This window comes from Falco biarmicus, chromosome 3, assembly GCF_023638135.1.
Source record: "Falco biarmicus isolate bFalBia1 chromosome 3, bFalBia1.pri, whole genome shotgun sequence".
NCBI classification, from domain to species: domain Eukaryota; kingdom Metazoa; phylum Chordata; class Aves; order Falconiformes; family Falconidae; genus Falco; species Falco biarmicus.
Genome location: NC_079290.1, coordinates 95,004,216 through 95,076,304, shown reverse-complemented (window position 1 = coordinate 95,076,304; position 72,089 = coordinate 95,004,216). Strand labels below are relative to the sequence as shown.

The window sequence follows — 72,089 nt, the reverse complement described above, 5'->3', positions numbered from 1 at the left end:
AGCTTCTGATGTTGACAAATCAAGTTTTAGAAACCACCCACAGCCATCTTACCTATATGTATCTGTATTATCATCCCTCACATTATCGGCTGAATTCTTCTCAGTGCACACAGGCAAACGAGGCACAAAAATACCCATAGCAAAATGCTTTTTACCTTTATTTAGCTACTTAATAGTTAGGCAACTAGTTTAGACTAGACATCCAGGCTCCCTCAGTATCAATGGCTGCAGAGACAGGCACCTGCAGGGGGTGATTCATCTTCTTCAAAGATAGGGGTCTAAAATAGGACGTTATGAGCTACCTCCTGGAGGTGCCTATCTCTCACCATTGACTATAGAGGGAGACTAGATGACTAGCTGAGATTAGATGCCTAATTTTTAGGCAGATAAATTGTCTTGCCTGGGGTTATGCAAGAAATTCGTGGCACAACCAGGATTTGAACCCACGTGTTCTGCATATAGCTGGTAACGAATTATTTAGTCAAATCTAGCACTTTTATTACAAAGGTTTTGCATGTCCACGATAGGCTATTAGACAAGAGACACATGCACACATCAAAAAGTCTAATAAATTGGTGATTAGTTGCCAATCTCCCACATACCTAGAGTATATGAAAGATCTTGTTTAAATGTCTAAAATAGGCAATAAGATCGTTTTTAGCTGTGGTTTGCCACCTTCCCAATAAGAGTATTAACCACAAGTATTCTCAGGCATCTTCTGAGAATCCTGCAATATAGTTTGACTAAGTTACTGTTTATCAGGATGGCAAGAAAGGGACAGCTATGTCAACATTCAAAAATACAGTGATAACAAATTTTTAGGGAAGAATTACACCGAACATGTCAAAGTTCTTGATGATGAAAAAAGCCTTCCCAGTTAAATGGTGCCTTTCAGATTAAAGGAACTCAGAAATATTCAACTGCTTCAGAAGGAACCACTTCACACATATTTCATACTCCATCCGAACTTCTCATGGTTTTTGCCAAACTGAGGATGCAAAATACTACATTCAGAAACCAAGACCAAATGGGAAGATGGCCACATTTGTCTGACATGCTTAGACTGAATTCCTATGGTTTGAAGAATTCAGTAGAATCTGCAAGGATTAGTACAAATACAACCATCCAGACTCCAGACCTAACTGGATTGTAGGCAAACAGCCAGGTGCGGAAACATTTGTTCACATAAACTGAAATCCTCTGTAAAAACAACTGAATAGTTTCATTTGTCAAATGCTTATGTTACCAAGGAATCATATATTTTATACCAGCTGCATACATTCTATTTTCTACATTTCTACATTTTGTTTCTCAGCAACTTTTCCCATCTGATCAAAACACGTTGTCCTCTTGTAGAACTAATTATGTGGTGAAATGGTTCAGTTGCAAATGCCAATATACAATTATGACTCAACAATATTTTTACTTCTTATATATCATCTTCATGTGTAACTCAAAAATAGGTTCATTGTTCCCTTTTCAGTTTCAAAGAAACACAAAAAGTACTGAGCATAAGAAGATACACTTCAATCTAAAAGTTCATTTTGGGGAAAACTCACAACTCCCTCAGAACAAATCTTTGTAGTATGAAAGAAGATTCTCATATGTAACCAGAATTCTAAGATTTTTTGTAATGAAGCAATGCAGGTCTTTTTATGATACATTAATAAAGTAGAAATAATACAAAACTTGGAATAACTTATTTGGATCTATTTAGAGGAGACTTTGTCTTATTGATATTTTTCTACTCTATTTTGAGATACTCTCTACCCTGGCACTTGCTCTGTCTTCAGAAAAAAAACCAACATACAAACCCACAAAATTATTCCCTTGAAGTCTAGCCCCATCACACCAGGATCCGACAAAAATACTTTGAAAGTGGGTAATGCAAACAGTCTGCTCTCAGAGTCCATCCGCACCAACCTGAGGTAATGCTTTAAATGCTATAAATATCCATTCGATACTTTTTCCATAGTGTAAACATTTTCTAACCACTGTGATATACTTCAGGGGTTTCCAAAATACCAGGAATTCTTAATCCTGCCATCAGATTAAGGAACTAGAAGGGAAGGGGAAAGGGAAGGGGAAAGGGAAGGGGAAAGGGAAGGGGAAAGGGAAGGGGAAGGGGAAGGGGAAGGGGAAGGGGAAGGGGAAGGGGAAGGGGAAGGGGAAGGGGAAGGGGAAGGGGAAGGGGAAGGGGAAGGGGAAGGGGAAGGGGAAGGGGAAGGGGAAAGGGAAGGGGAAGGGCAAAGGGAAGGGGAAAGGGAAGGGGAAAGGGAAGGGGAAAGGGAAGGGGAAAGGGAAGGGGAAAGGGAAGGGAAGGGAAGGGAAGGGAAGGGAAGGGAAGGGAAGGGAAGGGAAGGGAAGGGAAGGGAAGGGAAGGGAAGGGAAGGAAAGGAAAGGAAAGGAAAGGAAAGGAAAGGAAAGGAAAGGAAAGGAAAGGAAAGGAAAGGAAAGGAAAGGAAAGGAAAGGAAAGGAAAGGAAAGGAAAGGAAAGGAAAGGAAAGGAAAGGAAAGGAAAAAGAAGGAGAGAAGAATAAGAGGAGGAGGAGAAAAGAAGAAGAGGAGAGGAGAAGAGAAGAGAAGAAGAGAAGAGAAATGAAGAAAAGATAAGAAGAGAAGAGAAAAGAAGAAAATATGAGAAAAGAAGAAAAGAGGAGCAGAAAAGAAGAAGAGAAAAAGAGAAGAAATGAAGAAGAGGAGAGAAGAAAAGAAGAAAAAAGAGAAAAGAAGAAAAAAAGAGAAAAGAAGAGAAGAAGAGGAGAAGAGCGGAAAAGAAGAGAAGAGCAGAAAAGAAGAGAAAAAAGAAAAGACCAGAAAAAAGCCGACTTGCGGAGTTCTTTGTGAAATGCTGCCATCTATGGAGCGCCAGGCGACATCGCTTTCTGCGGTGGTGTCACCGCAAACCACAGGGCCGATCACCTCGCAACGCGGCTGGTTCAGTAAACGAAGCAGGTTTTTTCGGCAATAAACAAGAATATAAATTATAGCTTTGGCTATAACATGAAGTTGGCGCTAGCTTCTACCACACCGATTTCTTGGCTGTCTAAGCGGCATTGGTAGTGATCTACTGCAACATGAGATCAAGGCTGCCTCCTGTGCTGCTGGGGGAATGTGTTCATCTTGGTGAGTTGTGGTGCCCTGCTTTCATCTGCATTGCTTTCCTAAATTCCAGGGCACACAATCAGAAATTCTTCGTGCCATCCTCTATGTGTGTATATCCCCAAGCATACTACTGCCTGCATTCTAAAAATAGCCCAAGAAATAACTAATTACAATTAGCTCATTTTAGCTCTATCATCCATCCCTAAAAAGTAATGCATTTTGAGCCTTAAAAGTATTATACACACACACATCCCCAGCATTGATATATGGTATCACAGGAGCTGCACCCGTGGGTGATATAAGAAGAGAAAAAGATGATAACTTTGAAGAGATGGGAGTATTAAAAGTATTGTTCACTTGTAACAAATAATAACCATTTCAAAAAGCACAGTCTGGAATCTGTTCAGATCTTCAAATCCTTGTTCAGCACCACAAACATCCAGAAATGTCTTTATCATGCTCACTAAAGGACTAGATGCAAATGAAAGCAGGGGACATTCTGCTTACTTAAATTGTGATTAAGTGATATATGTAATTATTAAGGTAGGAATAAGAATAAGCAACAATAATTCTAGGGGTAAACAAAATCTGGATCCCCAATGCTATCCTGTATTTAAAGGCTGGGATGTAAAGACAGGAGAAAAATAGTATGTAGGATTTCTGAAAGATGCCTCTTTTAAACACCGCTGCTCAGGTCTGTTCTCCAAAATTGTCCCTCCTTTACCAGAGCCTGCCCTCACCAGCAGCTCCCAATAATGAGGTGTCACCAGCAGAGGTACCTGCCACGGAAGGAAAGGTATGGTAGGAATAACCCTCCTTCATGCCTCCTCTGAAAGGTGGGGTCAGTTGGCTCTCATCCATAGGGATCAGCCATGTCGAAGAATGGAATGAAAAATAAAACCAGCCCTATACTCCCTGACGAACAGCAACAATGTGCCTAGGAAAATACTCGCTTTCACATTCTCTTGTTCTATCCCAAGAGCTCAGTGCTAGTAAATCTTTGTTATCCTAACAACGAGTAAAGCTACCTGCAGGAAAACTCTTGCCTCTCCCACTTTGACTCCCTCCACTCACTGACTTTTGCAAGTCAGTCTCACGTTTATATACCATATTGACCCGGGAGGGTGGCACTTGTCCTGCAAGCCATGACAGAATAATCACCCCTTGAGCACAAGCACCAACGGACCAAGTCACTGAATGCCTCTCCCCTCCGCAGGCGGGAAGGCGTTGCAATCCGTGGAGCTGCAGTAACGATGAATTGCACTATAAGCAAAATAAGACTCTAAATGAAGTTAAAATTTACCTCCTAGAGAAACGGCTGCAGAGGTCGAAGATGAGACACTTCTGGAGAATGCCCAGAGGCAAGGGTTCTTTTAAGAAATTCACCCTCCCCTGTCTGACTTACAACTCCCAAAAACGTACCCTGCCCCTTTTCTTTAGGGGGGGGGGGCAGTGGCCAAAGGTTTATTAGCAGCAGCTGCAGCAAGCACCTAAATGCTTCCTCCATTGCACAGCTGGCGAGGCAGCCAGATCTACCTACAGTGCTTAATAGAGAGTGGCAGCTCTACTTGTTTGGCTTTTGGTAATAGAAATTCTAAAAGATGGGCCTTCTGGGTTTCCCTATTTGCCAGCTCGCAACATAATCGCATGACAATAACCTCTTACTGCTTTTGGAATGATCTTGTTTGCATTTAATTCAAACTCATCTAAACAACATCGGCTCAGATAACGTTGCCCGTGTTGCAGTAAGTGTTTCATCAGGAGGCTTGGAAGAGGCCCAGTTTGTTGCACGTTGCTAAAGGAACAGCGTTCCCAGAGCATCCCAGCGTGGATCCCAGTGAGCGAGGCTACTGACAGGGAGCAAGGAGGGAGGGCAGAGCTGCCAGTCTCTGTGTGCACTCTGGGGAAGGGCCACGAGCCCCGAGGCCTTTGTGGCCATTGGGCTGAAGGCCATGCCAAGGGAGGGAGTCTCCAATCACTCTCCCATCTACCGCGTGCAGAAATGACAGCAAACAGGCGGACAGCACAGGTTGCAAGCACTGGAAGAGGATGGGGAGTGAGGCAGTGGTCTCCTTTGCTGACATGTAGCATCTGTTCAGATTTATGGTGGGTTCATACGCACAGCTGGTCGAATGCAGCCAAGACTCTGCCTGTGAATACTCAGCCACAATAACTTCCTTCGTTATTCTCTGCTGAGCTAAAATCGACCCCCGTGCTGAGGGGTGTGGACACATGCCCATCATATATTTGCCATGAAGGTGCAGAAGCCATGTCCTCACCCACCACCCTGAAATGGAGCATTACCTGTGATAATTTGTTTAAGTAATATTGGCGGGGGTGGGAAGGGGGAACAGGTCCCATTGGACTCACTGGCAAATAGGGTTATCTGTTCATGAACAAGAACATGCACTATTCACGTCATACTATTCATCACTTGCTGCATTAATTATTTGGCTTTTTCAAGATTTTCTGTCACCGGAGCAGACAGCCAGAACAAACTGTTACTGAGGAAACCAATCATCAGAAATGAGGCAAAGTGAAAAGATCACCAAAAGCTCACAGGTTGGGAGAGAGCATCTAAATATCTGCTGAATACCTGTATATAATGAACCATGGACCACCATTATCTCACCAAGGAGAAAAATTCCATATTTATCAGCTAATGCAGAACATTTGGCCATTCTGATGAATCCGCGATGCATGCCTTTAATGAAGTACATCCTTCTCACACTCTGTATTTCCCCAGCACTGCAGAAAGTACCATTTCCCTGCTTTGCTGGACAGATTCAGGTTTGCATTTATATGTAAACGGGGTTTCTTAGCTCACAAATCTCGCTCAGTCACTGAGGCTAACTCCACATTTTCAGACTGAACCAGTAAAGTTCTCATTGCTGAAGGTACTGTATGCTACAGTATATGTCTTACTCGAGAATTCAGATGTCACCCACCTGCCATTAGGTACAATGCACACCTTTTTATAGCCAGCGCAGCTGCCTGGAAGGCAGAATAAGAGATGAATAATCATTTCCTAGCCCATTTTATTCAGCTGTGAGTCTTCTACATTGCTGAACTGCTTCAGATATTAAGATAGAATAACTAAGACTGGATCATATATATGAGAGAGCATCAACCAGAAATACTAAGTAGTAATATACGTGAATAAAAAGTGATTACAATAAGTATGAGTCAAATAAATTAATATTTTGCCTTAGATAGGATTCTTTATGTTTGGTAACTATTGCTTGTGCTGACGATATAACACATGCTGACAGCAAGTATCAATTCTAGGTAAATCCAATTAAGCCCAGAAGCAAAACAGCTGGATTAGCAGTTCACTGCATAAATTATTTTTCTTCCATTTACTTTGTCTTTTTGCAAATGAGCCTTTTAACATAAAAAAATTTAGCACTCAAGTTCCCCTTTGCTTATTAATCCCAGAAGCCTAAAATGAAGAAGAAGAAAAAAATGTATTTTCTTCCTTTGTTGTTTGTGTGCATATGTTGTTCAGCTCCCTTGTGTGGTCTCCCCAGATTATAGGTAGCTTTTCTTCATCCTTGAATAAGTCACTTACACCGCACTTACTATGGCATCAGAGCAAGAAACTTGGGTGTTTTGGGTTTTTTTTAATTTCCTGGTGATGAATTAATGCATAATTATTTTACATTTATATTTATCTCTGTTTCCTGATACTAAACAAAATGAACATAAAATCGGTAAGGCTGGAGTTCAACATGCTCACCACTGCTGTAATTCAGTTAGAACAACATAGACTATACAGAGTTGTTTTATTTTATCGCCTTTTTTTTTTTTCCTTATTGTTTTTCTTCATTATGTGGCTGCCAGCATAAAGGGCAATGTAGATATTGGGAATCAATACATGCTACTCCTGTAGATACGCAAATAATCGCAAATTGTAATCACTGATTGATTTTCAGCATTCTGATAGTGACACATCGGGTGCAAGGGGCTCCGATCTCAGTTGTGCTGGGGGAAATCTAGAGCCGTGATTCACAGCTGGAATGATCGCAAAGGACTGCCTCAGAAATGCATCATTTCGGTCAATGAAACATGTAACGTATCGTTGGTGAAAATTACTTTTCCCTTCCGCTCATGATCAGGGCTGACAACAGCAAACATGCAGGCAGCAGAGCCATGCCTAAGACACCAAAGCTGAGTGCCACCAGCCCTGAAGATGGGAGAAGCTGGTGACAAATTCTGCAAGGTGCCTGCAGAGCAGGGCTCAGTTCATGATTTACCCCAGAGCCCGTATCAAACACACTGGTCATGGCTTTGCTCCCCCCCCCCCCCCCCCCCCCCCCTTCCTCCTCCCAGTCCCCTGAAAACATGTTGGATTGAGATTCCCTTCGTTCTAAATCCATGCTTTCCCAAAGACCTTTCACATCACCCGTGCACAGGAGCCTAATGCCCAGCTTCCCCAGTAACCAGGTCACACGCTGGTATCCCTGGGCACCATCCAGCCCAGAGGGTCACAATCCAGACAAAAGGTACCAGCTGTTACACCAGCAGCTGGCTCACAGTCCAGAAAACTGTATTTATATATATCTAAATGTATTTATATATAAAATGCTGAATATCAGAAGGCTAAATGACTCCTACTGGTGTGAGATGATTTTTTTAAACTTTTATTTCTAACATTTGTCTTTATACACATTAAGGACCTTTAAAGAAAAAATATCAGTCCTTTTTCCTTAACTGGAGCTGGAGACGATGAAATATGTTGGCTTTGTTATGAATGCAGAAGAATTTGAGGTGAAAAAATGAAGACTATTGTTGTACATACTGAAAGAAGGAGACAGACTACTGTTGCAGTATGTTTCTCTTATTTTCCAATAATAGGAAAACAGTTCTGTTTCCTATTTTTGCTTATGTATAATACTTTCCATATACAGACTGATACTGCTTCCACCGGCATAAGCAGTAGCTTTGTTGTGGACTTTCCTGGGGGCAGGCACAGGGCTAGAGTAGTAACAGAAGATGTTTTATAAAAATGTATTTTCTTATGCAAATGTAATTCTGGATAGGTAGCACTAACTTTTACCGGTTGATCTTAAAAAAAGAATCCTTTTTCCTGACCGAGTGAAGACACAGAGCACACCAAGTGGCTATGGTGACACACAAAATGTGTTTGGCATAAAATGGCATGTGAGTCCAAACTGTTTTGGAAATCAAAGACAAATGAAAAGCCGGGAATTCTGGCAGGAAAACTTCTGTGCCTCATGTGCTTCACCAGCGCTCTTGAATTCCCTACCTAGGTCTCTGCCTGTTTGTAAGTGATGAATGCAAACCCTTTTCTTTTAAACCATACATAGAAAAAATACTTACCAGTCATCAAATTGGCATAAGACTTGAAAAATGCCATGATTTGAAGAAATGGAGAAGGGGGAGAGGAGAAGGACAAAAGGATTATGAACTGAAGTAGTATTTTTTATTTCTCCTAGGTAAGTAGCATTGGCATTTGAATGCACAAAAAAAAGGTGATTCTTGGTTATGTCCACATTCATATCCAATCCATTAATTTACACACAACCATAACATTTAACCTTTTGTCACTGTCTGTGTTTGTAGAAAATCAGGAAATTTCATCGTGTATCAATAGCTACAAAAATAGCAGCTGCCAGTCACAATTAAATTAAACTTACTTTGCAGAGAGAAGATTCCTTCTGCTTTGTTTATCAGCAATATAATGTTCTTGAAGAGGCTGAGTCCTGCACAGCTGCCACTGCCTGGTGAGAGCCAAGGGCCTCGGCAGTGGCAGGGGAGGTGGCAGCTCCCTCAGTGGCCCATCGGTTCTGTGGGTAGTACGTGTGGACAGATACGTCTTTTGTCACAGGATTATATATCAAATTATTATTATAATTTACTCTAAACCCCCCCCCCCCAAGTTTTCATTTGTGAATGAGTTGTTTATTGAAATAACTTGTTTTTTTAAAAAAATAAAATTGAAAAGCCTTGATATTTATTGAAAGAATTGGATTGGAATGTTGGGCAAATGGCAATGTACAGGAAAAGGTGAGGGATATGGAGAGGTATTTGGAAGTGGTGTAGTACACTAAGAAGATATGCCCAAATTTTTCGTCTTGAACCCTGAACCAAATAAGTAATTTTGTATTATCTGTATGAACTTGTATATCTTCATGACACTCATTAAATAAATTGCTTAATCTGGCTAAGACACCTTCAGTAATCATCTAAAGTTTTATATATTTAAACAAATGTTCTTAAAGAACTTTCAATATTTATTTTTTGCATTTTTATCTTTGGATATTGAAAACATTCAGCTTTTACCATTGAAGTTCCTTATTCATAGATCAAGCCAGATTCTGTGACGGCATGCGGACTGAACCTAGCCCTGCTGGGATGTTCTGGCAACTCTGCTCAAGTGCCTGGCGGACCTCCATCCTGAACTGAGCATTGACACAGTGGGAACATCTGAATGTGTGATTTAAACTGTCATTATTCTATATCATTGATTGATTACTATACTGAGAGTCCTGAAATAGCCTCTCTTCGCATAACACCACCAATTTTGTTACAACCTATTCAACTTTGCTGTCTAGTCTCAAAGGCAATGAAATAAGTTTTGTCAGTTAATATCCCCCAACTTTTTGCTAACAACATTACTCCTCTGAATCTGTGCTCAAGACAAAGGAGACAAAAATATCCCATTTTCAATGAAGAAATACCCAACTATCTGTTCATGAGGTCTTAAAGCATAACTAAAACCAATGGGTTAGATATTTCTCTAGTATCTGTGTACTTATGTTACAGGTATTGGAAGAAAACTGCAAAGCTAGTAAGTGCTTCCCAGTATCTATTACAAAATATCAGCAAAAAAATGTAAAGTCTCTGTACGTAAGACACAAATGTATGACGCTGATAAAAATACTACTACCAAACTGCGCATCTTAGAAGAAGCATGATCTAGCAACTTAAGACCAGATATGGAAAGACAATGCCAGTTGTTCTTGCAATGGTTGCAAAGAGCTGCAATTTGAGAGGTGATTATTGGTGTTGAATATTCTCCAGTTCTTCTATACTCAGTTCCAATACAGTCAATCTGCATATGGCTATAATGGACCAAATAGTTGTGCTAAAGTATGAAGCCCGAGTACGGTGTCCTGTAAGCTCAGCACCAGCGTATAGTGAACAAGGATCCTGAGATGTAGGTACACATTCTTTTCCCCACCCTCCCTTGCAAACACTCAAAAATATTTACATTGCACATTATCCAGCACTGTGGCTGCATTTCATCTACAAGAACTATGAATTTTCTTCAGTGCAGGCTCCAACATAGCACATCTCTGCTTTTACAGTGTTTAAGAGACCCTCTCCTCGAAGAATGAGGGATTTATTTTATAGATGTGAATTGCCATCAAGAAATACATATCCCTATGGTTTCCTGTCTTAAGATCTTAAGAATATCATAATATCTTAAGAATACTCCTACTTCAGGCTGCATTACCCACTCATTTTTATATTTCAATAAATCTTAAATGGATAAAAGCTGGTAATTTTTGATTTATTTTAAAACATCTTCCTGACTACTTTCTGAAAGCATGAGTACTTCACGCTTTTACAGCTGCGGTTGGAAATTATTACTTCACTCAGAGATAATTAAGGGGCAGGTTATTTTGTCTCCAGGTTCACCATTGCAAGTGGAATGGAGCTTTTTTGGATCTGCAGGGCAAACATAGATGGGGCTGTGCAATCTGCTAACTGTGCTAACCAGGACGGGTAACACCCAGAATATGATTGGTAATGAATGATGCTACCAGCACTCATTCCCTTTTATCCTCCTTACTAGCATCTCAAACAAGTCTTGAATACCTGATCACCAAACCTTGCTTGATCATGTCTCTAGTTACTTCCACACTCTCCTACACCATGCCTGAATGGAGGAATCTTAACAAAAACAGTAATGACATTTTTGGGGTTTTATATTCAGAACTATTTTGTCCATCCCCAGCATCATTTCTTGTTCCACCAAAAAAGTCTAGATGCCTCCCTAGTTGAAATCTGCTTTATTCTCACTCTTCACTTCCAGTGATCACTCCTAGATCAGTTCAGATCTTCACAATAGCTACTTAGCAACAGCCACCATCATGACATTGTTGGTTCCCCTCTATGCCATGATACACCATTCAGTATGCAAAGCTGTTCTTCAAACCTCCTCCTCTGCCATATACAAAAATATAGATTCATGCTTTTATATTTCACAGCTTTTCAGCATTATAATTCTATTAAGTTACACTTAATGCATAAGAATGGGGGTATAGTATGTTCTGACTGCACAGTTTAGAAACTAAATCTTACTGCAAACTTCATGTTGTTAATTACTCATGAAAAATATTTTCACTGGCAACAGTAAGTAGTTGTAATGCTACCTGTTGTTAATAAGCAGTTTGAATGTCCATTTATCACACACATCAAGAAACAGCCAGCAGATATTCTAACTCGTAATTCTGAAAATATATTGCAATGGACTTTTTATTTATAATATGTAAACAAACTATATGGATTTGAATGCTAGGCATAATAAGAAGTACCACTTTTCTCTATTTAAAGAAAAGTGGCAGTGCATGATTAAACTGAATTTTCTCCAACACTTGGTCAAATTGCAATACTTGCAAAATACCACATAACCGCACTAAGTGTCAGCAAAGATTTAAAAGGTGTGAGATATTAATGAAAATGCAGCTTGCCAGGTTTTCATGTCATCAATGCTACAACTCAATAGTGGAATACCATGAAGTACTTTTAATAGTAATTCAAACAAAACTTTTTTGAAAGTTGGTAACCTACGTAACCCACATTCTAAAACATTTAGAAGGTCCCATCATCGTGCAAGTGATCAGTAAAATATTTTTATAATTATTAATAATGATAATAATGATAACAACAACAACAACAACAACAACAACAACAACAACAACAATAATAATAATAATAATAATAATAATAATAATAATAATAATAATAATAATAATTTGTGTGATGCTGCTGTGTCCCTAGTTCTTTAGGCTTGCTTTATGCATTAGTACAGTCCTGAGGTCCTACATCAATCAGGTTTAATGGACTTGCTTTTCAAAAGTCACGTTACACAGCAAGGCCAGAATTTTACCCATTGCATTGAATAGACATTTGGAGGCAAAGCAATCTCAAATTACTGAGGTCAACAGAATTTGGCTCCTTCTTAAAGTCTGGGAAAATGAAAAGGTTCTTAATCAATTGCCTACATCATGCCGTTCCACAGCTAGACTCTGAAAAACATGCTGCAAAATAAAGTCAGAGAATGTGATTAACAGAAAACAGAAAAGGTCTCATTGCTTTTAGGAAAAGAGGAAGGTAAAAGAAAGCTCTCTTTAGAAAGATTCAATGCAGTATGTAGAGCTTTCTGATTATTTTTTTCCTTTTTTTCTGATTATTTTCCTTCTGTGGAAAAAGAAAGAATCCAAGCAAGAGTGGCTAAGTTTTCACTGCTTTATGAATAACTTTTCTTTACATTTTATTTACCCAAAATTGTATCATTTTTATGTCCCAATGCCAAGAAATCTGGTTAGTAAAGTGCCAGATTCTTTTATTTGATTTTATTTGATTTCATTAGGGACCATCAGCCTAGCTGCTTAAGTGCCCGACTACTGTTTGCAGTTAAACATTCATTAGGGAATCCCCAGTGGGTTCATTCATTTCACTGAGGTCCAATTACAGTGCCACAAAAGCAGTTTTTGCAGCAATTAGCTGATTTTTCCTGTTTATGTTCTGTCTCTTTAGGAAGAGGACTATTTTGTGGAGGTCAGATTTTTAATTAGGCACAATTTAGGGCCAATAAGAAAACTGATAATTTACTAAATGGCTGTGGTGGACTTAACTACTCAGAGCCGAGGTAAATAACACAACAGGGACACCAGGAATAAGCTCTCCTGGTGTGCATAGCTCAGAGCCCTACAGAGTAAGGAATAGATTACATGTTAAATGGCTGTCAGGGCCCTCATTGCATTGCCTGTATCACCAATCGACCTCACCTCAAGAGCCACCATGTTATTAGCAATGGGTAGAGGGAAGCCAGCCTGCAACAGGACATGCAGGGAGCTGTTGGCCTCAGGTAGCTGGAAAAAGATCTCAGGGTGAAAGAAAACAACAAAAGATCAGGTTCTGCTTCCTGAAGATTTGGTTCACCTCTTTCAACTGCTGCTCCTGTCAAGACGACAATATCAAAGCATGTGTGAAGTCCTCACAGTCCCTATGAGTGTGCCTTTACCATCACGGATTGCCAGGTGATAGCTTCTATTTCCGTGGTGGTCTATGCTTTCTGCCCTTAAACATTGCATTTTCTAAGCGGTGCGTGCTGGTAGCCTTACACCTTGGGAAATTAAGAACTGTGATAGCTGATGAACAGCACACGTTAACATCCTCATCTTGTGATCTCTTCTGAAAGTCTAAACAGACCCACTACTTCAACATTTCCTCGTCTAAAGAACATGATATTTGAATTTCAGACATCGTACCACAACAGAATTTCTGAAGAGACTCACAGCTGCTGAAAGGTTGCTCTCCTACAGGAAATAGGTAAGGAAAGGCCAGAAGGTCACTGCATTTTTTCTTCAGCCTTTGACCCAGCACTCAATTGCAAAGTCATAGCCAGACATGTAAAAAAGCAACACCAGCAGGAAGCGTAAGCTACAAACATTGAGATTTCATGGCCGGTTACCATTTCTGGCAACATTTATAAAAACAAAACAAAGAGTAGAATAGAAATTCCTGTGCCTTCTAATGGGAAGAAAAATGTTCAACGAAGCTGTAAGTGTGCACAGAAAATACATGATGGCCTTGTGTCTAAGTGCATGTAGAAATGTAACACAACAATTCTGGAAAACCTAGCGTCTTGATTAAAACACACTCTATATCACAATTCTTCTCCTTCCCATGAAAACTCTTTACCCTAGCATGGGGTCCACAACCAGGGCTACAGTTCTTCATTAAAAAAACCAACCAACCAACCAAAATATTTTATGTTTTTCAGAAATCTTTAAAACATGAAAATCTGTTATTAGGCAGTTATTCCCTTTCTAATTATTTACATAGCCAAAAAAGCATCAGGTTTTTGTCAACGCATCTGTTTTCCTTGCACATAGAAACAGGATTGAAAGATGCTGGCTACAAAAAGAAATTAAGCACTCACATTTTGAGAACGTGAAACCAAAGTTTTAGATGAGTGGTGAGCCAAAGAACATCTCTTTAAGTCTGAAAGGAATCTGCAGGTGTGTAGATGGTGACTCTATGGTCTAAATTACCTAATACGGTGTAAATTCTGTTCAAACTTGCATTCTACTTTTGTGAGGGCTCTTAAACCAGTAAAATAGCAGAATAACAGGAATGCCATTTTGATTCCTTTTTATTATTCTTTTCATCTAGTAAAGCACACAGGGTTGAGGAAGGCCTTTCTTTTCTAGTAAGTTTTAAAATATTTTCCACATTTTAAAGAAATGTTTGGGGGTTTTCAAGCAAATGAACAATATTTTTTTTTTCAATGTTATTGCAAGAATACAACACAACAGGCAAATACATTGCAGCATTAACTCCTAATTACTTTGGAAACCAAATTTCATTTGGAGTCCAGCTTGACTTGCAAAGAACTCAGGACGGTAATTTATAACAACCAGCTACTGAAGTAACTTTGTATAAATAATGTGCTGAACTATGTCCCAACAGAGCTAATACAAACACATGGACTTCAGCATGAGCTCAGCCAAATGAAAAAGAAGAAAAAAAATATTCTTGTGAGTGACTAAATTTCCTACTTTTTCTGCTTAGCTGTTCCCTTCCTGTATTACCCATTGTATCTCAAAGTCCAGGTTTGCTGTCATTAACATAGTCAGAAATGCAATTTTCTTACTACAAGTCACATAAACAATGAGCTGATGGCAGCTAGGTGATAGGCATCATCCACAGCAGGTAGTTCTGGTGGGAAGACAGAAACAATGAAGTGACAAGGAAGCATCACTATTAGGGTGAGAACCACTTCCAAATACACCAGAGAAAGAGACGTTTTCACATTTCAGAGAGTCTCTCACGCTGTCAAACAGTCTGTTGTTTCACCAGTTCACATCCTTCTGCAGAGGAAGAACATCACAGCAGCAGGAACCAGGGACAGAAACGAGCTGTTAGACCAAGGGCTTATAGGTCAGCTCAGGTCGGAGGGGTCCGAATACGACCTCCTGCTCAGAGCAGGGTCAGCCTCAATCACTCCATTCTCTTGTGACAGCACATAAATGAACTAATTCAGCTAAAATAACATATACATATACTAATTAATACATATACTAATTATTGTTATTAAAGTCATACAAGTTAATCCTGGCTTCTTAAGGAAATGAAGCTAATGGGATCACACTGTCTGTGTTTATACTCAGGGGTTGGCCCATCTCATCCATAGTTAGCAGAAGGATAAAAGGTGTGAAGGCTTCAGGCAATCCCAACAGAGTAAAGGTGGTGTCGTGAACAGCCCAGATGCAGGAAAAGCTTTGACGAAATGTTATCCCTTAGTAGAGCCAGCACAAACCAAATATCAAACATGTAGGCACTGAAAAACAGGCCTCATGTGCTACTCGCACTGTTTTCTTGCTTCTTTTAAAATGCTCCATCTCTTCCTTACATGCAGGTGCAAAACAGAAGGGCGAGCACAGAGAAGGCAAGAACTCAGTATTTTCAATTTAACTACAAGCCCAAAGCACTGGAAGTCCCATGAGAAAGGTGATTTTCTGGTATTTGCAGCTTAGTTGGACAACTTGAGGTGGTCTCAGCGAGGCCACCTATTTAAGGACCTACTTGGGCCTCCAGACTTTCTTTCCTTCTGGTTTTCAACTTACAGGTAAGCCTGGTGCTTGGTGGACACTCCAGAGGCCACAGAAAGCTGCTCAACCACAAGCTCCACTTCACCACCCAGCCCTCCTCCCGGTGCAAACAAAACACTCCCAAAGACTCCGACCAGAGAGGGACCAAGTCCTGGAAAGCGGCATTCAAATAATTACATGGCTAAGTGGGTAACCATTTTTTGCAGCCATTTCTTGTTGTACTGCTTTTGAGGACTCCAACACAACAGCAGGGTCGCAGTCCACCCTGCTGTGTTCAGCTTTTTCCTTCACACAGAATTTTAAAACCCATTAGGTTTCAATATACCCCCTATAAAAATTTCTTCAGAGAAGTGTTTAGCTAAGTTTAAAATTATATTTAGCAGATGGTTAGACCAGAATGCTGGTTGAGGTGATCTGGTATTTAAAAACTAAACTAAAATTTAAATAAATTTTATTATTTTATTTAAATAAATTAAAAAATTAAATAAATAAAGCAACGGCTTTATTATTTTAATTGAACATCTCAAGCTTGGCTGCTAAGCATCTGCATACCGCAAGAGATGTCCAAGGTGTACATTTTTATTAGTAACGTGTCAGCAACCTTGTAGAGAAATACAAGAGGAGAACAAACACAGAATCATTGTCAGCACACTAAGAGCCTTTGAAGGTTCTCCTGGCTTCAAGCAACAGAGGCAAGAACAATCTTAATTAATAATGAATAATATAGTCACATAAAATAACCTGTTACATTGAGAATCATTGCAGGCCTGGTATTACTTGATCCTATGTGTGTATGAAGTGCCGTGATGATGCTTTTGGACAAAACATTCTTGTGTGTACAAATGTAATGCTATATGTGTATTGTTAGGCACCTAAGGAATTTATTGAGAAGTAACAGTTCCTAATTATAGGATGCCTGCAGAGCCAGAACATTTATCAGTTTTACTTAAAGTATTTTTGCCACCGTATTTTGCGTAAAGAAAGAAAACAGAAAAATAATTTCCTTCTTCTTGCCTTCCTACTGCCATTGCATGAATGGTAGCTATTACATTATTATTACTGATCTGTACATTAAAAAAAGAGATGGTCAAATATCCACGTACGCTCAAGTAGCCAATTTGCAAATATGATTCATTTGTCTGATTTAATTTTCTAAAATTGCCAACTGACCTTAGTCCTCATTCTGGGCTAGCAATCAGCATTTTTTTAAATGAAACTGTTTTCAATAAAGGAAGAATTAAGGGAAAGGAGCAGAGGGGAATTGAGAAAATTAACAGTTTAGCTGATCTGCTAAATTTTGAAACAAAGAAAAGAAGTACAGTCCAAGGTATAATAACCTTTAGATACAAGCAAGCCAGAGCAGTATTTTGCACCTGAACCATAAAACCACGTACTGAAAACTAACTTTAGTGCCAAGTTGCATGCCATGGAACCATTCTGCATTTAATGAAATCGCATGGGATATAAGTCAGTCCAGAAATCTGATCTTGGTTTTAATTTGAAACTGACAAAAACTTAGCTGTAAAGAAGCATTTCTGCTGTTTAATACTGTGGTGTACCGTGCATTTATTTAATTATCATAAGTATTATAATCATCACCTGGACTCTGTTTCATCCCAGTCTCTTTTTTTTTCTTTTTTGTTTTTCTAAGATTTTCATCTGTTGTTTTTAAACCTAAATGTGACGATGATTACATAGGCAACAACATGAGGCAATTCAACATCCTTTGTCTAGAAAGTCTCCTTAGAAAGAAAGACAGGCCATAAAATTATTAAACAGCATCTAGATAGCAGCAAAGTCTCAAGAGATTACACTGTGCTACATACAAAATCCCAAGCGCAACAGGGTTGACAGAGGGAATCAAATATTTAGATGGCTTCAGAATCAAACTTTTATCTGAACATTGCTTTTAATATTCATTTTTCACTTTAAGGAAATGAGAAAAGGATTTACTTACTCAACGGTCTGCTCGCTCCCAAAGTAAATTTTTGTCCACTGGGAAGATTGCCATTTCACAATTTATGCACTCTTATTCTAACATACAACAAGGCAGCAGTCACACAGACTGAATATGTGAAGGAGTACGCACTGTGACATGTGAAAGCAATCCACCTCATCTTTCCTGTAAAACTCTTCTCAAATAATTCCATCAGCAAAAGAAGAGGATGAAAAGACAAGCATATGTGTAACATGTCATATTGTCTAGGAATTGCTTGTTCACTGGTAGTCCAGCAGACACGCTCCCAAAGTCCTCCACACTTCCATGTCATCGGCCATGATAACACCTACTCTGTTGATTTGCTTTTAAAGCTAATGGAGACACTCCAGGCTGGAACACCATGCATTAGATACTTCTACAGTCCTTAGCTTGCACGCTCAGTGCACACCACTTGACCTTGGTACTGAGGTAACGAACACATGCAGCGTCTCCAGACGGGCACCATTAACAGTGAGCTCATGGCAGAAGCACTTACACTGTACCCAGTGCTTCTCCTTCCATTTCTTGCAGCCATCTCTCTGTGTCAACACACTGAGGCTGGGACATGTGAGGTTCCAGCTGAGGGAAAAAAGCGAAGGACAGCAACCAATATAGCAGAGTGATGTGACTTGGACCCAGAAAAGGCTCTCCTCTCTAATGTATCCAAACGTTTCTGAGTTACTGGAAAGTGTCAACCTTGAGCTCATACCTGTCACATACCACTTACACAACCTACTGATGAGACCAAATGTCGACGACTAATGGTTCTTTGGCCTTTTAAAACGCTGTCTTGGTGAGGCACTGCTGAGTGTAACTTGGCATGGCAGATTCCATAGGTAGGTAAAGCTAGCTATGCCAGTATGGGCAAAGTCTTCCTCAAAGCAATGTGATTGCTAACACCCATGCCTCTGCCAGGCCCTTGTCTCTTTTGAATACCTCCCCTTTCCTCTTTTAAGCCATTCTCCTTCTTCATTGCCAGTCCAGAGCCTCTCATTGCTGATGAAGGTGAAGGCAACAGTGGAGTCCCCAGCTGGGGAGGTAGACTCCTCTGAAGTCAGGTGGGAGCCCTAGCTGCCAGGTCCTGGCTTCCAGCCAAAAGACCTAGACGTTACAGACATCAATACAATATTACTAGCTAGAAAATGGACTACTCGGGACCGCTGCCCTGGAGGCTGTAATGCAACAGAGTGGACCCAGCTAGCGAGAACTACAGCACTCAACATTGATTCCATCGCTGTAGCTGACAGGGGCCACTTTGCTTCCTTGCTTTTGAGCAGGGAACTTGTTTTTCCTGCTCTGTCGAGAGAGGGTAGGAGCAGCCATACAAACATGCTGTGTTTATAACCAGATCATATCTTTATTTTGTTTCTTACGGTGAGAACAATGTCCTCATTATAGAACCATCTTTCCTCTCCCGTCTCCTTCCTCCATCTGGTGGCCCTGTCTAAATCCTCACACTGTTTCTGGGACAGTGGCCAATCTAAAAGCATTTTTAATTTACACACACACACACACATATATATACTTAATATTAAAAAAAAAAAAGGCCCTGACAAGAATCCTAGGCAGTAGCTGTCCTCACAGTACCCCCTCTTCATGAAATTTCAGCTTTTTTAGATGTAACAAAATGGCAAGGAAGGAGGGGTTTTGTCACTGGAAAATAAGAGAGGTGTACCCAGCTCCTCAGGGGCTGTAGTATTTCCACAAGGCAGTTGCTCCGCCACCCAGTAGAGTGAAGTTCCTGTAGCAAACCCAGACCCCACTGGAAGTGAATGCCAGACTCGGATCTCAGGTTTGCAACCTACTCTCCACCAGAACCCGGCACACGCTGGTTTCATTGTAGAGTAGCCCCAAAGTCTGCTAACTACTGTGACAGGGGAAAGCCCTTAGCTATCTGCTGCCCAGTTGGGGACCTCTGTTCCTAGAACATCTGTTCTGAGATGTCCAGAGTTGCACAGAGGGGTCGGTGACAGGCTGGTCTTTCACAGGTTTTTCTTTACCTGGCTGTAACAGAGGGTGATTCACCCTGTCCTTCCACCTGGCCTTTCTCTTCTCTCCTCTCACTCTACCTTGCAGAAGTAGAAACTGAGACTGTTGTGAAGAGTTCACCTCCTGCAAAACATGCCTTGTTACCAATTACTGTTAGCACGTTTGAGAGTTTCATTTCACAAGTCGTTACACAAACTAACCCTGTAGACTTTGAACAGCCCTAGTGACAAATCACTACTCCCCTCTGAGTGCACAACATAGCAAACGAGACCAGTGCCTGCCGGAATCGCATGTAAGAAACACACTGGCCACTGACTACTCATGCATACAGTAGTCCGCAGAAGTGGGCAATGCCTCCCAGAGTGTAAATCCATTGCAATTTCTACCAATGACGACTGAACAAGAGTACATAGGTTGGCAGCTCTGCAAAGCTTGGATTAATGATCTATTCTGCTGCCACAGTAAGAATGTTTGGCAAAAGGAACAGTTAAAGAGACAGCTTTGGGAAATATGAATTACTGGCAGTTCCCCACCCACTTCCACCCTCTTTACCAAAGATTAGTGTTTCTCACTGCCTGCATGCAAACTGCCATCTGAAATGTAGTCATTTTGACAGGGAAAATAATGCTGAAAAAAACATGAGGAGACAAGAATCTCATTATTTCAATATTGTGTATAGTATTGGAATACTTTTGTTCATGTTCCTCAGATTATTTTATTTCATCTGAGTCACCTTTGTGGCAAGTACTTCAGATGATCTCGACTATCAATAAATACCCATGTAGAGAGTGACAACTGCTAGAAAGATGAGAAATAGAGCACAAACAGGAATGAAAAAAATAAATTAATCCCACTACGTGAAACTATGTGCATCAAAAAAGCTTTCCAATGAGCAGACAGACATTGATCAGTAGCCTTGACACTGACTTGCATCAGTTGACAAGCAGCTTATCAAATGGCTTATGTATACACAGAATCACAGAGTGGTTGAGGTTGGAAGGGACCTCTGGAGGTCATCTGGTCCAACCTACCTGCCCAAGCAGGGCCACCTAGAGTTGGTTTCCCAGGACTTGGTTTTTGAGTACCTCCAAGCATGGAGACTCTACAGCTTCTCCAGGCAACCTCTGCCAGTGCTCAGTCACCCTCACAGCAAAAAAAGTGGATCATTAAATCAGTTGGAAAGTATTCTTGGATCTAGGCAGGCTGAGGGCATGACTGTATTGTGAACTATGTATGTACATGTGTGTGCATGTGTGCACATGCATGTTCGTGTGCCTGTGTGTGCACAGCCCGGTTTGTAGAGCTCCTGGCAGGAGCCCAGGGATGCAGTCTGGGGAAACAGTGAGTGCTTACAGGTACTTTCTTCTGAAATGTTTGTTTTTCTTTCTCACTGGTTTCAAACATGCTCAGCATATCAGTGAAACAAGAGGTAAACACAGAGCCCTCTCAGATTACATCTGTTCCCCAGGCCATCTCCAAAGCAAACATTGGTCTCCCAATGAAAAATACAACTATTACCCATTATTGGACATATCCAGTCGCTGCCTGACCACCAAGTTGCACAGTTAATGAATCTGCTCATTTCTAATAAAAATAAACCAGACAAAGGAAGTGGTCAGCTAAAGCTGAACTTGAAGAGAAGAAGAAAAGGGATTTAATAAAAAATACTCAAGGTTGACATTTCCTTTTTATTTGAAACATGCCTTTCTCGGGAATGACATGATCACATAGATACGATTAGTAAAGCCACACACTGGCGCCGGATTTTAAGATCTTTACCCATATGACTTAATTTGGGAAGCAGTAAAAACCAGAAGGGAAATTCCTCTGGCTCTGTTATTTCACAGTTCAAGCTCCAAATTAAAGTATTTCAAAACAGAGCATAAAAGTATACCAGTCAAAATGAACCAAGCTACTTATAGCCCTAGCAGAAACAATATTTTAAGATTATATCTGTATTCCCCAGTCCCCTTCCTGTCTATTCAAGTTATTTAAGAATCAAATAAGTTTATGTAAAGTGGTGATCAAGCAAAGCTCCAGCAGAAATAATCTGCAAACCTCATTTTTTTAGAGACATTTCACAGGGTACATCTTAGATTTTTTACAGAGAATAAGTCAGCTCACACACAGAAGATTCCCTCCAAATTGAAACATTTGTTCTTAATACCGGATCAACATTTCCACTGACTATAAATTCAAGTATTGTAAAATTCAAATAGTGTTGCTAAGAGACACTTAAATCTGCACAAACTTATTTCCAAGTGAAAGTGTGACTCAAGATCTTTGCTTCTGAATTTCTTGCTAGAATTCCCCAAAACTGTTAGTGGCATTGGCCTTTCTTTTCTTGTGAAGTTTGGTAATGCAAACTTAGTTTTTAGCAAAAAAACTTAAACAAGAAAAAAAAAATCCTGAAAGAGACGTCCCTGTCTTGCAAGAGTCATCAAGAAACTACAGCGGCATCATGCTTTCATTGCATTTTTTTTGCAAAGGAAAACCCTACACACTTTCAGTTTAAATATTATTTTTGATTGACTTAAGGAGAATGGGATGGGGCCAGTACAGAAGGAAAAGGGAGACTGTAATTTCCCTGTTCTTTTTGAAGTTTTCAATTTGTGTTCTTCAGCAACGACCTTAACGTCCCATGAATGAATTTACCAAATGCAGTCAAAACATGAACCGAGTTCTCACATTGCAGAGACTGGCATGTTTTGCGCTGATGGTCTGGCTTCCTATTGTGAAAAGCCAATAAGAACTTTGAAAAGAAACCAGAACAGTGTTTTTTCTCCAAGTTCTGGAAGGAATTCAGGATTATAAAATTTCATACTAATTCTTTAATAGAAAAAAAAAAGTTTCAGCTGAAGCAAAACCTCTTAGACATGAGGCAGTGGTTCTTGGCTATGTTGTCAGTTATCAGTGTGACAATCCCTTCTTCCTCAGCCAACCTAACTGCTGGCTTGACAAGCAGACAACATCAAACCCCCAACCAGAATGCTGGCAATCAAAAGCGGTTTCAAGTGCTTAAAGAGAACTGCTCTCACAGCTCAAATAATGCTCCATGTCAGCTAATTACAATACTGGTAATACAGACAAAGGATGTGCTTTGGAGCTGTCTGACCTTGATGAATGTGTTTTCTTCTGGCACTGATTGGTCTTGTCAGTCCTAAAAAATTAAATCAAGCCAGAATTACCAGAATGGCTTTGAGTGTCCATTAATTTCTCAATGTATGAATCAGCAAACACTCCCTTTACAACTACCCTGTTGGGGGAACACGAAATCCTGGGGCCTTTTATTCCTTGTCATTACATCTGAGCAAGGTGTGACTGGACTAAAAGTCTCTTCCAGAGGAAATCAAGATATTCAAGATTTCTTCTCCATTTCTCTCTTCTGATATGTATATCCAGAGATGCACAGATAATTTCTTGGTTTACTCCCAAAACAATCTAGGAATTTATGAATACTCCAGTCCTTGCTTCACTTCTGCCCCAGCTCTAGCTGCCAGAGGTAGAAATTAATCTAATTTAGAGAAGCTGTGGGGGAAGAGAAGTACCCCGTTTTCTGTGGGTGGAAGTCCAGTTACAGATTGTAAGGAAAAGGCAAGTCACAAAAGCATTGCACTCACAGAAAAGAGTCCACACAGCCAGAGTGAAACACAGACCTGGTCTTGACTCCAGCAGGCATGTGGTTCTACTCTTGAAAGCTCCTCACAGGCTACCAAGCAGCCTGCTGCATGCATTAGAGAAAAATTACTTTAGAGAAATGTGTATTTTAGCAAAAAGGCACAAGTAGAAGTAGGGCTAAGCTCTGTAAGTAACTAAGGAATAATGAATAAGACAGGAATAAGCCTTGTCAGGGGTAGGATAGGACATAACTAGCAGAACCTGGATTTTTATTCCTGACTGATGCTCACACGCTGCATAACCTTCATAAATTCATTTTGGGGCCAGGTTCATAAACACGTGCATGATGAACATTTGGGATTTTGGGTCATGAGCACAATCATCATTGTCTTGAGCAATGAAGGCAAATGTGACAAAGAAACACGTTTAGGGCTCCTGACTCAGCCAAGCCCCACCTTAGTGGAGCACGCCAGCCTGTTGCAGGAATGGAGGCTGCTTTCCCTGGGCATGGAGGGATGGAGCTGCCCGGGGACAGATGCACCCCAGGCAGTGTGCTGAGAGCTGCTCATGTCCCCTGTAGAAGCTGCAGGACAAGATGGTGAACTTCAGCATCAGAGAATGACTGACATATCTCACAACAAGCTCTGGTTTTAGAGAGCTGTTGGGTTTTTATACTGGACCAGTGTGCTTTAAATTGAAACAAAGATGGCTAGAGGTCTCTATCCTTGCTTCTACCCTCCCTGTTCTGTCCCTTCAAAATCCCTGATGCGTTATACTGTGCCTTGTTCCTTGGATCTCGGCACTTTTTCTAGAGGCTATCCAGGAAGATTTTCATATTCGTGAAAAGCAAGCCACAAACAACAAACTAAGGTAATGTTATTGCTTACCTGTTGCTATTTCATGCACCAAGTTTCTTCTTCCTCTATCTGAGTCCTCCTACTAGGAGTTCAAAAGCGGAAAGGAAATCAAAACCTGTTGGTGTTTACAACAATGAAACAAGCATTTTGTTGTTGGGCAGATATTACATGGCATAGAGGAATTCAGTGCGTGCACCTCAGTACCTGTGGACAAGCACAGGGTGATTAGATTCTCTGCCCCACGAAAGTATCTCATCACGGTACCGACAGTTTCTTATAGACAGAAAAAGCAGTGTCAATGTCTGGGAAATGCATTTTGTTTCTTCATCTCCCTTCAAATATCACCTGTGTTATCATATTTGTGTAAATCTGTGTTATCATAATATTGTGTGTGTTCTTCCTCTTCTCCCTCTCTTTGTAGACTTTCCATGAATTCCATTTCATCTCATAAGCACTAACTTTAAAAATATGAGCCAGACACAGACTGCTGTGGCCTCTTTGATTTCAGCGGAACCACAAGGAGTTTGAACCCAAGATTATGTTTATACAGTCAGCAGCAGCAAAGTATATTGTAGTTTCATATCATTCTAATCTCTCTGTTCGTCTTGTTATCTACTTCAGCAAATTAATGTATAAAACACATAAATGATTGGCAAAAATTAACTGTACATTTCTACTTTAACTGAACAATTTATATAGCATTATAGGGAGGGGGTGGGGGGGAAGATTAGTTTGTCAAGTTATAAACAAGCATTATTTTGCAATCTTTGGCCTGTAACTGAAAGATAATAGTTTTAATTTGCATTCAAATAAAGTAAATCTCTCAGTGTAAAAGACTTTTTATAGTTCCCATAAACCAGAAACAGATTAAAGTGTAGACAGTGTAAGGAGGACAGGAAGATAAATCACCCAGACAAACAAGATGATCAAAAAAAAAAAAAAAAAAAAAGGAAAAATAATCCTTTCTAAATGTTCACTGAGTTAGCTTCACAAATACTATGCACTACACAAAAGTGTCTGTGATCTCTCCAGGTTTCTGTCTTTAAAGTATTGGCTTTAGCTCAGAAGGCAAAGACCCTGATTTAGGGATACCAAGCCTGCAAGCCCTGGATCTACTCTGACTTTCTGTTGTTAATTCCAAAACCTTTTATTGGGCAACACTGCCAATCTACCAGGACATCAGCGCCTTAGTCCAATTTTTTCACAAATATGCCAGTGTTGTGCCTTTACTGTGTCATATGCAACAGGAAACATGATTTTCTGGCTTTGAAAGTGCAACGTCCCCACGGTTTCCTCTGAAGTCACTGTGGATTATCAGTGTCCTGAAGCTCTGAAAAAACCTGCTAGTTTTTCCCCTGGGGGAACACTGAAACAAAGTATGTGTAGCTCTCAAAATTATTTTTGCTTTTTCGTTTGTTATAGTTTAATGTAACAGATGTGAACAGCTCTGAGAACAGAGATCAAGAACAGGACACCCAAGTAAACAAAGCACACCAGATAAATAAGCACAGTCTGGTAATATGCCATTTATGAGCCAGACCGCTGAGTTTTGCCCATTCTTTGCTCACTGCCCAATGCCACTATTCCACCCGAGAGGTCAGGTCGAGCTGGTTTCCCTCACAGCCTGGGATTTAAGGCAGTCCCATGGGAGATGCGCTGATGCACCTCCATTGGGAGGAGTTGGTTACAGAGCCTTTGCATCTGGATGAGCATGTTAATCACAAGGCTGATTTACAAAAGGTTAATTTTACCTGCTGGCTATGGTTTATGAGAGTTATCCCAGCTCAGACCTTTGAAAGAAACTCTTTTAGACTCCTGCCCTCAGGAAAGGGTGCCAGCTGGTGGGTCCTGTAGAGGTAACACCAACAACTCAGCTCTGCAGAGCAATGGGAGCTAAACCAAATCCTTAATGAGAGTTTTGTCCTGGTTAGCTGCAGTTCTCCCTCCTTTTGCTTTTCTCTTTTGGAACTATATAGAGACAAGAGGTAGTTAATCCAGGAATTTGGACTCCACTTGGAGCAGGCGCTGCCCAAAGATTTAACACCGGACCTAGCACTGGGTCCAGCCCTAAATGGGTTTAGCATTGGGTTAGGTGCAAATAATCGACGTCTTTCAGGTTGCAAAATAAGGGAAGTGAAAGTCTTAAAGTGACAACTAATTTAAGAATTCTATTTAGGATTAAATTATGTTACGGTGCCACAAGTCTTAAAACTAGAGACCAGTTCCATGAAGCCCCATTCCATTTATCAGCATAGATGTATATACCTAATCAGGAAATCATTTACAATAATGCAGTTACTGATTAAGCTTCATGTCCATACATTCAAAGGTATAAGTTTTCCTGTCAGGACTGTAATGTCACCACACTTTGAGAAGTGTGGAACTGATCTGCCCTGATGGAGCGAGGAACTCGGGAGGAACAGCACTTGTCTGGCTGAGGTTTTCAACCAACACAAATATGCTTCAGTACAACTGTTTTGAGTGAAATCATGTAAGGATATGGCTCGATGTATTTTGGCTTCCTATCTTAGCTGAACAGTCTTGGTTTTTTTTAATACATAGAATGAAAGAGAAGCCTAATCAAAAAGTTTTGAGAGATCCAAGCCACTCTTTACCCCAAAGGCATATACTCACATCTCTCATCATAATCAAGGACTGTATTTGGCCTCAAACAGTGGTGTCATCACCTGTGACAACAAAGACTGAGGAAAGGTTGTGCCTTCTGCACGGCATATTTCAACACAATGAACAAAAAAGGAACAGTTGGGGGTTTTGCAACAGAAGATCATGTCCTAGACTGCATTAGAAACCTTTCTGGAGCAAAAATTAGAAAGCTTGATGTACAGTTCTTAAAAAACCTTTCCATAAGAAATTGTGCGTCTTTTAATTAAAAAGGAGAGGCTTGGTGGTTTCTTGTATTGGAGTATTTTGTTCAGTTGTAAGCCAGTAAGAGGCAGGAACTTCATGGAAGCATAGAAGTCAAAAATAGTGCTCTGTCCTGTCACTACCTGACTGATTATTTGCTTTAGAAAAAAGTATTTAAGAACAGCTTTTGCAATATTTAGCATTCTACCATGTGGACATACAATGTTATGAAAATGCTGTGATTTTTTTCCCTAGGTTATGTCTCTCTTTATATATATATTTATGTTTATGCATATATATATTTAAGGTTGCTTTTGGAACCTGTTATTTTTAAGAAACAAGAATAATATCCATTTCTGGAATTCTCCATATTCTATTTCTGGAAGAGTCTGTATTTGAGGACTGTATACGCAACTAACAAGATAAACCTTTTTGTCTCCATGCTTTACAAGGAACAGCTTCACTGACTTTAAGCAGAAAATGGCAATTTTGAAAATGGGAAGGAAGTAACAACCGAAGTGATAGAACTTTCACAGTAGCTGGTCTTCCTTTGTACCATTACTACAAAGGGCAATGTTATTATTCACATCCTTAAAGTTAACCGCTTTGATGATCAAGCCTACAAAGCACATCTTGGTTCCCTGTAAGAAACTGTTCCTAAATTTCATACAGTAAATAAGTCTTTTTCTTTGTACAACTACAATGTGAGAAATTACGCAAAAAATAAGGGCAAGATTGGTACTTCGAAGCAAAGAACAGATGGTGGGAGGCGGAGGAGAAAAAACAAAGTGGACTTAGAGAAGGAAAGAAGGGAGTATCTTTGGGTGACCCAGAGGACCCTTCCTTTAGTTCAGGTGGCATAAAATGCTCTAAACATCCCACACAGTCATGTTCACATGCACACACAAGCAAATGAACAAAACAAAATGGAAACAAAATAGCAAGTGTTCAGCCTCTTATTTAGCTATGACTAAAGTTATTCTGACATTCTGTACAAGATCAGCGTTGGATTTCTCTCTCAGTAGATAAAGTGTTTCTCTACAGCATCAGGGCACAACAATAGGTGGCAGGACACAGCTCACTGCAATTGCAAGCATAAATGCATCTTGTTTGGAGAAAAAAAATGCCTTTCTTTATATAAAGTGGAAAATCTAATCCTGTAAATGTGGCTTTAAGGCTGGTGCCTGTTACACTTTATTAAAAATGTAAGCATGAAATACAATCCAAAAACCCAACGTACTTTTAAAAATGTTAGAGCAATGCAAAATTGACTATTACTTATGTTTCTAGATACAGGGCAATAAAGCTTTTAGGCCCCATCTGTCACTGCACCTGAGTGGCCCTCGCAGTGTGTGTGCACAACGGCAGAGGGCTAAATCCAGCACCAATCTAAGTGGGTGCAACCACAGTGAAACTGTTTATCCGATGCCAGTGGCGAACTCAGCCCGCAGTGTTCAAAAGGAAAGATTTTATAAAATACTATAGAATCTGCTCATACGAGTCCCTTGAAAATTATTTAATGACTGGAAATCTTTGAGGGAACAGAACAGATAAAGTTCCTCAGTGGCCTTTTATAATAGGCGCTCTGCTAATGAACATCTGGAGTTCTTGCTGCTCTCTTACTTTTATACCATCTAATTTGTATTGCATTAGACCTTTATGTGTTCATGATAAACTAGCAGCAAAGGCTGCCTTAAATATAAAGAGAGGATGAAGACAATTTTTCCATTAACAATACATTTCCCTTTGGAGTCGGAGGTACATTATTGGTTTGTTCCAAGAGCAGAATGTAAACTGCCTCCTATTTGTGAAACATTATTGTTATAGCTTCTACCTGGAGATGTTTCTTGAAACAAAAACCTCAAGACTATTCCTGTACACAAATCAAACTAAGATACTGTACAAGCACAGGACCACCATAAGCTATATCGGAAAAAAAATAATTCACGTAAATTACTTGTTTTGAGGTGTGCAGTTCCCACCGATATGTCAGTCAGCTGTTCCTAGAAGCAGCGCTGTCTCAGTTCAGTTCGTCTGCAGGGACTGGGGTATGAGGGAGCAGCCACCTGGTTCTGTACACCACTCCCTGTGGGAAAAGGTCCAACCACAAGCTGCGCTCCAAGCTGCTTGCAGTGGCCCAACCACATCCGTTTTTGACTGTTACAGTCTCATGGCAGCCAAACAGTGAGACGACTGCTTGTTCTGCCAGAGCTCCAAATTTAAATATTTCTTGTCAATGTATTTATTAATGCCACCTTGTAAACACGGCCTGATTGCTAGGCCAATCCTTCAAAATACGACAACGACACCTACAAAAACTGTTTGGAAAATGTGCTCCACTTCCCTGCTTCCAGCTCCCAAAGTCCATCAAGGAGAAGGCAGCAGATTCCTTCTCCTCCATTTCTTCACCAGCAACTCCCCCACAGTCATCTGGCGACACTCACCTCTCTCAGAACCACTGTTTCTGCTCTTCCTTTCCAACAACTACACTATCTACACTATAAATAAAATACCATTCAAATTCTCATTAATAAGAAAATAAAGGGCTTGTAAACTTGTGACACTGTGCTGAAGATTTTGTTTGCAAGGACGTTACTGAAACCTTTTATGTGCTACATTCAACCAAGCCTGTTAAAACTCTCTGCTCATTATTTTCTCTGGTTTTAGTGGATCAATGTTCCTTCCAAAACTGTACTCCTAAATGACTTCCAGTCTCACTCAATTGTTTAAGCATTTCACTTTTCTCTTCAGCCTTCCCTCCATGAGTTTCTCCACAGATTTTAAAACCTGTCCCTTTGAAGCTCATCATCACCATGATACCTGTTTGTGGCACTCAGATCCTTCACGCTCCTCCAACATCCCAGGTCCAGGTCTCAGAGTGGTCTAAGTGCCACCAACTGTCACAGACCTGTGCTCCTTTACCCCTGCCAAGAGCCCCAAGGCTTCAATGTTTCACTAGAGATTTCTCATTTTCAATTTTGAGTTTCAGTAAGGGCCTCGGAAAAGTCTCATTCCTAACTTCTCAAAAATTATTTTTATTTTTTCTTATTTTTTTAAATTATTTGGCAGGCTAGAATTATTGAAAGTCCTCTACTCTGAAGCATGGAGGCAGAACAACTTGCTCAGCATGGGGTAATGCTGTGCTGGGCTTCAGCCTAGAGCCTGAGCTCTGATGGTAAGGAGGAGAGCACATTAGTAGTGTATCTCTCTGCTCCTGCTTTTCTTTTTGGCAAGAACTGCTACTCTGAGCCAGCAGGTGTTTAATGCTATTAAATTTATGGGTAGTGAAAGCTGTTGAATTTTAAAACATCTGGGTAACATAAATTATTAGAACTTTTTTCCAGTATAAGGCTGAAAAATGGTTTTGAAATCTGCAGCAAAGCATTAGCAGCATTGACAAAAATGCGTTTGTTTTTGAACATTTGACCATATGACTCCAGGATCCCACAAGTATCTTCATGCTTGTAGCTACAGTGTCCATAGCATGTCAGCTAGGAAACACCAGGAAGGCAGGGAGCAGCCAGATCTCACCAGTGTTCTGTTTTTGGTGGATTCCAGATGGATCACCTCATATGCCAGAAAGCGTCAAAAGCTATTGCTGTTTCTCATGTTGTGTGCAGTCTCCTGGATCTCATTCTGCAAGGTCTGATCCATGTTCTTCTTCCTTGCATAGGTCTGGCTGCTCTTAACCATAGTGTCTCATGGAAAGGGTAATGGGGGTAAAGCGCAGGAATGGGAGAGGAAAATCTCAAGTTGGAAAAGTTAATTGGCTCCCATGGTGTGGAAGAGCCAGTGAAGGGAGCGAGCAGGTAATGTGAAGCATGAAAACTGCTTAGAAGTGTTCCATTTGCTTCAGAGCCCACAGTTTTTACCTGAGCAGAAGTAGTGCGAGCTTCCGAGACATTGAGGACCTGTGTGGCCCAACAGGAGTATGACAAAAGGCAGTCACTGGAAGCTGGCCTGCAGATACTTTACATCTTGGAGAGTCCAATCCTGATTTAGATGCTTGAAGGCTTCTGGAGCCTCACCTTACACATTGGGTTTAAAAACTCTCTGAACCACTCTGTTGCAAGTTTAGTGTGAGAAACAAGCAGTGATTCATCACAAACTTGCAGGCTGCCTGGCACAAGCCATAGAACTATCCCGATTTTTCCAGCCCCTGGAGTGTGGCATCACTCAGTGTAGGCGGTCTTCAGGCTGCGAACATACAGCCGTGACCTGACAATTTCTGTTGGAGCAGAATCAAGTATCTCTGGCTGAGCTGCTCCCATGGCCCATGCAGAGCAGGAGACAACAAATTTGCAGCTATGTGAACAAGGCAGACATGCCAGGAAGCAGCACGAGAGATGAAACACGAAGTCCGTGCCCAAGCTAGAAACATAACTCCTGTGACCTGCCTCTTGATGCTGTGCTTTCTTCTCTATTCTTCTTTTGCCACCTAATTCCTTTGTGACCCTTAGTTTCACTATCATTTTTTTCTCTGCTCCATCAAGATTTGCTAGAGCTTCAAACTAATCAGCTCTACAAGGAATTTCAAGCCAATAAATTTGATACACAGAAGAAATACGGCAGTGATTTGTTAGCAGCTATCATCATCAATGCACAAGAAATAGGAGCCAAGGAAATAAACTGCTTTCCATAAATGCTTTTTTTCTTTCAACAGGAGTTATTTTAAGCTTTGTGACACACAGTTTGTATAAATTAAAAAGATAAATTTCCATCATGAGTCTTCAGTGTTGTCCGGTCTATGTTAGTGGTAACACAGGAGATAAAAGCAGGAAGAGGGAAGGTATAACTATCCTATAGCTATAGATACAGGAAGGTATACATATCCTATATGTAGTAGTATGCATTAGGTAAACATTTCCATTAAAAGTACATACCACATGCACAACTGAGTGTTTTCTCTGGTATGACTGAGGATGGAACCGTGACCTATTTTCAAACACTCCTGATTCAGGGGAAGGTCAGATGCAAATAAAAATGTGATGTCTGGCCTCTAGTTTTATGGTAAGATGTATTTGTTTAGGAAAAAAAAAAATAATCAATGTTTGGGATAATATTACCAGCTCTGGAGAAGGAGCGGGCTGAAATACAGGCTAGGCACATTACCTCCTGACCACCCTCACTCACATTACAGCTCTGATTTCTTTTCCCCATGAAAGAGCAAAAACATAACAGAGAAGCTTGGAACTTTCCAGGTCACCTTGGTTTGAATGCCAGTTAATGGACCCGAGCATTTCCCCTCTGCAGCTTTGCAAATCTCAGCTGAACACTTTCCCCACATGACCACGCTTTCCTCAATGAAGCAGCCGATTCTGCCTAGCCTGCTGCAGCTGTGCAACATCTGGGTGGGAAGATCCTTTGCCCCCAGGACTCCCCAGAGCACAGTGTGGTTACTCGAGTGGTGCACAGGGAGTATGATTTGGCTCTCTACATTTCCTGTTGTGAAATTGTAACTTACCCTGATTATTGTTTGTTTTTATATGACTGCCAAGTTATTGGAAGTTCTTTTCCTCCTACCCTCACCTTCCCTGGATATCGTGTATGCACACACACACATATATATACACATATACATTATTAGACTTACTATTTTAAACCATTAAAACATATGCCTTATAAAAAAATCTCCACTTTTCTCAAGTCCTGTGGAAATTCTAAAGGTTTAGCTTCATACACGATCAAAATCCCCAATTACATAAATTTTTACTTTTCCAATTTAAAATTACTTTTAACCGAAAGCAAAACAAACACAGGCAGTTACCGTTGGCACATATCCGTAACTTTTTTCAGCAGTTTTTTTTTTACTAGCCATTCCCTTAAGCTACATTTCAAAACCACAGCTTGTTTTTCCTCCTGTACAAGAGATTCTGTATGTCATTTTCATGACTACACAAGGATATCTATCATTTTTTCTAACCACCTACTTCCCTTCATTCATCCCCAAATGTATCTCTATTGTTAAATACAGTGTAACACAGAATAAAACCCTATACAACAGAGTGGTTACCTCATCTAAAATCAGTTTTCTTTGTTAACCAGTGATTTTCCACTCTTTTCTATGCCTGAATTTTATCTTACGAGCTTAAGGTAAAAGAAAATACTTAAAGGCAGCATTCTACTTATTAAATGCCAAACGTTCCCAAAATATCCAGAGAACAAACTAGAAAAATATTAGGCTTCACACCACAAACTTACATTCTTTTACAAGTCTTTGCCCTCCAAATTTCACAAATTATTTTGTAGCACTAAAATCTGGTGAACATTCACCATATAAAATGATTCTTAGAGAGGAATGAGCTACTAGCAACACATTATTTAATACTGTATCAGAGGGTCTTACTCTTCTAGTCTCTAGGCTCTGGCTTCGCAGGGCCACCACTGTTCAGGGTTCAGGACACTTCAAAAAGGTGGGAGAAATACCCACTCCAGCCTCCGAAGACACCAGCAGAGTATCAACAACCCAGAAGCAGGGCTGAAAAGACTAATTTGTTCTCAAGGACTGTTTTGCTACAGCAAGAATTAGCGGTTTGGCACGAGGGTAAATCTTAAATCAGGTCTTTAATCAGAGGATGGTACAGCTCGGAAACTGAGGCATGGTTGCACAGGACACTAGAATAGATGCAATTCAACCTTATCACAAGTAAAGAGTCGGGAATTTAGGAATCTAATAACCTATATTGGAATTTAGCCAAGATGCTGAAGCAGATGCACAAAGCTGTTGCAAGAATGCTTTGTGTATTCTTTATCATTTTAATATCTTATGTTATACCATATGCTCCCACATTTCAATCATTGTAATATAAGCCACAAAAGAGGTAAAAGAAAATGTTGACAAAACATTTATAGAGATTAAATTCCCTAAGGATCTTTGGGGTCTGGGATTTTACAGGCATTCCATTTTCAAAATGCTTCTAGACTTAAATAATCCTGGGGAAATATCCCTTTCTCCGGGGGATGGTTTGAAACATAAGCCATAGACTGCGCCCAGTGATGGAGGAAAGTCCACAGACCAAAGGAAAATAGGAGGAAAAAAAAAAACAACACAACAAAAAAAAAACCCCAACAACCAAATCACATGAGAATGCCCATGGCAAGAAAGACAAATATTCAGGGCAGGGGACACCAGGCCAGGAAAGAGCATGGCCAGGAGAAGCAGCCAGGAGAGCGCCCACACAGCTGTTCCCTATTCTGCCCCCTCTCACAGTGCTTTGTCCTTTAGCTGACTCTGGCTCTGTCTGCCTGAGCAGGCTTCCTGCTCTTTGTAGATTTAAACAATTCTTTGTTATTTGTTTATATGCTTTCGGCTGTTTGCTTTGCAAAATGCCTTTTAGTATTCCCGCATTTCTGTCTCTTATTTACCTGCCATTAATTATAATCCTCTTCATAAGCCGAGTTCTTCCCTTCCTGTACATAGACGTGTTCAGCTTTTCCAGAATTTTGCCTTTACCTATACCTATTAATTTGCAATCCTGCTCTTTGAGTTGCTCTTTTTTTTCCTAGGGGTAGTCATTTATTACTCATTTTATGGGATGTTTAAGTAGCCCCCATGCTGAGCTGCAACACTTTAATTTCCTCACTTTTCACCTTAACATCTTTTTTTACTAGCTTCCTCATTTTTAAGCCTTCAATTTAGTGCTCAATTTAGCATCACTATACTGGTTCTTAGTACAATTCATCCTCTGAGGACACTACTCAGAATTATACTATTACTTAAGTACATCTACATTAATGTCACTTTTGTGTGACTGCATCACAAAGCAGACACATGGCCTCGCTGTGTGCTGGCCGGCTCGGGTCAAACCCCTGCTGACCAGGCTACGGCAGCACGGACTGGATGCAAAATCTGCTCCGACTTTAAAGGGGTCACTGGGAGCTTTGCCCCAAAACCAGCGTGTCCAGATACACAGTTTTACACACAACAGATTGGGAGGCTCCCAACACAGAAAACTTGGGGGGTGGCGGTGGTGCTGAACTTTAGGAGTTTTGCTTAGGGTTTTGTTTTGTTTTTTTCCAATTTCATGGTTGCACGTGTGTTCTGCTCTGTTCGCATTTGCACAGGTATAAATCTACAAGAACTCTCCAGAAAGAAAAATCTGATCCCATTTGTTAAACTACAAAGTAAGCTAAAAGGAAAGAGCAGGATGAGGAAGGCTTTGCGATTAAAGAGAAGACAGTCACATCAAGAAACTGTACTAAAGGAGCATCATGCCAAAATTCAGGGATACCAGTAGCTCTGACTGGGGGTTTACCACACACTGCATGTGAGCAAAATGTCTCTTGACAGAAAATCCTGATAAAATTTGGTGTCTTCCACAGAAAATGTTTATTTCCTTAAAACCTGACCTCTGGATGGTTAATTTTGAATGCTTTTGAATCAATCACATGTACCTCTGTGCTCTCTTTAGGGGCATGGCCTTCCTTTGTGGGATTTTATGCAGTGCCTCTTATAAGATGATATTAATCTTTGTTCATATGACTGGGTCTTAGCCTAATTTCAAGTTTAAACAGTCCCCTGTTTCAGTTTTGTTTAAAACAATCCTATTTCAGTTTTATACCTGCATCCCTTACTTTTTTCAGATGTGGAAGATAACTCACCTGAGCACTGAAAAATAAACAAAGAAAATGGGGTGTCACAGTACTCCTCTTGACACAGTCTGCTCCTCAGACCACGCTGTCACTCAGCAAAGCTGGTTACTTTATTTTCTGAAGCCAAGATGGGCTGAAAGTTCAGATATGCATTTATCACAACAATGGAAAACAGAAATGGGCTTATTTTCCTTTTCCTTTGTGTGAAGTCATTACCAAACATATTGACTTGGAACCCCAGGGATTTGGAAGCAGCCAGATTTAGAACAGGAATAAAAACACTAGGATTTTTCAGCAATAAAATAGTGAACTTGAAGCTACAAAGGGCAGGGGGTGTGGGGGCGTGGGGAGTTGGAGAGAGAGAGCCAAAAGCAGTCATAGAATTGAGACTGGTGACTTTGCAATTGGCAATAATACGGTTATGAAATTAACAGACTTGGAAATTGTTTTAGACTCACTAAGAACATTAAAAGTTTGTTCTTCTTCTAAGTATGAATATGGAAGGACCAAAGCTGCAAGGAATATAAAATTCATATTTTCTCCAGCAGGCAAAGGGCTAAAACACAAGTGATGGTGCAGGAGAAGGAAAAAAAAGCAAAATTACAGCTTTGTTCCAGCCTTTTCTTAACCCCAACACCGAACAACTCTGAGACATCTTCTGAAGCTCATTGTACGAATAAAGCATATCTTCATTCCTGTTGGCATCTGAGTTGCCATTAACTGTGGATTGGCCACTGTTGCCAAAAACTATAGTGAAGGGAACTGCTGCCCCTACCCCATCCCTCCTAGAGCAGCAAGCAGACAGGGATGGTGTAACAAAACCGAGAGGTGACCCTACAGACCATACAAGAGGACTGAGATGCTAAGGCAGCTTCTCCTGCCACTGATGGAGAAGGCATGTGGGGGGAGGCGATGAGGGTCAGAGGGAAAGGCAGTCCCCCCACTCTCCTCACCACAGCACCAGTTGCCCCAGCTCACTGCCAAGGCAGAGGGGAGCCTTCAGTCTGTGTCTGCCCATCCATCCCCTGCTGCTCCTGGCTTGTTGGGCAGTTGTTGCCTTTCCAACCACATGTTGATGAGTTTTTCAGCTTCTGTAAGAGGGAAAAGAGCACATTCCAGTAATGTAGACTGCTACAGCAGTACCCTTCCCCGTTCAAAATATTCAACAAGAAGCTAGAAACGTTAAGCCATTCCCTACCCAATAATCTCCTTTAAAGGACATCCTGGACCCAGTTGCTTTATGATGCTTCTGGTAATGCACATCAATAGATAGCCAGACAGTTATGTTCCAAACCCTATCCAAAATGTCCCATAATCAATTTTTTTCACCTCATAGGAGATTCAAAATTCAATCGAGTGGAAGCCTAGGCAGGAGAAAGCTATGTTTAAACATCATCCCCTGCATGCCTGCAGAGTATAATACTTTTAAAAAGCTCATTTGACATATAGAAAAGCATTTCACTATCCATAAACACAGTAGCTGTGTGTATAAAAGAGTAGGTAAATTAAACTATCTGAATGAAAAAAGAGCTGAACAATGGGAGCGAAAATCAGCTGAATTGAAATGAGCAAAAGTTGAAGTTCTTCGTATCAAATACGAAGAGTGAGGCAGGAAAAAAATTCCCTCTGAAATATTCATGTTCTGAAAACATGCTTTAAGTATATATAAAAATCCCAGTTTTTCACTTTTATCAGGTCATGACTTAATCCCTGGATACGCACATTCTGACCCAATAGTTCTCATTGTGGGATCAGGGCTTAAATGACCTATTTGGATCTTAGATAGAGCAGCTGCTCTGGGGAGACCCAGGCTCTCTGCAGCATCTGTCTTCCTTAATGGAAAGCAACTTCCTATTTGTTTACCTGCAAAAGGCTGCAAGGGCCATTACGAGAGCGCTCAGGCCAATTTCAGTGTCATGTCCTGAGATACAAAATTGTATTTGATTTTCTACATTCGTTTCAATCAGGAATTTTCAACCTACTTTAATTTTCCTGCATTCCTTGCACCAAACATTAACAGTAGGAAACCTGAAACATCCCCAGTGTTACCACAGTTGTGAAAAAAGGAGATACCCAGCTTACTGAATTATTTCCAAATACTACTGTAGCTCTCTATGCATCTCTAGCATAAAGGGGAAAAAAGTGAAACCTAATCATTAAAAGAAAACCTGTTTGGATTGTTTGAAGTGTGAAGGTCTTGTGTTTTGTAGTTAGAAATTACACTGCCTTACATGTTTCTTAATCTGATGCAGGTTTTTCTATTTTTTCCCCCTCTTGCTTTTAATTTGACATGCCAGTCAAAGTTAACATTAGGAAAACCAGCAAATATAAACCTTGTAATTTATATGCGTTCATGTTGTACACCATAATAGCTCTCATCTTGGCAAAAGTTAGCAGATTGTTCTCTGCTCTCAGGAGGAAATAGCATTCATTTTAGGTTTTAATGGAGCTTTAGGGTTATAGTAACTCAAATTAAACTAAATCATCATGAATTATTTCTGAATCCCATGTTATGTGCTCTCTTTTTTCCCTTTGTTGGTTTATGACCGTGTGAGCTCCAGACACTGGCAACTGGAAACCTGTGTGCTAAATAACAGCCCCCCTCGACCCCCCCCACACCCCACCCCACCCCCCAGTTTGGAGGGAAATGGCAACACCTTCGGACCATGCCTGCAGTGATAGAAACCCTGCCTGAGCACCACCAGCACATGCGAACTCATGGCTGTGGTGATCCAGGATGATGATGTCATGGGCTCAAGGAACTATTTAATCACATGAACAACAGCTACAAGTGTAAATTCTCATGCAGAGGTACTTCCACCTGAAAAAAACCCACCTGTATTTGCATTATGTCTCATATATAGAGGAGAAACTAGATGTAAGCACTGGGAGTGTTGATTAATTACTGCTGCTTGGCCAAACGTAATGTAAAATTCCAAAATTAATTTAGAATAGCTTTTCTACAATGTAAAGAGCAAAAATTCAGATCTATCAATAGAAAATTTCAGGTCACGTTTCTCCATTTATCTAAAACCTCCTATTCTGACCTGGACTGGGAATGAACAGACACTCAAGCTCACTGGTATGGCAGTGCATACACCAGTATAAGAAGTTAGCTTTAAATTTCCATGACGTTAGCTATAGCCACCAAAACTTAAATCTTATTTTAATATTTTCCTCATGAGGTTGGCATCCTTGCTAAGGTATCTTTGTGAAAAATTGTGCGTACTTGCCATTGTGCTCCTACATCTGAGAGGTATACAGGTCTGTAGTACTTTTCCATGAGGTCAGTCAGACTCAGCTAGCCTAACGAGGCAGCAGATTAACTCTGCAGCTTTACGAAGAACCACAGAGTCTGATCATACGTCAAATGGTTTTGGGAACTACGTCTGATCCAGACAATTCATAATTACTATATCTGCTTGCTACATTTGGTCTGGGACAAAACATTACTGGACTTCAACCACTGAAATTCCTTTTTCTTCTGCAGCCCAATCAATTGGAAGATTGAAATGTATTTTGGACTGTACTTGTTTAGAAATTATGAGAGGCTCAGAAGTTCTTCAGATTTCAATGTTTTGATAAGTGTGCAACACAGCTATGAAAAGTCAGTGTCATTTCTTCCTTGTTAATTGCTACATGTCTTTTCTAAAGTAGATCACGTGTACTTACAGGTTCAGATTTTGCCACCTGTGGTTTGCAGGCATATTTTGTGAATGTATGTTCTTGGTTAAAAGCCATCTAGGATGAATAAGAAAGGGGATAAATAACTTCTAGGTTATCTACATTTGACATGTTATATTTGTTATATGTAATTAGCTATGGAAAAACAATCAAAGTACAAAATACACGTAACTAGCAAGTTATTTATAGCTGTGGCTATTCAGCTACTTGGCATTAACTATGTATGTGATGAACCATTTACAGATAAGGAAGAACTCTTGGCCTCCTACCAGGAACCAGCTTTTCTGCACTCCACATAGCTTCTCACACGGAACAGACTCTCACCAAAACAAAGCAGTAAAGCTTCAGTTAAAAAAAAAAAATATCCAGGCACTTTGGAAAGCCAGTGGAGAGGCATATGTGTCCAGACCACATCCAGCATGGGAGCAACTGCAACCGCACAGGCTAGAACCAGGTGAAAAAATGCAGTTTTGACGATTTTGGCATAAATCTACCAATGTAACTTGAAAAAAGATGCTATTATGATGGCAGCGATGTTCCTAACTCTCTAGTTCACCCTTTCTCATAGCTATATCTCCTGCTGTCTGATAACAGTATGCTTTTACTTCACAACTTTTGATGTTGTGGCTGAGGCCACTCACTTACCAGGAGAAAGAATGATATTACTGGGAGGAAAGGCAGGTGTACTGCACAAAGTAACAACGACTAGCATCTAACAAAGCCAAAGATACTAAATAATAATAACAATCTTTTGGCTTCCCTTTACGATCTTGTTTTCTGAAAGAAACCAGTCTTATGTTATCCTAGACCTAAGAAGGAAAATCAAAATGAGCTTGGGAAAAAAACAAAAAGAGGATTTCTTCAGTCCTTATGGACAAAAAACTGGAGGCTAATAGCTGTAGATGTAAGGTGCTGGATAAAAGAAATATGGATATCTGAGGGAGACCCTGAAATGAGAAGGCATGTATAATGGAAATAAACTGCTGTGCCATCTGTTTTGGGGTATGCTGGCACCCACTCAAAACTAAGAGGCCAAATACTCAGCCATTCTTCTTGTCACTTCCTTCCTTAGCACTATTTCATTTCTCCTTCAAGCACGAACCATTTTTTCTTCCTTATGCTTCAGTGTCATAACCAGGGTTCTCTTTTCTACTCCGTTCTTTCTCCTTTTTCCTCACACAGTGACAAAGGCTTATACTGCCTATGATTCCTACAGGTGCTTTTTTCCTACACAGTATTTTCCAAGACCACCTATTTCCTTTCTTTCAAAATTTAATACTTCCACAAAAGATTTAATTATCTAAACCAAGTATCTCAAATGATCCTCCCACAAGTCAAGATAGTAGGATGCAAGAATTGGCCCCATTATGTTTCTTTTACACACAGAGGGGAGAAAAGGAACCTGGATGATAGGAAAAATATAAAAAGGAAAAAAAATTAAAACTATCACTTGCAGTGATTTCAGCCCCAGTGGAAAACACACATTTATTGGGAAGAATTCTCAGCAGTAATGCTAGGAATCTTACATTTTCTGGTTCAATTACAACATCAGATCCTAGATATTGGTAAGAGGATTGTTTCTCAGAAATTTGATACTGAATCAATAGTGTGCTAACTTGTGATGCATTAACACAGTGCAGGAGGTATCCAAATGTTATTAATAGTTTCATTGCCTTGCCATATATTCTTCCAGATATACTTAGCTATTGTCTAAATGACTGTTTTATTGAAATAAACACGAGCATGTTATGGGCTTACATGAAGTCGCACTTTGAAAGACAGCCTTGACTGCCCGGGAGCCTGGCTGCACACTCAGTGTCCTTCCTGCACCATGGCCACAGGGGTCCGAAGGCTTAGCTTTACCTGTGGTGACCTGAAAACCACAGCTCAGCCATATTTAGGGTGTGCTGTAGGTTCAGTGACATTTAAAGAACTGAGTACTTGGTCAAGTCCCCAGATATGACAGGCAACCATTGGGGTCAGTGATGGGATCCATCTTCTCTAACTTCACAGATCTGCAGTGGAGGTGTCTACATCCCATCTATCGATGCAGGCTCCCTTTCAATAGCCGATGGAGAAGAATAAGCACCTGCAGAGCACAGTTCTTCTGCTGTATCTTACATGAGGAAAAACAGTATGAAGAAGTGCCTGTTTTTCATGCCAAACTTGCAAAGAAAGCCAAGCAGATGGAGACATGGGCACTGTTGACTCCTGCATTTGGCCAAACAACTCCCAGCCATGGTGTGTGAACTGAACAATGCGGATGCTCTCTTCAGCCTTGTGTCCTAGAGCTATTCCATTCCCCTTGATCCTCCTAGAAGCCCTACATGATGGCTTTTATGTATTTGTATTTTTTTTTCCTTGCTGTCTTAACTGCTGCTTCATTCGACTGCATTTCCATGTTTCTCTCACATCTAGGCAGCTAATATATCCAATTCATTTCCCTCCTTATGTCTTCTAACTGATGATTCCCAGTTTCATAGAAAGACATTCTCGTTATTAGTCTCTTGATGGTTAGGTGATTTAGAAAATCCCATCTCACACCTCTCCCTTTAAAAACTTGACCTTTGTTTCCCTGTCTATTCATATAGTTGTAGACTCCTTTAGGAGCCTGCAACACTATAAATTAGAGTTTACTGTGACAGAATCACCAAATCATTTAGGTTGGACTTTTTGGTTTATTTTTATGAAGTGGATTATTCTCAGCTGGGATCTAGATGTTGACCTCATTGATTTTTTTTACCCCACATAGGCCACTAATACAGCACTGGAATGTATCATATTTGACTAGACCGAATCAAAGCTGCTGAACTTGCCTATATCCACCTTTGTGTGTAGTTGCTATTAGGCTGAGACTATCCGATGCACATGATAAAGTTTCTTTCGGTGTTGGTTGTTTTTATGTTGAACAAAAGGAAGAAAATATCACAATGTTTTGCCAACGATATGATTAGAGGAAGGAATTTTCTACTGAAAATACTGACCCAAGGAGAAATCATTGATTTTTAAGGAAGGAAGAGCTATATAACCTCCACATGGTTGAAAGAAATCACAACTGATCAGTTATTTTGCTCCTCTCCAAAGAATTAATAGCTGACTACTATTTCCTGTTTTAGGACTATTGCTGATGAAATTGCATATTTAAAATCTAACCTATCTGCATTTGCAAAACCTACATTCCATTATGAAATAAATTAATCATTCATCTATGATGGTCATGAAAACCAGTCAGGTTTTCCTTCTGCTTCTTTCTTCCTTTCTTAATCCTTGGGTATTACCTATAGCTTGCATGCAAGTAATGCACATTAGTCAATTAATAGGCTGTTAAATGACAACAGTTCCGGGCAATTTAATTACTGTTGGAAAAATAAGAAATGAATTATTGCATGTCAGTAACTAATTTCAGCTCCTTTCCTTGGAACAAATCAACTTTGAATGCAATGGCTTATTTAGGGGGAGGAAAAAAAAAAAAAAAGAAAAAAAAAGATTGCTCCCTTGCAGATGCAAATTGCTGAGTCATTTATTGGCCAACGTGTAAATGCCTCTTCAAAACCTTCTTCCCTTTTCCTATGGTGCCAGGCAAAGTTTATTTTAAAAGTGTGTTACTGTTTCTGCAACTAAATATTTTAAAAAATAGAGTATGAATATAAATAAAAAAAAGAACATGCAACCCAGAGAAGGTTCTTCCCTCTACTTCAGCCTTTCTGTATGTTTATATAATAAATGTATTAAAATGAATGAACTTTAACCATCAATTAAATTACATAATTCTGTAGTAAAATGGACTGATTTGCTGTAGCTGATGATATTACAAGGTGGTTTGCAGAAGAGATAACAATGGCATTTTCTTAATTGTGCATTAGTTTTCTTTTCTGAAGTACCAAGAAATCATTTAGTATGGATAATAACGGCTAGCAGAACAATTTATAATCCTAGATTTTACCAACTCCATATAAGATGACCAGAACACATTATTATGTGCTGGTCTCAAAAGGCATCAGCACCACTTACAGGCTGTTCTGGCAGCCCCTGGTTAGGAAAATCTCATGTTAAGTTCAGTATTTCATACCAGAGGGAAGTCACTCGGCAGCACCCCAGCGGCTCCACCTCCCTGGAGCATGTTTCATCACATTTCTGGAGTGAGGTGGCTCCACCACAATTGAATGACTAGAGGACTCCTTTCTCAGAAAGTTTATTTCACTGCTCTGTGACAGTTTATAGGGAAGTAAATAACTATTAATGCAAAAAGCTCTGAGAAGACTTCATTCTTCTATCCTCGCATATGTGTGGACTGTTGAATAAATTACTAACAGGCTCTTGAATGAGTGCCTAGAAGGAAGGTAAGAAAAATCACTGGAAATGTTTTTTCCTATCCACAGCCCATTTTATACCTTCTGACTGCTGGGACTTTGTCTTTGACTTTGTGTTTGGCTCGTCACCAAAAATAAGGAGAGCACAGATGGGTTTCACACGAGCATTAGTCAATGCAAAGATTGCCACAAATGGAAAATAAAAAATATAACCGCAGCACCAGCAGGCACCTTTTGCAAAACCTTCCAAAAAATACACTTCATTAAACAGAAGATGCACTGGTTTCTTGAAAGTCTGAGAAGAGTTTCATGACAATCAAACTGCAGCAGTTCTTAAAGAATCCAGCCAGGTAAAGGAGTAAAAAGAAAACAGCTTTATATCAAAGTTTAAAAACTGAGCCAGTCCAAAGATCTCAAAGAATATAGTTTTCACTTAAAAATCACCTGTGCAAGAGAGCTGCTTAAACTCAACTGTAAATTCAAAGCTGTGGAAAAAACAAACAAAAAAAGCCCCTACTCCCATATAGCCGAGGAAAAATTAAACTTCCACATGTATAAATTTTGTTAATGAATTTCAGATATCATAGACCTCAATTGGGTCCAGAATGCTTATTGCATTCACCTCTACAGGCTAAACCCCAGCGTCTGTTAGGGCATCCAGACTGCCATTTTTGTCTGGCCTCAACAGCTGTAAAATGTTAGGAAAGGGGTTAGCTAACAAGCTGCACTTCCATCCTCTCCATCAAGCACTAGTTCCTCACCGTATAATATTATAAATTAATCCCTTAATTATGAAATGGGATGTGACTCCCAAATGGAGTGACCCAGATCTGAGAACTAACACACATCACGATATGAATGACTGACTAAGAGCATCGGACAGATTTCCCAATTGGTCAAGGATGAGGTTTGTGTCTCTTTTCTGTGTCCTCTGCTGGAAAGACATTCACAACTGAAAACTTTGTGAATATGCTGTCTTCTGCCACTAGACTCTGGACTGACATTAGCCCTGGAGTTACTGGGAACTTCAGAAATACCAGCTACACCAGCATGGAAGAGAACCTCTACACCTTACTGAGATGAAAACACTGCAGGCTATTCCCAGAAGGTCAGACCTTTAACCCCCCTTTTCAGTGCCAATATTCCAGCCTCTAGGCTCTTCTTTTCCCTATCACAAACCTTTCCTTTGCATTCTATTAATGTAGCAACCACCTACTGCAGACTGTCCACAAAGCACTGCCTTGTCCTGCAACTCTGATGGATTACCAGCTGGAAGAAGTGCTACGCTGAATGGTAAATTGTGTCGTACACAAACTCAGGAAATGTCATTTCTGCTTTTGTACTAATTTCACTGTACTCTTTGGTACCACTCTGTCCTTTACTATTTTATTGCCAACCTTTTAAATGAAAATGAATACAAATTCAGTGCAGAAGAAATGAAGTGCAGGAAGAATTAAATGCATGCTTCCTAGTAATTACTGCTTATATATGACAGACATCAATACTAGCTTTACTGCTGATGAAGTCTAAGCAAGCTGTCTGAAAACATGCATTAAAATTGTGAGGTGTGAGAATTGCTATATTCACCTTGCTGACCTAAAGACTCCCAACAACAGTGATTTCCTAAAATAACCTCAACAAACATCCACAACACGATAGTGCCAACAGCTTCATAATTAGCAACGTTTGTGTACAGAATGACTTCACGAGTGAAACAACCTACATTAACTCTGTGTAGTTTCTTGATAGTTCATTCCTTGATGTGACCATCTAAGGGTTGTGTTCTAGATATAGATATAAGACAGACAAGAAATAATTCCTCTGGACAAGAGTTGCAGTATTTCTCTTCATGACTTTGTGGACATAAATAGTTCTGGTTTAGACACACAGTGAAGCAACATGAATTTGGTATGTTAGGATTCATCGGTCTTAGAGGGAGGTGCATAATTAACAAGTCAGCTCCAGAAACATCAACTTTGTTGTGCAAGCACAGTGAGTGTGTGATGCATGCAGGTAGCCCAGTGTTTTCTAAGACGTACTGCACAAAGCTCTTTGCAGAGTTCATGCACGTTAGCTATAACTAATCTGCTACAGTTATGTCGAAGGTATTCACAAGAGCAGTAACACAGACAGAATTATCCTGCCTGTTAGAGCAGACAACTTGAAAATCCATCAAATCTATGAAGTCCTGAAATTCTGCTGAGACCATCAGCTTCAACCAGACCATTTCGGCTTCTCCTGCCTAGGCTCAGATTAGTCCCAGGTCCAGGCAACAGGAATCAGTGGTCTATTGCTTAAAGCCCATGCAATCAACTATATAAATGCATTTGCAGGTAACAGGACCCTCCATCATCATAATAAGAAGTTCTAGTGTCATCATGGTCACTACCTGGCCAAAGGTACTGTTTTTTCTCTTTGCCAGTTATACAGGTCATTGCTGGCTGTCAATAGAAAAAGCAAAAAGAACATGTAATGTTTATGGCAAAGAATAATGGAATTTGTAAACTTGCTCCAATACAGAGAACTCTTGGAAGTTCACATATTCCTTTGGAAGTAAAGAAATCCATCTCTCCTCCACCTTATCTACATTTATGTCATATCTAATGCAATCATCCGGATATAAACGTTCCTCATTAATCCCCAACAACTCCAAGAACTGGAGCCCCATTTATGAGTATATGCTTTGCCAGAGATAACCCTACTGCATTTATTTCCTCTCACAGCTGCACAGACAGACACCAGGAAGGAAATTCCTGGTATGCTCTGAACAGTTTCCCCCTTCAGCACCGCCATAAATAAGCAAGAGCTTCTTCAGGGAGGTTTTCTAATAGACTGGATGATACCCTTGAGTCCAGAAAGAAGAGTTCAGCCACCGTGGTGTATAGCTACATCCTTGTTCTTAGGAATACACTTCCAGTTGTGTAGCACATTGCCTTACATTGGTAGGTCTCCTTGTATTTACACGGCAAATGCTAGCAGAAGCAGTAACTAAGATGGAGAACAGAGGCAACAGCAGGAAAACTATGGTCAGATGTACAGTTTGTGCCACAATGCACCCTCTATTATAAATAAGAACATCTAAAAGCATCCATAAGGCTGAACCACAATCTAGACAACAAAAGCAATCTAGAGAACAGAAGCAAGAAACGTTGCATTCTATTCCAAAAGGATATTTCAGAGAGCCCCTTCTCATAGGCACTGTCCACTACCTTTCCTCTTCTCACAAAATGCCTCATAATAGAAAGGACAGGGACAAGTTCCTCCTCAGGGCACAGATTAACCATTATGTGCTATTTCATAATAGGATGCAGGATTTCACAGTGGCAGTAACAAGCACAATTCCCATCCTAGATTTGCACCCAAAAGGCAGGCCATGGAATTTTAGGAAGGACCCGATTATCACCCAATTATGAATGTTCATTGAAAATTCACATACGCATCCTTAAGCATACCTAGATGTCTCTCTTCTGATGTCTGTCCCTTCCTTTCTCTAGTTAGCAATAGTCATAAGGAATTATTATATCAGAATGCTTTCAATATCAGACTATTTAAAAAAAAAAAGTCTATCAGGCATTTTATAATGCAAATATGTCTTTTCAGGACTTGCAGAGTGAATCCAGGAGTTTATGTCCATTCATTCTTTGACCTCTCAACTTCCCAAGCCTCTGGCACATCTGCCATTTTCCTTATGCATTAGATATTAAAGTAGCAGACTTCAGCACTGCTTTCCAAGGAAACTCACATTCAATCCCCCACTTGTAATAGAGATTTACAATTTAGTTATCTATTGTGAATAATTAGTCTCCTTGAAATTGCTTTGGTAACATTTAACGTGACACAGGTTCTCTGCTTTGATCTCATTCCATATTTCAATGTTTTATACTGTAGCTCCCTTTTGACAAACCCTATTAACCAAACCTTCCAGGCTTACTGAAAATGTCAGGCTATAGAAAACAGATAAGAATTGTCATTCTGCAGTGCCAGCAGAGGCCCGCTGACTTGATTCTGGCACTGCTTTACTAAAGCTATAACTCACAGGGCAAGAGAAGCAACAGCATCAATTGCTAGGGCAAGGGAAAAGTGAACATGGCAAGATGTTTTACAGTTTGCTGTGTTCTGTGGTTAGCCACTATCTTCCTTTTCTCTGAAAACCTACGGAAATTGCAATCTTCAAACAAGACAATGATGGATTGAGTAAGATTAAAGAAGTGTCTAGGTTACAATGCAATGAGCAGTGCAGGACCCTGTATTTCAAAGCACATTTGATTGCAGTATCACTTGCTATACCAGCAATTTTAAAAAGCATGTCTAACTTCCAGTGGACTTATATTTGGAAGTGCTTTTAATTGTATCAATAACCAAGTTGAAGTAGGGAATGTGGGTGCATTTAACGCATATCATCTCATTTCAATATTTTAAGGGCTCAACACCTAAGTGTTACAAGATTCTTTTGTGTAATTTGAAAATTTGTAGTCCTCTTAGGAAAGAAAAAAATGCATTTTCTACCCACAGATGAAGAATCAGAATCTAGTATTTATGCCATTTGCGGCAGTTGCTTCATGTTGTTCTGATCACAAGAGTAGGTCTTGGAAACAGAGCTCCTGGGACACATTACTGCCTATAAGGATGTCCCACACTGGGATCCTGAACAGCAGTGGCCTTGTTTTGACTTCCAAAGTTTAGGCATTTCCAAGAGGCAGGCAGCTAGTGCATTAACTCACTACAGCTGTGTTCAAAACATCTTGCAGGAAGAGCCCGTAGTGCCCAAGCACACCCCGTGGCAGACAGACCCTGCACAGCGTCTTCCAAACCGTAGATGTTGGTGTAAGTCTCTTACTCTCACTCCCATTCATTTCACCTCTCTAACATGTTTTGGTAAATCCTAGGTATCGAGCTGAATCCTCAGGCACCCAAAATAGCATTTAGAAACAAATGCCAAATGATTCAGACCACCACCATCACCTGCTTTGCCTGTGCTGGAAAGCCAAGCTGGCTCCAACCTCTGAGAGAGAGATCAGAAGACAGAAGTTATTTCTGGAGGGGACCTGCAGTCACTAACAACTTTCCTTTCCTCTCAGCAGCATGAACAAGTTTGTAGCAGCAGGTCTTTTGTTTCAACTTTGTATCCCAGCTCTGACTCCTGTAGAAGGTGCTGCCCATCCTCAGTGTAGAACTGTTGCTACCACTGTTGAAATGGCTTCTTCCACTTCAGCTGCCATCACCTCCTCATTTCTACCCAAGTAAGTCCTCTAAACAAGTTGTCATTGAACAGGAGGTCATATAATGCTCAGAACTTGACTTAGGTCTTAGTCACCCTTACCTGACCTGAGGAGCAATCACAGTGCGCCTTGGGAAGCAGACCTAAAATAAGCAACAGGGCTTCTCTTCCTACAGATTGCTCCTTGCTCATAGCTGGGTACGTTAAGTCCATCTAATGAAGTCAGAAGCCTCACATTTAAATGTTACTATGAACGAGTCATCTTTCTATAATGGTGCAAAAGCAAGAAAACACAGCAATTGCTGTTGAAGTTGTTGCTCGCACCACTACAGCCGTATTACTTGGTGACCTGATGAGCTAGGCCAGGGGGTCAAACCCACAAGTCCTTATCTGTCCTAAAAGGTAATGTCAGCAGCTGCACTCGCCAGTAAGGCCTGCCACCTATTGCTTGTGTCATGGTAAATGATTATAGGCAGACAAATCTGCTGCTTTGTTTTAATCAGTTACTTAATCAGCTTGCTTGGAATGAACTGGTTTGGCTCAACATACTGAGTGACAAAACACGTCAAAGAGGAGGGTGTAATAAAAATGTACTGATAAATCATGGAAAAGTGATAGCATCATTCTTTTTATTTACCCTTTTGTTTCTATCAGAGCAAGTTAACCTCAGCTCCTTCCATCCATCTTTTGTTGTTATTGCTGGGAAATTTAGTATTTAGCTCAAGATGTTTCGCATGATGAATTATTAAAATTTTTTAACTGTTGGACAACCTTCTAGAGGTATAAGATTTTTTTTAAAAAAAATTATCCCTTGTTTTGCTGTAAGGGGAGACAGCTAATGAAAAATGGTCCAGAATTATTGTGAAACAATTGTCTGTAGTGTAATCAAGTCTGCTTCTGCCCTCCAACTACTCCAAGATATAATGATACATGTATCATTAAGCAGCTGCTATGGATGCCTGAGGAAACTGGTAGAAATTTGTACCTATTGTTTTTCTTTCTCCCCTTCAATCTGCTCTGTTACACCCCTTCCATCCACTTCCCACTGCACTTTTTAAATGTTACAGGCTTGGGGAAGAGCAGCTGGAAAGCTGCCTGCTGGAAAAGGATTTGAGGGTGCTGGCCATCAGCTGGCTGAACATGAGCCCCCAGTGTGCCCAGGTGGCCAAGGAGGCCAACATCATCCTGGATGGTGTCAGCAATACTGTGGCCAGCAGGACCAGGGCAGTGACCGCCCCCCCGTGCTGGGCACTGGTGAACCTGTGTTGGGGTTTGGGCCCCTCACTACAAGAAAGACACCGAGGGGCTGGAGCGTGTCCAGAGATGGGCAACGGAGCTGGGGAAGGGTCTGGAGCACAAGTCTGATGGGGAGCGGCTGGGGGAACCAGGGGTGCTGAGCCTGGATTGGAGGGGGCTCAGGGGGGACCTTATCACCCCCTAAAACTCCCTGATAGGAGGCTGTAGGCAGGTGGGGGTCAGTCTCTTCTCCCAGATAACAAGCAACAGGACAAGAGGGAACAGCCTCAAGTTGTGTCAGGGGAGGTTTATATTGGGTATTAGTAAAAATTTCTTCACCAAAAGGACTGTCAATCATTGGAACAGGCTGCCCAGGGAAGTGGTCAAGTCACCATTTTTGGAGGCATTTAAAAAACATGTAAACATGGTGCTTAGGGAATGGCTTAGTGGTGGACTTGGCTGTGCTAAGTTAACAGTTGGACTTGATGATCTTAAAGGTTTTTTCCAACCTAAATCATTTTACGATTCTATGTAATTTTGGTTGGATCCTGCCACTGGCTACAGTGGTGTAACCCTTCACCTGAAGGCTTGTCTGCTGTCCCTGGGACAGAAGGGTTTTGACATTCCTTGACTAAGTGGCTACTTAATTATGGAATCTTTCAAGTAAGCTCTTTTAGGGCTGTGATTTTTAACACAGCAAACAGAGGACAAGGGAGAGTATGTGACTAATGTTCAATTAGAAGAGCTTTGAAATCAAACAACTGCTCGTTTAATGGTTGCTAAATGCTGTGTAATACTAAAGGCTATAATTAGGTGTGTTGGGTTCTCCTCCCCTCTCCCCAGCTCCACACACACTGTCTCCAGTTTGCAAGTTATCCTACACAAGGTGCAAGGCATGCTCTATGCAATAGGCTCTTGGAGCTAAAAACACTCTTAGGGGTGACATTTCTCCCACTAGTCTAGTCAGTACATAGAGTATTTTGAGGATTTTAAATAATAACAATATTTAACAGCAAGCCAAAATTTGGCCAATGAAAAAAGTCATCATGGTCTACATCTGGTTTTATTCCTTTCAAGCAAGAGGCCCCAGCACTACACGCAGGATGAGGCAAAATTCTAGGAGTACTTACGGAAAGAGAGAAGATGGAAAAGAAGCATTTTCCTGAGCTCTTTAACAAAATAATTCAAATCTGGTTTATAATTTTATTTTATTTTTTTAAAATGAATTATCTCAGTCTCCAGGGTGCCTGCCAACAGAAATTTGTTTCTGGCATATGTTGCAGAACGATAGCCTCCATTTTAGTCATCAACAAAGACACTAATATGATCATGCCAGCACATAGGTACTCAAGAAGGTGGACACTGATGAGTGGGTGTCATGGAAATCATTACTGAGAGACCTTTTTAATTTGTAGAGGAGGTTTATTTGTACATGGCAGAAATCCACAACAGCCTGGTTTTCCTAAGAGAAAAAAACCAAAAAAACCTAAGCAGCTCTCAACTAAATATCTGTGTGCTGGCAAAGAGAGGGTAACAGGGTAAAGCTGCATGAAATTTTCCTGCTGAAACCTGAGATAATGCTAGATCAAATCCAAACCAGCCTCCAAGAGTCAGTGAAGCTCTGGAATGATTTCAACCAAGGAGATTTCTCCTAGATTTTGACTCTGTTTAAGGGCAGATAGGACAGAATGCCTCCTATCCCATACCCAGTGGCCAGACACCTATCAAGAGCCTCAGTGACTGCAAGGTTTCCCAAGCAATCAGCTTTACTCTAAATCTGCTACTGTTAATTCAGTGATGGAAAGCTTTCTGAAAATTCCAGCTCTGAGGATCTGGTTTTATTCATGTAAAACAAAGAAAAATCTACATCTTTCCATGTATAAAAAGGCTAAGACTCAGTACATAAAATTCAGCACAAGTGTCCAGAAAATATGGGCAGGTCTGTGGCAGCAAAAATAATTTTTCAGAGGCATCATCTCAGAAAATTTCTGGCAGTTACTGCTTAAAGGGTTACCACCTCCAGCAGCCTCCCCAGCCAGGTAGGCTCCTTCCCCACTAGGACTTGCTGTTCCAGCAGCACAAGCAGAAACAAATGTATTTGCCCCCTTTGTTCAGCTAATTTCATTTAACACGCCTTATACCAGACTGAGGACGTGTCAGCTAGGGCACAGATACTTGTTATCTTCTGCTCTTGCCTTCAGAGGGCATGGGGAAAGGCACAGGGAGGCAGGAACCACCCAGTGAGGTTCACCACAGGATGTCAGAGGGCTTCTAACCCGTCACAGACAATTCTGACTGTTACTGAAGAAAGAAGGAAGGCTATAATTTTTTATGTGTCCAAAGTACCAAAAAAACCCTTGTATTAGCCATGCCACAACAGAGAGCAGATCTATTTGGATAGAAATGCTTGATTTCAGCTTTGAAAATACCTTTTTGCCAACAGGTATTTTCAACAGGATGTTGGCAAAAAATATTTTCCAAAACATAATTAATTAAAAAACAAAACACAGTAGCAATCTGTGAAACGTCAATATTGTGCAAGTCTTATGGTGCTCTTGTGTTTTTTTTCATGAATTAGTAAAAGAAAAGGGAAAAAATGCCTATTTTAAAAATTATTATTGATTTTGCTTGTCCATATCACTTCAACTTTGACCCATGAGATTTGTCTCTTCTGTAAGATCAATACAAAGCATTGGACCTTATAGAATATAATTTTTCACATCCTTTAGATGACTTGCTATAGATTCATATTTTGGTCAGAACTTTCCCTTTGCAGCCAGGCAGTAATGATTATGAAAGCACTCATAATAATAAAAGAAAAGAAAACCCATAATTAAGACTAGTAAAACAATGATAACTGCACTTCTTGGTTGAGAAAGGAGAAAAGACTTTGCAGTTCTGTATTCTGTGTAAATTACACAATTTACATTCTGTTGTAAGATTTATGACATATAACAAGCCCCCCTAATCCAGAAAGCACATCCCTTTCAACAAGGTCATCTACAAAGCAGCTGAGCAAATGATGCAGGATTAGTCAGTCACTTTTCCTCTGAGTACAGAAGAGGGGAAACAGAGGGACCGATAAGGTCTAACCCATCACTGGGATGATCTTCAAACAGTGAAGCATCACACAACATACTGTATGCTTACAGTCTATCCCTCACCCAGTCCCTGAACTCTGAAGCACTTCTTGATGACAATTCCATATCAAATTGTCAGAACAGAGACATTTACTGTCCCACCGTTACAAGACACACAGTGAGTCACCTGTTCATAGTTCCAATTTAGTCTCAGAGCCAAAAGTGGGAGAAACCAAGAGATCACAGATCTTTTACTATTGTCTAGGGTGACCTTCCAGTGTGGAGAAGCCTCTGAGCAGCACAACATTTCTACTTGTGAATTCTGTACTTATTTTGAGAATTCATTGGTAAACAACACTAAAATGATGACAGGAAGCTCTTAAACCTCTTGCCCCTCAAACAGAAACCAAAGAGCTCTCCTCCCAGACAAATTATTTTCCTCTTTTAAGAATGGTTGCACAAGAATTTCACTCTGACTTATATAAGGAATCATGGGGTTTTTTTTTACTTTCCAAATAATCAATAAAAGTTGTGGGAAACATAACTTGGGACTGCATATTAATCTTGCATTCAGCCTTCCTTGCTAGCTTTCAACAGGACCTATTCATCTTGCTGAGTTTATAGGGAATGATTTGTTTCATCTGTACACTCCATGCACCACTAAATATAAAACCAACTTCTGTTTAACAAAGTGGATAGCAGCATGAGGCCCCTTCTGATAGCCTGGGCCCTGGTAAGAGCATTGATAATGGTGAGAAGTTGTCAGCCTGGGAAAGCAACTGGTTTATGGCACAAGCCATATCAGTGAGCAGATCAGTTTTGAAAAGAAACAACTTGGAGCAACTACACAGATATCCTGTGGACCTGCTGTGATTTAAGATATTTGTATGAAGGCATGGTAACACATGAGCCTAAGAGCAGCTGGACTGGGTCAGACCACAGGTCTAGCCCAGCACCCTGGATCTGACAGTGGCCAGAAGTGGATGCTGAGAGACAGATGTAATAGGAAAAGCTGTATATAAAGGTACTTTCCCCAAATGCTCTTCCAGCTTTTATCAGTCTGCAGTTCAACAGGTTTCTGTCTGTCACAATCATCATGCTTTTCATCTACAAACTTTCCCAGTTCTTGAACCTATGCCAACATTAGCATTTGTAGCACCCTGCAACAGGCAGCTTCAATGCATGATATGTCTTTTGTCAAGATACACATATTTTTGGTCTTTTTCTTGAACCAGCCACTCTGGCTTCATCTGATACCGCCTAACTCTTCCATGAGTTAGGCAGATCTGTATTCACCCACATCTGCCCCCTTTCCCCTCTCTACCCTGGGCTTGAAGCACCATGGTTTACCTCAGAATTCCTTGGGCAGAAGCTGCTCCATACCCTTGTCACCATCCCGTAACTATTTTTAGATGCCAGGAGAGAAAGGGTACATGACGCCAAACATGCCGGTTCTGCAGAAGCCCCAGGGGGGATAAGGAGCTCATGACTTTCAAGCTGCAGGAGGAGGAGAGTTTCAGTGCCTCCATCCAGGTCTTGGATGAGATGACCTGCAAGGGCAGTCCTGTGGCTTTCCCTCGGTTCAATCTGGCTGCAACATAGGGCATCAGCGTGGAGAAGAAAAGATGGACCCACAGTTACAGCCCCGAAATGCCACCCCTCCCTTGCTGGAGAGGTTTAAGAGCACTGCAATACCTGCTTGCGCTGTGGCTCTGGTCAGCAGTGCTGTGAAAGGTTCAGGTGTTACTGTGCACACCTCGTCGCTCTTCTCCTCCCTGGGGATCTCAGCAGTGACTATCACGGTGCAACTCTGAAATTCTTGGGGTCTTTATTGCACTACTGCTCCACGGTTATAACCATGGCTTTCATCAGTAAAACCAGACACAGGCGAAACTGTGAAGGCCTCAAGGGTTTCCACTGGGAAACGTCACTTCTGAGGAGGTGTCAGCAGCTTTGTGGCTCAGCCAGGTGCATGATTCAACCCAAACTACAGAAAATATCTGTGGCAAAGGCATTGCAGTGTGCCTGGACTGGAGAGAGGTTTGGGGCAGGTGAGACCCCAAAGGTCCAGCTTGCTTTTTTCACTCGTTGCCCAGGAACTGCTGCAAGGAGGAGAAGATGGTGACATGGCATCATCATTCCACAGGTGAAAGGAAAGATGCATTTTATGCAGTGCAATGTTTTTGGAGAATACAACATACAAATAAAACAGCTTATAAAGAACTGTGAGGCCTATGGTTTGTACCAATGCTATGGAACATGCAATTGGGCAGAATTAATGAAGAATGACATTGATCATATCAGGGTGTTTTCTGAGCACGGCCTGACAAACAGCATTTCCACCTCTCTGTTATCAAACGCATACCGGTATAATATCACTTAAAGTGGTGACAGGAGAAGGAGGGAAGACAACTGGGTCATTTTTTTCGTAGAAATTTCCCCATGTAGTCTTGCTAAGGTCTGCTGTCTTGAAACAAAAGATCAGTCTTAATACCGGGGGTAGAATTACAGACTAGAGAAAGGGAACAGGAATATGTTTAGATTCAATGAGCCACAAAACGTATGCACACAGAAAAAGAAAACCTGAGAAACTACAATCCTCTTTTTAATAAAGTTCTAAGATAAACTCCCTACATTTGGGGGGAATTGGAGAACAGGAAATTTAATTCCTTACTTTTTCCTTCTGACTTCAAAGGAAAGACCTGATTTCTTATGCACCACATTAAAGGAGCATTTTAGCAAACAATAGCTATATGTATCCCACAGAACAGAGAAATTTAAATTTATTTTCTTGCAAAGTTTTAGCAATACATAATACCCTCCACAAGCTCTTCTAAACACTAAACAGAGCTACTATTGACTATCCAAAATTTTTTGGTTTCTACTGTTTTCTAATGGATATATTTCAGCAAAGAGGAAAGAATTTGTCTCTGTGGTCTGCATAATTAGCACTTGCATTCTCAGGGTGCTTCCAGGCCTCCTTAGGAAGTTAAAAAATACAGTAATAATCACTTCATATATCATCAAGAATCACTGATGCATAGTAATATGTAACAATACAGAAATCTTACTGCAGACCACAGCAATATTGACTATGAGCACTATACCAGTATAACAATTACAAAAGTAATTAGTGTGTCACCTTCTTTTCTGACAACCAACTAATTAAACAACAGAAGCAGAACACACCAAAACCAAAAAAAGAATGCAAATAGTTTTAAATAGCTTTTTCTAGGTATTGGTGATACATGTCTGCTGGTATCGTTCTTCAGCATCACCGATGAAAGCCATGGAAGCGTGAGAAAATTCAGGATCCTGAATTAGAAGTTTTATTTCCAGACCTGCCATACAGTCTGAGCCAGCTGCCAGTGGTGAGGTCTCTGCCAGGCAGGACATTTTGCCCCTAAAGATCACGACAGTAGTGGCAAGGGCTTCTCAGAAAGGTGCCACTCACGTCAGGGTGAGGAACTACGCTTCCTGAGGCAAAAAGCAGTCATTTTCTGTAAAGGTTGTGCAGGGTGCCGAGCATTTTGTGTGCGTTCTCCCAGTGCTTGCTGGTGTTGGAAGACACGGTGGTCGAGACACAGCCCCAGGGAAGCCAGTGGCAAAGCTCTCATTTGCTTCAGCAACCCCCCATCATCTGTATTTGCAGAGAAACCCCCATGTTGCCTCTCTCATTTCGGTACAGGGAGTGCTGGGGTTGAGGAGGATGGGCTGAGTGCTGGGGAGCTGGTGAGGGCTCTGCGCCTCGGCGGCAGCAAGCCATTCCCATCCAATGGCAACACGCTGGTCCTCATGCCAGCCTGGGCAGGTGCCTCCTAGACCGAAGGAAAGGTGTTTGACAGGTTAAATAAGCGGTGACTTGATGTGGGCTACTCCCTCGCTGTGTGGGGACTCCCACAGCTCCTTCCTGGAGATGGCTGCTGAGCTGCAGGGAGGCTGGAGCAGCTGACTGCGCTTCGCTGCAGCTACCACAGGACTTTTTGGGGGGACTTCCAGATGTGCAGTCCCCATGCAGTCTCGGTAACATAATTAGACCTGGGATTTATTTAGCACTATTCAACATGTTTTCAGCAGGGCTGATTATGTGCTGTTCCCTTAGGACCCCTGTTATAATTTGGAGCTTCCTCAGAGCTGCAGGGATTTGAAGCGGGGGGGGGGGGGGGGGGGGGGGATGGGGGGGGGGGGCTGTCTTAAATAGCATTACATTTGTACCGCTGAGGTATTCCCTTTTGGGCCAGAGGTAGCTTAGCCTCCTACCACGCCCGCACGATTTTCTTCCTGTCAGCACATCTACAGTTGATAATTCGAAGCATTTTCCAGGGGGCTGGACAGAGTTATGTCTCCCAACAGTTGTTATTCAAACACGTTACGGCTATTTGGGCATTTTGGCATAGAGCGGTTTGATGTAATTAGGATCAGTTTCTGGTTATGGCCATGCCAGGCCAGAGGCAGAGGGCACTTCTCATAGTGGGAAGAGGAAAAGCCAAAGGCAATGATTAAAACAGATTATTATACACTTTTCAGCTAACATGTGGAATCAATAGCAAAACATTAGCAGCTGTGCTCAGCTGTAGAAAAGCCTGCAGTCTTACTGTAACCAATAAAAATAAATTATGGACTGAAAGGGAGGATGGAAAAAATGGTGGGGAAACCAGAGCAGCATTCAATGAAAAATTGTAACATAAACATTGAAAATAATTTCTAACCCAAAACACTGGGTTGGGTTGGTTTTTCTGTTTGTTTGTTTGTTTGTTTTGACATTACATCCACCAGTGGAAAGCCTGCCTCAATGAGCGGTCTCCATGATAACCAGTGCAGTAACGGTGACATCCCACAAGCTCTGAAGGTGAAAACAGAGAAGGTGATAATCAAGTTGGCGAATGTTAGATGTTGCACTGCATTTTTCTAATAAAGTGAAATGAGACCTTATCCTGGCTTTCAGCTCAACAGAAATATGAGGAAGGAAAACTTCAGACCTGAGAGGCTTGCTTGGTGTAACGGCACTGTACTGAGTGAGCTGATGAACAGCAGGCATCTGGTCACCCAGGAAGAAGGTAAGGATCTAACTTGTTGATTACAAGCAAAAACAAAGTATATGATCTTTTTTGTTAAGGTACAGCACATGACTCAAAGTTAGGGACCAAGTGTAAGATTTTGTTCCAAAACTGGATAATTGTAGCAATATAATAAGAAATGCTAATGTATGTGATTCGTGCAGACAATAACGTTTGGTCAGGGTAGTGTACTAACCACTAAGGTTAAGAAATGCTTGGAAGACAAATCTATTAATATATACTTCAAGACAAAAAAGGTGTTATTCTTCTGTGATACTACATTTCTGCCTCCTATTTAAACATGTCACCTTACCAAGTAAAAAAGGGTTAACAGATTTAAGCTCAGAAAAAAAAAAAAAGAAAAAAAGTTGTGATTTTAGTAAAAATGAGAAAGCTAATTCTGAATCTTAATTTCTACTTAAATAAACTTGTGACTTCCAGTGGTAATTTCAGCATGGTTGGTCAGAAATGAAGCTAACAAAAGTAACAAGTGTTAATTGACCCATATTTAATTTTAATCTAATCTGACGGTCAAGAATGACTAATTAACTTCACAGAACAAACAAAGACTTTGTTAAATATCTACTTTCTTCATCCCTTCAGTTTTGATGTTAGAGGCCATGAGAAATCATCTCAGACATTGCCAAGGCATTTCTAAACAAAATAGAGAAGACTAGAATGCATATTTGTAGACTTCATAAGGAAAGAAAGTAAAAAAGGGAAAAGCAAGAATAAAGGATTTAACTGAACAAAAAATAATTAGGTGATGATTACCTTTAAAACTGGTCTGGGTTCAACATACAGTCAGAATTTTTATAGGAATAGTGTCCATACAGATAAGATGAGGTAGGAGAATAGTACCAGATCTTTCTTAGAAAAATAATTAATACAGTGAGAGATGACTGGCTGACTATCCCAAAGAATCTGAGGCAAACTCAGAGATTATATCCTTAGCAAAGCAAGGTCTTAGGTGTTTTTCCCATACCACAAAAGTTCTCTGAGTCTGAAAAATTATTTCATCCTTTTTTTGAATGAAACTTTTCAAGTTTTTCAAGTCTACCAAAAGTTCATGCACAACAAGTGAGAAACTATCTTCACCGCCCCAGAATACCTGCTAACTTGGAAGACAGAAGACTCAGACCCCAGGACCTTCCCTGCTTGATTCAGTGAACAGATAAGAACCTCATCACACCCTAGACTGCATTTAATAGACAGTTTATGCATTACTTTAGAATGAAAGTGTCTCTTTGTTAGTAGAATTTCTGCTTAAAATGAGACACTTTCAAACAAAACGGTGTATTTATTACCCCAAATTTAGGGGTTTTGTTAACCCATATTTTTGTTTTGAAAGACATTTTTGTCTGAAAATTTCTTATCTGCTGCAGTGACCACAGTCCAGCTCCAGGTTCAAGACCACATTATCAGTCCTTTCTCTTGCTGCCACGACTTGCTCCTTTTCTGATGTTTCATTAGAAATCTGTCAGGATAAGTCATGTCTTAGTGAATTAGGCTATTCTGTAATAACATTTTAAATGTATATATCTCCTCTTATCCAGCAGAACATCAGTTTGCAAATGCCCCATCAGAGAACCATACCACATTCTATACCAGCAAAGCCATCTCCTGGGTACTTAACACAAGCAGCTGGATTATCACAGTGCAGGTGTAGGATGAAACCATTTGTGTTACAAAATGCAACAGAACTCATTTTCCAGCTGCATGCAGTGAATATAGTTTCAGCTGTAAAGGCTTGGGCTACCAGCTCCACCAAGCAAGCCGGAGGAAGCCGCTGGGAGGGAGACCTTAACTTTGCCCGCCTTTGAAACTGTGGCTCCAGGATCAGTAAGTATTTCAACTGGGAGGATGAGACCACTATGCAGTCTCTGCCAGCAGAGGTTGAGAGCTTCATCAATACCATTTTCTTACTTTCTTTCAAAACCAGCATCTCCACAGACATGGAATAAGCTTGTGGTCTGCATTTTACACCCAGATTCCTCCCATTCCTCCTTATTTGCATATCCTGAGAATATCTTGCTCTCCTCAGCCTCCACAGAAGCAAGAAGCCCTGCATATGCAAAACAAAGTTCCCCTCCTTCTCCATTATCAGCTGTGCAAATACACATACTTTTGTGCTCTGCATTGCGGGAAGGATAGAGCAACTGACTCTTACAGGAAACTGCACAAAACCCCTTGTTTAATTCACACAGGGAGCATGTAAACAAACACCAACATCTCCATTCTAGCATGACTCCTAAGTGATTTGTTCAAAGTCTTATAGTAATTGAATGTCTAGCTCAAGGAACAAACTCATGGATCCTTCCTGACCTGCCTCAGAACATAATTCACTCCACCTTGTTGTCTTAGTCTTCTTCCCTGAAAAATGGGCTCGATCACATGCTGCATGTTTTCAAATGTAGTTTTAAACTGCATTTTACTGTGCCTGAATGCATGAGTTGTTGTTCTGAGCTAATTAACTCACCTATGATACCTGAAAATCTGTTCTCCCCCTGTTCAATCCAAAACTAATTTTTTGTTTTATTAGTTTTAAATTAATCAGACAAGGCTATATCCCTGCATCTCCATCCACCATCACACTGGCTGACCTGAAAAATCCAACTTCTTCTGTCTGCAGAAGTAAAGCGATGTCCTTCATGTCTTTAACTGCATCCAAAATAATATGAAAATTGCACTGTTGCACTGTAATAAATTTGTTAACTTAGTAGGACCATATAAATGTAATTATCATCTTTAAGCATTCTTAATCCTTCATTCTACCTTCCTTTCATTACCTAGTAATTCCTTAACTAATATATTCTTTCACCTTTTGCTAATTAATAGCCAGTATCCCTCATTTAGGCTCACCTGTTGCTAAAATCTTTCCAATACTTTATTTGGAGGCTCTGACTGAAAACTCCCCAACTGCAGGTACAATTCAATTGATGGCACAAGGGCTACTGAAATGCTGGGACATAGAAACTGGCAATGCAATGAAAATCCGTTTCCTTAAGATGCCATACCTGGGCAGTTTAGCCGCTGCCATGTGAGCAGTTGAATAATCACTACAATTCTTCTGGAAAGAAGCTGGATGTCTACAGGAAAAGTAAAAACAAGACCCAGTCAGAAGCAATATGAGTTAGCATCCTGGGCACATGTGCTGGAAAACAGAGAGGAAAGTCTGTCATCTTCTATTTGTTATCGCTTGAAAAGATGATGTAAAATCGAACATCTGCCTTGACAAAGCCCTCAATGTCAGGTGACGGTGGAAGTACAGTCCTAAAATCCACAGAAATCCACAGACAAGTTAATTATATACTTAGGATTGAGAATAAACTGATATTCTTGACAAGGCTTCCAAGAACACATCTGGATTATAGGATTTTTTAACTCCTCCCCTTTTCAGCCTATCGGTCCCTCAGGATTCAAACAACTTTATAAAAACAAATGAGAAATCCCGTGTATTTGTATGCCCAACTCAATTTACTTGGGATGTTATGCAACTCGAAAAGCATCGAGGTCCAGAACAAGGATGTTATCAATGTCTTCCTAGTCCTGGTTGTTCTCAGAAGACTGAGAAAAACTCAGTGCTGTTATCTTTGCCATGTTATCTATTCTAGTAACTCCATTAAAGCCCAGACTAGCCTCTCAGAAACTTCTGTTACTCAGTCAATGACCTCGTTTCCATGGCAGGCTAACACAAGGTGCCATTGATGATGACTTGATTTCCTTTCGCATCTGAAGTGGAAAAGGAGAAGACAGACTAAATGAAATCCCATCCATCTTAATGAAATACAATTATATTCTCCTTATTAATCATTTAAAAATCAATATGTCTCTTCTTGGCAAACCCCGCCAGAATTTGTCATTCTCTGCCAGGCCTCAATACATCTTGTCCTGTAGTGAATTTTATAAGTTCAGTCACCTGTTTCCCAGGGTAAATAACAGTGTTTCTTTGTGCTGTGATGGGAGAGCAGAGAATGGCACTGTCAGAAAGGCTAAAAAGAGAGTCTATACATTTTAATCAGTAAAAACAACTATTTCCTTCCTGTGTACATTTTTAAATGAGCAGTGTTCATTAAAAAAAATAAATAAATGTTTAGATAAAAAACAAAGACTGCAGGTCAACTGATATGTAAAGTTTCATATGGAGTGTTACTTATCTTGGCAACAATAGTACCATTAGTTTCTAACTTAAAAAGTAATCTTACATATTGTATGGGCTGGTAATAATTGTATAAGCTTGCCTGCAAATCTCAAGGTCTGAAAAAAAAGTGTGAGTTGGAATTCTTCCTACACCAATTTCTGCTGATTTACAGACTTCCAGAAAGAACATTTCTCAGTGTATCCAAAAATGTCCACATTATCTACTTTAGATGCAATACAAAGGTACAAACTTCAGCAATTGCAGCATGCATTATCTTGAAATAAAATGGAAGTATTGATTTTAAAAAAATTTGTGAGACGCTGTTCTAGTCCTCTCCTGATATTACCAGCAAGGATAGGTATTCTCAAAATTAATATGACATAGGACACTGGGATACTAACTAAAACTTGTGTGAGGGGGAGTGAAATGTCATCCTTTTAATTTTTTTTCCTCTTAAAAAAGCCCCAAAACTCTTGGATAAGGTTTTAAGGAAAACAATCCCCAAGCCATCACCCTATTTTGAAAACAGCTATCTTACAGATGCTGCTTCAGCCAACCATTCACATACACCATCCTTGATATTCCCATGAGCAAGTCATTAATGTGCCTCCAGTGGGTGAAAAAGATGCCTCAGTGCAGCACCAGGATGCAAGCTTGGTTCCACTGGCCCCAGGCACATCGTGGGGCAGCTGCACTCTGTGACACCCCTTACACTCCTGTTCCTCCTGTTACTTGCACTGGAGCAGCTTGTGGGAAACCCCGCAGAGTGTATCAGCTTTCCAATGATATTTCACATTGGCAATGAAAGTTGCAACAGTCAGGATTTCATCTGGAGTGTAACTGAGAAAAAAGGAGGCCAGACTAGCAGGTTTCCCCCCCCTCCAAAAAAAGAGAAGAAAAGTAACTGAAATAATTGGCAGGGAAAAGAACTGACAAACAAGTTTGACAAGATTACGAAAGCACCCTCCCAACTCCTGTTCACTTCTTCGAGGCTTGTGATACTATGAAGTTTGCTTTGTGTAACTATGCAAAACACACACCTGCAAAGGCAGAAGGGGTATACAGTAACGTGTGTTACCATTTACCATTGGTGTTGATTTTTTTCCCATTAACCTCCTCTAGTTTATGTTCCAAAATGCAGTCAAATACCTTGACATGACAATTCAATATTTACCTGCCCAAAGTAAATAAGAGATCCCTAAAGACATACATTCAATATGTATTGAGTTTCTAATAAATCCTGTTTGCACATGGAAATACAGGACTTGCCAGGATGGATGATATTTCAAACCTATTTAGTCCAATATCCTGCCTTAGTAAACAGCATCAAGGTGCTTCAGAGGAAGGTAAAATAAAACCAGCAATAAATAGATGTATCGAATTATAATTCAGGTTGGAAGGGACTTCTGGAGGGCATCTGGCCCAAACCCCACTCAAAGCAAGACCCATTTGCAGCAGGTCAAACTTGCTGTTTGTACAGAGAACACGGAGGCAGGGCTTGGGATGTGATGGGGGAACAAGCCCTCACATGCTCTGGCATTCCCGTGTCCAGTTCAGCATGCTGTCAGGCATGCCAAGACGAGTGGCATGTGTAGGCCTGTAACATTCATACCTCCTCAAAGGATGCGTGAACTATGTAGGTGAGCGCTCCCACAGGATTTGCAACCGCTTCTAAGACTGCTTGTTAGAGCTCTCAAGCGCTTTTCTATGTTTGTTATAGTAAATAAAATCAAATGTCCAATTAAGTTGTTACTACTCAGAGTAGCAGTTTTAGTGGGCATTAGCAAGAGACACAGTCCTCTGGTACACGCTACCACAAATGGCCATCAGAAAAGGAGAGGCATCCTCTGTTACCAGATTTGCCTCTATTGCAAATATGTGCTAGCTAGCAATGACTTCTCCTTCAGCAACAGCATGTAATAGTTTGTAGTAAATACAACAGAATCCTATAACGGGGAATTGTAGAATTCTTTCCTCCTACAGCCTGTTTGAAAATTTTGTCCTTATCTCCTACCTCACATTATACAATTTGAACAACCTAATATCAAGACATTTACTTTAGAGAAAACCAGTGAAAACATTCCCAACAACTGTGCTTTATATGTACACAGATTCGTTCGTCAAGTCATGTGGCCTCCACTATTCCCATAAGTGTACTCAGGAAAGTCTGCTATAGTCCATTTGGGTTGAAATAGAAAACAAATAGATGGCTGCACTAGTCTTTAACTTTTGCCCGCAAAAGGCTTTTCACCTATGGGATGAATGAGCTTTTTGTGGGAATTTACTGTTAAAACACTAACGGGCACATTGTCAAAATCAAAACCTAACAATAGAAAGCCTCTTTTTGGTTAAGTCTACTATTTCATAGTGCTGCCTGCAAAAGCAAAACCAGTGTCTTTTGCCAGTGGGAGCTTTTTCTCAAGTCCCTAGGCTTTAGCTCAGGGCTGAAATTGGCATCTTATTATATATGACCTGTATTTCATGCAGGGTCTCCAGCAGGACCTTGGAATAACTCTAGTGATCAGTAATCGAGAAAATATTAATGGGTCTGCTGGTAACACAGTCAGGAGATGGTGGCTGTCACAGAAGAGGTGGTCACACAAAAGACAGCTGTGTGATACTGACGACCAGCACAAATGTGATAGCAGCAGAAGTGGCAGAGTGCGCCAGCACAGCATTCGTCCCACCTCACTGATGGACAGCTGAAAGTCTAGTGCCTCAGCCAACAGAGAAAGCAATGCAATGGGTATCTCCAGAGGAGAAGCCATCCCATCCTAAGACAGGGGCCTGGCCACCAGGCCTGGCCTGCTACTTAGATGCTGAACTTACCTCAGAAGAAATGTGTTTGCTATCCTTTAAGGAATTACTGATAACTATTCTTCCCATAAACTATGGGATCATCAGGTGGAGAAGATAAAGAAGCAGAAACAGTTGCAGTAACCAACTTCGGGTCAACTATCAGTCACCACCGAGTCCCTGAAAGCAGTATTATCCCAGGGTGCTTCAGCTTTAAGTATTTCCAGAAGTAGAAAAAAACCCAAGAGCCCTTGTTTAAGCATTTGTGCAGGCAGACTCATAAAGACCATGAAGCCCCAGTTTGGTCAAACATGTTTATGATCAGTTTGTTTAAAGAGCAGGTAGAGAGCAGAAACTATGGAAGGGAAGGAGCACCCGTTGTATTAGAGGAGACCAACACAGCACTGCATGTGTAAGAGCTAAGAAGTGCTATGACTGCTGTCTATAAATGCATCGGGGGCTACGCAGCAGGGATGAAGAAAGCTATTCACATTGAAGGACAGCACTGACACAAAACAAATAGGTATAAACCAGCCACAGTTATGCTGGAAATCACACAAGGATTTCTAACCATCAGTTAGAGCAGTGAAATATTTCCGAATAGTAATAGAGGGGAGCAAAACCACAATGATCTTAACTCTGGACCATGATATATTTGTGAATGGGATTAGAGATGATGTGATTATCCTCCATATTCAAGCACTAGTTTAATGATTAAGGAAGTCCCCTGCCTTCCTTCACTCCAGGTATTTAGCAGTTTACTGCCTAAATACAATAGGCTCATGATAATTTGCTTTTAGCCTATTCTAACACTCAGTCACCTACACAAGTTTTATCTCAACATTTAATATTTACGGAAAAATAAACTATGGTTGTATATTTAGATAAGAAAAAAACCCACACAGAGCCCATTCTTTCCTTTTTTCACAGTGTACTCTCATAATTTTCATGATTTAGCCATATTAAATGTTTAAGTTCCTGCAGAAACACTGATGTTATTCATACAAGTACAAACTACACAGAGATGTCACTATTTCTGTCCTTGCAAGCCTTTGTGTACAACCAGTGTTCCAAAAAGATGGAGCTGATTTTCTTTAAAAAATATCTTTAATTTATTCAGACTGTTTTATTATCCTCTTCTTTTTTTGTCCCCTAATCTTGTGTTTCAATTCACATGCAATGTTCTACTTTCTTTCCACCACCCCTCCATCCTTGTTGTCCAAATTCAAAATTGATGGAAAGAAAGTTAAGTCGTTTAGGGTTAAAAATAAAAACATTTTTCAAATGCCAAGGAAAGAGGAGGATTATTGCACTTTGAAGTTAATACCATGTCTTTTGTAGTTTTCCTGTTTGTTTGTTTTCATCTTCCCCTATTGTCAACAGTGCACTGGATTTTATAGGCAGTCTAACACAGAGCAGATGCTGATTAAAGGAAATGTGGTTTTCAGTGTGACATTTAAAAAAATATCACTTGCTCTAGTCTAAACGTTATCTTCCTAATGAGTTTTATTTTATTAACTGTTGTGTGAAAATACAATGAGCTTATATTTAATTGAAACAGAAGTTTTTACAGCTAACTTGATGGACTGTGACTAGGCAGTTAAGACTGACCAGAATACTCCTGCTGTCTGTCCTGAGGGCTGAAATATCAGGTGCGGATACACGTAGCATTCACTCCCGTGCATCTGCATGGCTGGACCAGAGCGACTGCTTTGGTTCCTGGCATGTGCCGATGCTCTCTCTGCTACTGCTCCCTTGTTCTCCGAATCTTCTACTCTTCCCTCCCTCCTGGCTCCATCAACATCCTTTAATAGAGGGCAGAGGCTGGCTATTTTTAGTTTAATGTAAATGAACCCTAATTCCAACCAGAGACATCACCTCAGCAGGCATTTCTAGGTACTTTTGTATGTACCGTAGGCCTTTATACCTTTCACATATACAGAACACATAAATTGCCCCAAATGCTGGTAGCCTAAACAGACGTTGCAAATGAAAGTCAAGAAGAGAAGAGCAAACTTACATGTGAAATAAAACTTAATAGCGGCAAAAGAAGATGATAACGCATGATGATTTTTATAACATTGTAGAACATGTCTGTTTACTTTGGCTTAAAATCCAAGTTAATTTTACCTGAGGTGCAGGTGGAAGATACAGGGGTATGTTTCATAACGCTTTAATTTTTGGAATAAGCTCCCAAAATACCACAGTGTTGGGCAGACTGTTCATTGTTACAAACTTCAAAAGAACTAGAGGAACAGGTCACTTCAGGCCCAATCCTGGAATGACTTAACTCAGTAAAACTGCTGCTGAATTTAAGATGACCATGATCTGATTCTCCCACCCGAAAAGGAGTGGCACTGTCCCAACCTTTCTATACTGAAACCTAATATGCTTTTCCCACTATGTCATTTAAATTGTACTGCGTGCAACAGGTAGTGACAAAGGGTTCTTTTCTTTAACACCATATCTCTAACAACATCTGCATTCATAAAACAATGAGCAAACACAGATGAAGTAATCCAGAGGTTAAATTACTGAATTTCTAAGTGTATCCATTGCTTCTGTTGGAAAACCAGGAAGCACAACCCCAACTTTACATATCATTTGCATCTCCAGTCAAGAGCATTTGCAATACTGCACACAGAATAATAAAAAGATATTCAAAACCCTTCTGACCTGTAAAATCCAAACCTCACTTCACCTGAGTTTCAAATTATTTATCTAGTTAAGCCGTCTTTTCATTGCACGATGGCAGTAACTCACGATTTTCATCATTACACAACGGATCGGGATGTCACAGATGGCTGACCAGGGGGGTGGAAGCATTCTGGTGAAATAGTATGCAAGATACTTTCACAATGAACATACAACAAATAACTGTTGACTACAAATTAGTATCGGGCTATCATACTAGCTAATTGGTTTCAGAATTCACTGCCTGGTAGAGATTATTAATGGAAAGTAACTGTTACTTTAAAAAAAAAAAAGTGCCAACAAACTCAGTTTTCATCTCCCTCTCACCCTGCCTTCCATAACATATCAGCTCATTTTCAAAGGAAAACTTCAAGAAACAGCAGGAAAATGATGGGAACGAGTATTGGGGTAGAGAATGCAATTCAGAAGAAGGCTGAAGGGGCCACACATTGCTCGAAGGTTAGGCAGACAAGATGGTAGAAGCTCACATAAAGATCTAACCACCAGGCTTGTTGTGGAGGGACAAAAGGTGCTAGAATCAGCCTCCCTTGCATGCCTGTATGAGGGCATTTGTAATTTCCCATTGCGGTGTTCCTTTCTCTTTAAGGTAAAACCCAAGCAGGCAGTGCACACACAATAGTGTGTGTGTTTTTTGGGAAGACCAGCCCAGAGCCTGACACCAGCATCCCTTGTCCAGAAATGAGATGGCCTTGAAGATTCAGATAAGCTGTCCTTGCACTGTCTCTAAGGATCCTCCCTCTTCATCCTATTCCCACAGAGTGCCAGCCTTCAAATCTCCAGCTCCGTAACTCTTGGTGCCACTGACCTTCCTCAAGGACCTTCCCCAGTGGGACTGCAGCCATAGCACTGCAGGGCAGACAGACAGACGTTTGGAAGGGACGGTGAGTAAACTCAGCAACGTCCATATCACCCATGCCTTAGGTTCTGTGAAAACAGTAACAGTGCCAAGCTAAGGATTCGCTGCTACAGACAACTCACTCAACATCTGACTTGAGTGTGGCCAAGGTAGCCAGCAGATGTAAAATCTTATAAGGTCTCTGAAATGTCCTTTTTGTAGCATTTTACGTGTCCTTCACACAGCGACTCCAAGTATTACACAAGAATCAATACAGATGGGTGAAGCAACGCTACAAGGCTTTCAGAAGATTTGATGTTAAGCATGTTTCCAAGTCATCTGCTTTCAGATTGCTTCACTATCACACAAATAAATATGCATTGTGACTGATCGATGAGGGAGAGGGGGAGGGCATGGCATAGATGTCCAGACAATGAAATTTCCAGTCACATTTTCATGTCATTGAAAAGAAAGACATACCTCACTTTTGACATACTGCTCATTTTGAAGCTGGGCTAGCTCGGGGTTCACCGCTCTGTAGTTGTTCCTAGTTGGATACTAGCACGTCCTATGCAGTCAAGCCTGGTTTAGACTTGCAGCTGTATATCAAAAGCAAAACAAATGCAGACTGGTTCTCATTAAGTTATTATCCATGCATCAACATACAACGAGCCATAGCAAGTTGTAATTCATACATGTTTTGCCACAGCTGGTGGTTTATGATCATCACAGGGCTTGGTCTCAACTTGTTCCATCTTCCTACAGAAAGCAGTTATAGCTTCTGTGAAGCGTATTTGTTTGCTTGACACCTTCTCTTTCTCCAGGTCCAAATATAATTACTACTAGCTTCTTCTCTATCCTTTGGGCTCCTTGGGATCTCACCTTCTCAACACTATTGTCAGAATTCTCCTTCTAATTGAAATCCCCGATAGGCATTTTAACAGCTAATGTACGTGATTACAACCAATCCAACTGCTGTCAAACATACAATTATAGGGAATCTAATTTTTCTTTGTCTGAGGTTTCCGTTATCTGAAATTCCCTGACGGGAACAGATGAGCACCACCAAAAATCAAAACCACACTGCACATTAACAGGATACTTCAATGTAATAGTCAAAGTTAAAGATACGAAAATAAATAAATAAATAAATCTAAATAAAATCTTAAAATCAAAGAGATAATAGCAGTTTCAGGGAGAAATCCTGCAGACCAGTCCATGAAGGCTGATCTCATTTAGTTTAAGTGTTTGCATAAGGAGAACAAAAGCCGCTAACCACAGAAAGCTAGCAGAAGACAGAAGCACCAACGGCCCAGGAGCCTCCCTAGGTTTTTAGCATGTACTAATGGCACAACATTTTCATAGCTTCTATCTGCACCACCAGAGGGACTAGGCTTTCTCTGTCTGGGAATTCTTTTTGTCAGAGGTCTTGCATCTTGCTAGAGAGGAAGGTGCTACAGAAGACATCCAGGAAACTGGCTGTGACACAGAAAAAGGTTAAGCAGTGTTCAATTAGACAAATGCTGAAGCACCGTGTTTCCTACAGTCCAGGGGAATAACATCCATATTCAAGATATTATTGCTTAGCATGTAAGGCAGGATTTCTAAATGTATATCCTACACAAGGGCTATTTAAATATCAGATCCAGGTAAGGTCTGGGTTGCAAATACAGTCTGCCCAGACTATGCCTAAGTCCCAGGTGCGTGATGATGCCTGCATTCCTCTTTCATATATCCCACCTCTCTCCAGACTTCCAGGGATGGAATATAGCACAAGAGCAGGCTGCTGCGGCAGTGTGCACCTTGCTACCCTGGAAGAACCTGGAGACAGCATGCTGGCGAACAAGGCTAGGGTAAAATATCTCAATAGACCTTGGTAAATGTGATTTCAGCAGCTTTATCCAACATAGTCACAAGGAGACCGTTTGGAGCAAAAGAATTGTATTATCAGGGCTATGGAGCCAGGCAGAAATTATTAACTTCAAGACAAGTCCTCCAGCCTGGATATTTCCCTGCAAGTAAGCTGTCATTTCCTAGACTCACCCCGACCCTGTATACATGGCCATATCCCTAGTTTATGTAAATACAGCTCTGTTGATGTCAGCAAAGCTGTGTCGACTTAGACCAGCTGAGGATAAGATCCAAGCTCTGTATGACATAAGTAGAGACAGACAGGAGGAGATAAAAGAAGGAAATACCCTCAACCACAAAACAATAAAAAAACCTGTAAATCCTTACAGTTCTTATCTGAGCTTGTAGCCAAATCGGATGGCATCACGCTGTATTTGGGATGTGAATTTGCAGGGAAAGCAGGCGCCATCCTTTTAAACCAGCTTTGTGCCCACAGTCTGTAACACAGCAACGTTGGGGAAAAGATGGAGTAAGACACTGATGGAACTGAAGGTTTATGTAAGTAGCATTTCTTCATAATTTCATTTCTTCATAAATTGCTCCTCAGTTATTACAGCACACTTCTCTGCAGACCCTGGTTCTAGCTGTACAAACACAGCACACTCTTTTAGCCTGGGATAATCACACATACACAATTCTTCCTTTGTGTGTGTGAGTCTCTAAAACTTTGGATACTGCAGGCTAATTCCGACCAAATTTGCCCAAAAGAATGGAGACTTGAATGTATTAGAGGACCACATGTAATGAATTCAAATAGATTTCAGGGAAAGGCGTAAATGGATAGAGGAAAGATACCAAATGAGTGCCTTGACCAAGGCAAAGACGGCAGCATTAGCGACTCACTGTTAGGTACCAGGGTCCGCAGAGGAGCTAACCACAGATTTCACAAGTTCATTGCTAAGATAATAATTTCTTAGGTTTTGTCCTCTTATCTACCATGGATATCTTTTCCTCACCTGCTTCACAGAAATGTGTAACATTTCAGAATTTTGGTAGCAGAGAGGAAAGAGGACTTCAAAGCCCAGCTCGTGTTCAGACTCATACTCAGCAGACAGACCTTATCTTTCTAACGCACCATCCCCAGACTGGTAGGTGTGAACAACCTCAAACTTTTAATTGTTTAAAATCTAGATACAACAGTCCAGACTGTGGATTTCTGCTGTAACCAAGCCAAATAGTTACAGAGTTTCTTAGCTTTTTCTATTGTGAAAATGGCAAAACTCATCACCT

General features: G+C 40.6%; 1 long non-coding RNA gene across 1 annotated transcript; it reads right to left on the bottom strand.

Moving 5' to 3' along the window:
- Positions 1 to 39,548: 39,548 nt before the first annotated feature.
- LOC130145650 (uncharacterized) lies at positions 39,549 to 55,220 on the bottom strand. Its single transcript, XR_008820637.1, has 3 exons — positions 55,100 to 55,220; positions 54,755 to 54,995; positions 39,549 to 39,617 (listed from the first exon to the last, which is right to left on the bottom strand). It is a non-coding gene; the product is annotated as an uncharacterized LOC130145650 (long non-coding RNA).
- Between the last annotated feature and the right edge of the window lie 16,869 nt (positions 55,221 to 72,089).